At 39.4% G+C, this 72089-nt stretch overlaps 4 protein-coding genes and 1 long non-coding RNA gene across 5 annotated transcripts; 3 read left to right on the top strand and 2 right to left on the bottom strand.

The window, feature by feature from the left end:
• Positions 1–32759: 32759 nt before the first annotated feature.
• Positions 32760–34017, top strand: LOC145106733 (uncharacterized). Its single transcript, XM_079043665.1, has 3 exons — positions 32760–33041; positions 33118–33567; positions 33673–34017. The coding sequence occupies exons 1-3, from the start codon at positions 32760–32762 to the stop codon at positions 34015–34017; spliced, it is 1077 nt and encodes a 358-aa protein (XP_078899791.1).
• Positions 34018–38982: 4965 nt separating this feature from the next.
• Positions 38983–39903, bottom strand: LOC145106731 (protein CANDIDATE G-PROTEIN COUPLED RECEPTOR 7-like). The gene has a single exon (XM_079043662.1). The coding sequence runs from the start codon at positions 39901–39903 to the stop codon at positions 38983–38985; it is 921 nt and encodes a 306-aa protein (XP_078899788.1).
• A 5363-nt stretch (positions 39904–45266) lies between these two features.
• LOC145106730 (uncharacterized) lies at positions 45267–51271 on the top strand. Its single transcript, XM_079043661.1, has 3 exons — positions 45267–45383; positions 49792–50805; positions 50927–51271. The coding sequence occupies exons 1-3, from the start codon at positions 45267–45269 to the stop codon at positions 51269–51271; spliced, it is 1476 nt and encodes a 491-aa protein (XP_078899787.1).
• A 165-nt stretch (positions 51272–51436) lies between these two features.
• On the top strand, positions 51437–52246 carry LOC145106729 (uncharacterized). The gene has a single exon (XM_079043660.1). The coding sequence runs from the start codon at positions 51437–51439 to the stop codon at positions 52244–52246; it is 810 nt and encodes a 269-aa protein (XP_078899786.1).
• A 1261-nt stretch (positions 52247–53507) lies between these two features.
• Positions 53508–55939, bottom strand: LOC145169246 (uncharacterized). The gene is made up of 2 exons (XR_013742387.1): positions 54347–55939; positions 53508–53693 (listed from the first exon to the last, which is right to left on the bottom strand). It is a non-coding gene; the product is annotated as an uncharacterized LOC145169246 (long non-coding RNA).
• Between the last annotated feature and the right edge of the window lie 16150 nt (positions 55940–72089).

Here is a 72089-nt window from a genome sequence, read left to right as displayed (position 1 = left end):
GAATCAAGTATTGAATTAATCAGAGTATGAATTCAAGTAAGAATGCGAGATTGAACACCGGATGTAAATATGATCTTATTTCAGCTTGATTTACGCTTTCGAATGTTTACAGAGAAAATAGACAGGTCTGTAAAAACTCTTATCTAACTCTAGTAAAATATCCCTATTTATAGGGAACAGAAAGCGTACAAAAAATATACTAAGGCCTAGACACTTAAGCTTATAATGAAAGCGCCTTAGTAAAATATTTTACAAAATATTTGAAGAGTTCAAAATACATTTCGACTAATTACAACAATTCGACCCTTACACGGTTTTTTCTGGCCGAGAAATTAGGGGATCTCACAGTCATCCACATAAATATCCTCCAAATGTATAACTATGGAATCATCCACTAAACACTTCTGCAATTGAGAGACATGAAACATGCTATGAATCATACTGAGCTTGGCTGGAAGATCAGAACGATACGCAATTCGGCCCACCTGAGCCAAAACCCTGAAGGGACCAATATACCTAGGACCCAGGTTACCCCGCTTCCTGAACCGGATGACACCTTTCCAAGGTGACACCTTCAGGAGAACCATATCTACCACCTGGAACTCCAAGTCCGACTGGTGCTTGTCCGCATAACTCTTTTGCCAACTTTGAGCTGTCTGGAGCCTGCTCCGAACCTGGTGAATCAACTTAATGGTCTTGAGCACCAGCTCGGTACTCCCTATAACTCGCTGACCGACCTCGCCCCAACAAATTAGGGTCCTGCATTTCCTCCCGTAGAGCATCTCAAAAGGAGATCGATCGATGATGGTGTGATAATTGTTGTTATACGGAAATTCCGCTAACGGAAGATACGTATCCCAACTCACACCAAAATCCAACATGCATGCACGCAGCATATCCTCAAGAGTCTGAATAGTCTGCTCACTCTGACCATCGGTCTGAGGCTGAAATGTTGTACTGAAATAGAGACAAGTGCCCTTCTCATCATGAAACCGCTTCCAAAATCTAGAAGTGAAACGAGCATCCATGTCTGAAACCATTGATATCGGCACCCCATGACGTGCCACCACCTCCCGAACATAAATCTCGGCCAACTTCTCTGTAGATATACTCTCCTGGATCGGAATGAAATGCGTGCTCCTCATCGAATGATCCACGATGACCCAGATAGAATCCACTCCACGTGTAGTCCTAGGAAGCTTCGTGATATAATCCATAGTGATGTCTTCCCATCTCCATATGGGAATCTCCAACGGCTGCATCTTGTCGTGAGGTCGCTGATTATCGGCCTTGAATTTCTTGCAAGTTAAGAACCACTCAACGTACCATGCTACATCTCGCTTAATGCAGGTCCACCAATAATCAGGATGAAGATCCCTATACATCTTCGTCGCCCCGGGATGAATGGAGAATCTCGACTTGTGATCCTCCTCCATCAGAACTTGGCACACACTACCCCAATACGGAACCCAGACTCTCCGATGCAGAGTCAACAATCCACGTCTATCATAATCGAAGGAAGCCATCTGACCCATAATACGCTCACTCTTCCGATGCTCTTCCTTCATAGCCTCTTCCTGAGCCTCACAAATCCGCTCCAACAATGGAGTAATCACAGTCATCCTCAAACATATATCTCTGATCGGAGCCGCGACCACCTTGCGGATGAGAGCATCGGCCACCAAATTGGCCTTTCCAGGGTGATAAAGGATCTCACAATAATAATACTTCACCATGTCCAACCATCGACACTGCCTCATGTTCAGATTTGGATGATCCATCAGATACCTCAAACTCTTGTTGTCCATGTAGAAGGTACAAAGAACCCTATAGAGGTAATGTCACCAAATCTTGAGGGAGAAAACCATGGCCCCCAACTCCAAATCATGCGTCGGGTAATTCGCCTCATGAGGCTTCAGCTGCCTCGAAGCGTAAGCAATCACACAACCACACTGCATCAAAACTGCCCCTAAACCGGATATCAAAGCATCACAATAGACGACAAAGTCATCAACACCCTCAGGCAAGGTCAGAATCGACACCTCACACAACTGTTGTCTAAGAGTCTCAAAAGTTGCCTGCTGCTCAGGCCCCGAACGAAATGTCACCGACTTCTTGGTCAGTCGGGTCAAAGGAACAGCGATCATGGAGAAATCATGGATGAATCTCCGATAATAACCAGCCAAACTGAGGAAGCTCCGAATGTCATATGGAGACCTCATCACCTCCCACTGCATCATAGCCTTGAACTTGCCCGGATCGACCAGAATACGCTTCTGGTCGACAAGGTGCCCCAAAAACTGCACCTCGTGCAACCAGAACTCGCACTTGGAGAACATTACGAAAAGTCGCTCCCTACTCAACGTCTCTAGCACTTCCCTCAGTTGCTCCTCATGTTGCTCCTGAGTCTTGGAATAAGCCAAGATGTCATCAATAATTACTATCACATATCGATCCAACACCAGTCTGCACACATGGTTCATGAGATCCATGAACGCGGCCGGAGCATTGGTGAGCTCAAAAGGCATCACCACAAACTCATAATGACCATATCAAGTTCCAAAAGCTGTCTTTTACACATACTTATCCCTAACCCTCATCTAATGGTATCCCGATCACAAATCAATCTTGAAGAACCAAGAAGTTGTTCGAAAAGATCGTCAATCCTCGGGAGGGGATAACGGTTCTTCACCGTTACCTTATTCAACTCCCGGTAGTCAATACACATGCAATGAGATCCATCCTTCTTTTCACAAGTAGAATCGGGGCTCCCCAAGGCGAACTACTCAGCCTAATAAATACCTTGTCTAACAGATCCTGCAGGTGTGTAGACAACTCTTGTATCTCGGGAGGAGCCAGCCGATACTGGGATTTGGCTATCGGAGCCGCACCTGGAACCAAATCAATCCTGAACTCCACCTGCCTTTGCGGAGGTACCCCTGGCAAATCCTCCGGGAACACATCCATGTAATCCCGCATGATCGACACATCATCCACAGTCGCCTTCCCTTATCCCGAGTATCCATGACATAGGCGACAAAACCAGAACAACCTTGATGAAGATAACGTCTGGCCCTCACTGCAGAACACATAATCGGCCCATGCTGCGGTCTCTCACCCTGAATCAACAACTCTCCTCCATTCGGGGTCCAAACCCGAAATAACTGCTGATCACAGTCGATCACTGCCCCATTAGGGGTCAACCAATCCATGCCCATAATAACCTTGTTCCCTCGCAGAGGGATGGGAACCAGATCAACCGGATACTGCTCGCTGGATAACTGGAGAGTACAACCTCGATGAACCCTTCCAACCCGAATAGACCTATCATCAACAATCTCAACATCTATAGGACAATCCAGCTCCCCTGGAGCCCCAACAAATCTCTTGCTAAGCGCAAGAGATAGAAAAGATCGGGTAGCCCTCGAATCAAATAATACTAAAGCAGAGATACCGTTCACAAGGAACGATCCTAAAATAAAACACATAAACATACGCAAGCAATTCAATATAAATAAAGAGATAAGAAGAAGATACATACCCGTCACAACGTCGGGAGCTGCACGCGCCTCCTCTGCCGTCAACTGGAAAGCCCTACTCTTCGTCGCAGGCACATCTGCCCGGCCCTAGCGGCCGTCAGTAATCTGGAGAATCGCCGGAGCGGGTGCTGACACCGGTCCTGCTACAGCCAAACTCGGCCTTCTTGTGGCACCTATTATTGCATTGAAAGCAAATTAGATCAGATACCGGGGTGATGGTAGTGGTAGCAGTACAATCCCTGCTGATATGACCCGTCCGGCCGTACTTGAAGCAACCAGAAATACCCACCCTGCACGTCCCCTTGTGTGCACTTGCCGCAGTAGCCTCGACCATGTTGTTCCTTCCCTCTCGTATCAACCACCTTCGGCCTCTTGCCCAAACCCTCAACAATAGACACAGAATCTGGCTTCCTCTTCCTCTCCATCTCCAAATCAATCTCCCTCTCTCTAGCCCTTGCTATCATGTCTTCCAGCGTCTTGCAGCTGGATCGGCTAACAAACTGCCGAATATCACTCCTCAGCATCTCATGGTATCGGGCCTTCTTCATCTCCTCGTCTGCCACATGTTGCGGAACCAGAAGTTCCCTCTCCCTGAACATAGTGGTGATCTTAGACACCGTCTCAGTAGTCTAGCGGAGATCCTGGAACTCTCGCGCTAGGTGCTGCAACTCAATCACCGGTGCAAACTTGGCTCAGAACCTGGTCGAGAAATCACCCCAAGTCATCGAATCAACAACATCATCACCCATAACACGCCCTACCTTGTCCCCCTCGGGACAATGGCTGATACGGAAGGCGTTAGTAACATCCTCTAACCACCTACTGCTCGCAATAGGGTCCCTCGCCCCATGATAATATGGTGCTGCACATACCCGAAACTCCCTGAAAGTCAGAGAACGCGTCCCGACCAAAGCCACAATCTCAGCATGAAAGGCGTTCAACCTCTCATCAAGAATCTCCATAATACCCTCCTTGATCGTGCGAAAGGTCACATGAGTCTTCTCAAGGATACTGCATGTAATCTCAGACGAGATGAACTCCCTCGTATGGTCAGCAAGATGCCCGGCTCTAGAACCCGAGCTCGAGCACGAGCCAATACCGCAACTGCCAACCGGTCTACCTCGCAATACCACCATACTGAAAATAGACCAGTGCAAACTATCATATTACGCATCAAAATATAAACATCGGGGAATCACATCTCCATAATTTCCCCAGCTTTATCGTAGCCCTCCTTGAATCAAGTACGGATTCGCTGCTTCCAGTAGTACGGGCCCATACTACCTTCCACATCTATATGTACTTTCCTCAAGAGGCGCCTTAAGTCATCCGAGTTACTTATATCTAACAATTCCCTCATAGATAAGGCTTCCAGCACTAAATCTCATCCTAGGTTTTCCTAGGGCAAACTCCACACCACTCTCTGCCATCAACTGCAGAAGGAACTCCTGCTAACTTCCTCTAACTAGCCCACGAATAAAATTACATATTACAAAACTAGAAAATTCTTCGAATGAGAGGTCTCACAGTACAACGGTTGGACTCAAACAAGAGATGTGCAATAGATTTAAAACCTAACCCTCTAAAATTATTTTGATCCCATAATATGTAACTTAGCATATTTGTTTACTAATTAGCTGAAGCTAGTTAGAACTCCTAAAAGCACAAAGCAAGCAGCATTCGAGCATCAAGTAATCAGAACAAGGCATAACCTAATCAGGCCAGCCTATTACCGACCGATCAGTACAAGCATGCAAGTCTATATGTTCATACAACAGACATACAAAGGCATTCCTCCTAGATCCTTAGATCTAATCTAGCATGTGCTTCATAGATTCACAACTCAAAACATATTATAAACATGTATGGGTATTTTGGGATAACTTACTTGAGCTCGGTTGACTGTATATACCGCGCCCTTTCTTATTTTAGAAAACCTTTTCCTAAAATATGTTTCTTTTTGAAAACTTAACCAAATCCTCGGTTTGAGTTCAGACACACCCGAGAGTATGCCCGAATCCCTCAAGCCAAGGCTCTAATACCAACTTGAAACATCCAAAAATTATGACCCAAAAATTTCATTTTTGATTAGGTAAAAAAATAGTATTCCAAAACATTGTTCATACAAACCAATCACATAAATATGTCAAACATCATGAAAAATCAGAGTATGTCCCCTAGACGGAATCTGTATGGTGTGTGTGATGTAGTCAACACGATCTCTTTCCCTTGGAACCCGAAGTGCCTGAAACACAAGCTAAAAACCGTAAGCACAAAGCTTAATGGGCTACCTAAAATACCACAGACCATACATATCATATAATGGGCCCTGCCCAAACTCGCATAATAGGGCTCGCCCAATAAGATACAGGCCCCGCCCACACTCGTATAATGGGCCCCGTCCAATGAGATACGGGCCCCGCCTACACTTACATAACGGGTCTCGCCCAATAAGCATACATATACAAGTACATACAAGTATCACACAAACAACAAGTATATCAACATAATAAATCAAGGGTCGAATTTGGTGCCTTAGACCCGCTAAACCCAGTGAGGAAACTCACCTCAAATGTTGAACGATAGCTGAATAGGTCTCCGCTCTGAATATCAGCTCTACTCAACCCCTAAACATAAACAATTCCTTATATACAACTCAAAATTCCTCAACACCCACCCCTATAGGTCAAACTTGGTCAACAGTCTGTGTTGACCCAACACACTGTGTTGTCCTTCAAGATGCCGTGTTTCTCCATCAACTACAAAGTCGGGAAAAACGAAGCTAAAACATCGTGGTTACCAATAAACACGTCGTGTTCGCTGAAATACAACAACATAATACATTAAGTTGCCTTCATTGAATCTAAGAGCTCCAAAGCTCAGATCTTAACCAAAATGATATCTAAAAGGGTAAAGTTTCCAACTTTACCCCTAGGAACCACCAAAATGGGTCTAAAACCAAAACCCTAGGCTTATTAGAGTGAGGGCTTAACCATTAAGCATTTTATCATTAAAAGACATAACCCTAAAATGCAAATCTGAAACCTTAGAGTTGGAAGACCACGTAAAGTTGCCAACTTTACGTTCATGCATGCCAAAGAGAAGCTCTAAAGCTCAACGAGGTCTTAATAAAGGACTTAATGTATGCATGAGACCTATAAAGTTGATAACTTCAAAAAAAAATTATTGTTGACAAGGAAGTGCAGGAAATGTCAACTTTCATGGACCATCAAAAAAAGGCTCAAGTATGATACTTAGATTTTGAATTAGCCTGATTGTAACTCCAAACTTCTTGCTTCTAAAGTGTGATAACCCATCTTGGACGTGAACACTTTGCGACAACATCTGGAGTACGCATACCTTGGAGGAAATAAAGCTTTACTAATTATCATATCCAACAAGATATCAGAGAGAGATAAAGAGAAGAGACTAAACTGTTTGCGATTCTAAAACCGTACAAAAATGAGATCGGGTGGACTATAGCTTATATAAAAGGACTCAGCCTATGTCTCTACATGCATAAATGATGGAGGAAGATTTCAAGCCCACTTGAGAGGCTCAATGAATACTCAATCTACCAATGATGGAAGTAGTTAAAAAAAGCCTTTGGAAGCCGAGGTTATTTATTCGATATCTGACAGCAAATGGGTTAGTCTAGATTAAGTCATACCGAAAAAAGTCAGAGTTACAGTAGTTGAAAATAAAGAAGGACAATTGGTTCCAAACCAAATTGAGAATGGATGGTGTGTTTGCGTCGACTACAGAAAATTAAGTGCATCCACCCAAAAAGATCATTTTCTGCTTCATTTATCGATCAAATGTTGGAAAGACGAGCTGAAAATCGCATTACTGCTATTTGGATGGTTTTTCGGGCTTTCACCAGATTCCAGTTCCACCATAAGACCATGAGAAAATTACCTTCACTTTCCCATTTGGAATATTCTCAACCGACGTATGCTCTTTGGACTCTGCAACGCACCAGCCACCTTTCAATAGTGTATGGTGAACATCTTTTCAGAATATGTCGAAAATATGATAGATGTTTTCATAGATGATTTTACTTTCTCTTAAGACTCCTGTGATATCTGTCTTAAAAACCTTGTGAAAATTATTCAAAGATGTAGCGAATATGACATGGCCTTTAATTTTGAAATATGTCACTTTATGGTCGACCATGGTCTAATATTGGGTTATGTTGTTTCAAAAGGAGGTTTAGCAGTTAACAAAGCTAAGATGGATATTATAAAAATCTTACCATTCCCAAGGAGTGTTCGGGAACTATGTTATTTTCTTGGTCATGTAGGTTTTTACTGGAGGTTCATAAAAGAATTTTCGAAGATTATAGTTCCTATGTGTCAGCTGATGCAAAAAGATGCATAATTTGACTTCAATGAAGACTGTAAGAAACCTTCCGACGTGCTGAAAAATCTACTTACTTCAGCCCTATTATTCAACCACTAAACTGGAGTTTACAATTCTAGATTTTGTGCAACGTGAGCGACACTGCTGTCGGCACTATTTTGGGACAAAGAAAAGATCGGGTGCCTCACTTCATCTACTATACATCAAAAAAATTTGGACAACACGCAGTCGAATTAATCCACAATAGAAAAAGAGTTACTACACATCGTTTTTACGCTGGAAAAATTCAGACAATATTTGTTGGATACCAAAGTCATCATTTTTTTCGGCCACGTAACCATCCGATACCTTCTCACAAAATAAGATTCCAAGCCAAGGCAGAATAGATGGATTCTAGTGTTTCAATAGTTCGACATCGAAGTTCATAAAAATAGTGAAAAATAAAATCTGGTAGCTAATCACTTAAGCCGAATTGTCCCAACGAAAGACCCAACACCGATTCACAAAACCTTTCTCGATGAGCATTTATTCGTCGTCCAAAAAACACCATGGTTTACTGGCATAGTAAACTATTTGGTTATTAAAGAACTCCCCCGAGATCTTACCCGAGCTCAGAGAAATAAGATCATAAAAGAGGCAAAGAGATATCTATGAGACGAGCCGTATCTATAGAAATAATATGTTAATCAAGTAATTAGAATGACCCTACAAAAAGAAAAGGTACAATTGACCCTAAACTTCTTTCGTACCGAAGTGTAACGTCGTGTTTCGAATCATTTCCCATTATGAGGTGGTGATCAGGGATTGTGTGATGGTAGGCTTAGGACCCTTGAAGAAGTGAGTCTCGGGCTCATTTGGACGTGGATGATGTATTTTGAATGATCCGGGTATTCGGTTTGAGTTGTGGAGTCAAAGGGTATTTTGGTAAGTTGTGAGCTCGGGCTTCTATGGAAAATGGATGTTTGTTTAGGCTTTAGTAAGGAAGGTACGATTTGATGTAAGTGTAGAGCTTCCCGTTACCTTTTTATGCATATAAGGATCGTAGGAATCGGAATTATAACGAAGAAGTTATGGTCTTCAGAATATGTTAGGGTTTGTGGGGAAACCTAGTATGTGGGGCGTACCTAGGGAGTACACGAGGCGTACTCATGCGAAGGGAATTAAGCTGCGCGTAATGTTGAGTACGCTTAGCGTACTTCAAGGGTCAGATTAGGTTTGCGAGAGCTCATATGTTGGGCGTACGAGGAGTACGCGAGGCATACGAGGGGAAAGGGAAAACCCTAATTTTTGGGTGTGTATCCTATTTAAGCTCATTAAGTCTTTAGGGCTGGCCACTTACCAGACTCCGAGTCCCCAAAACCCTAGAACTCGTCTCTAAGCCTCCATGGTTGTAATTTTGAGCTCATGATGTGCATTTTGGTGTTTTTGGGTCATTTCCAAGAAGATGGAGTTTGATGCAAGGTTGTGAACCAAGGACGAGGTTATTGATATGGATTATGTACTTAATTTCTAGCTTGTTTAAGGTAAAAATATTTGATCTTGTTCATTGTTGTCTTAGATCTAGTTTGTATGAGTTTTTGGTTCATTTTGGTCCCAAGAATGAGATCTAGTGGTTTGGTACCACTCTAGGAGCTATGAGTTGCCACTCTTGGTGTTTCTGAGGTTCTAGAAGCTTAAAGTTGTCTCCTTTAGGGTTTTGAAATCCCCCATGCTTGAGATAGTGTCCATTTGGTGAAAGTATAATGATTTATTTTGATGTTGGGTTCTTTTGGGGCGTGCAAAGTCATCAAGTCAATGACTCTATGGTTCTAGACGTCCTTTAAGAAGTAGATCTGTGGTTTGGACTCATGGTCTGCAGCATTAAGTGCTTACTAGAGTTTTTGGCTTAATGGATGAGTACGTTGGGCGTACAAGTCTGTACATGCAGCGTACAAGCCAAATTTCATGTACGATTAGCGTACAGGTGAGTACGCCCCACGTACTCAGTCAGGAGGATTTTTGGCTTTTAGGCTTCGTGTTGGGCTTCCTTTTTGGGCTTGGGTGTTTGAGTTCTTAATGGGTCACCTGAGTATAAACGTCTTGGACTAGGAATATTGGTTGGCTTTAGGGTAAGGCCCATGAAAGGGGTTTGGGCCCAATTTGGAAAATTGGGCCATATTTAGGCTTTGGTTGGTTATCTGGCTTTTAGGCCTTTCAGGTTGTGAGTTTGGGTCTTGGTCTTGGACCAAGCTAGGTTAGGGGTAAAATGGTCTTCTTACCCCGAGTTTGGATTTATGGTTATGGTTTAGAAGCCAATTGAGAATTGGGTGTTGTTTAAATATTGGCAGTTCGGGGAATCTGTTAGCCAGTAGCCAGTGATCGTCTGTGTTTCGGCAGTGCGAGATGAATTTCCTCACTGGGTTTAGCAGGTCGAAGGCACCAATGCTGGCCCATGGTTTTTATGTTAGAATGTTAGATGTCTGTGTAACTTTTGCATGCGTTATGAGATGGTATGCTTACCGGGCAAGGCTCGATGCCAGGCGGGGCTTGATGAGTATATTGTATGCTAGTTATTAGTATCTGTATTTTTGCTTACCGGGCAAAGCCCGATGCTGGGTGGGGCTCGATTATGGTATGGTATGCTATAGTCTTTGTGATTATTGCATGTGTTAGTAAGGGTATATGTTTATATGATTATATGGTTATATGATTATGTATGTAACGGGTGGGGCCTAATATCAGACGGGGCATGTTGATTGACAGATATGCAATCTGAGCGGGGCTCGATGTCGGGCGAGGCCTGAGGTGGAGTGGGACTCGAGACTGGGCGAGGCCCAATGGAGGGCGGAGGCCCAGTATGAGATTTATGTACCTGTGGTGTGAGGTATCTTGGAGAACTCACTAAGCCTTGCGCTTACGGTTTTCTGTTTATGTTTCAGGTGCTTTGGTTTTCAAATGGAAGAGTTCGGGATGGTTGCAGGGCACACACCACATGTTTCCGCAATCAATAATTTACTCTGATTCGTTGATGTTTTGCTAAATCTCGATTACCATTGTTTTATGAAAATGATATGTATTAACGATTTATTAATTTAAAAATGAAGATTTTATGTCATTATTTTTGGGACTACAAGTGTGTATCAGAGCCATGGTTTGAGGGATTCGGACACGCTCTCAGGTGTGTCTGAACTTAAACTGAGGATTTGGTAAAGTTTTTCAAAAATGAAAGAAAAATGATTAAAAGGGAAAACGAGTTTTCTTATACAAGAAAGGGTGTGGTGCATGCAATCGACCGAGCTCAAGTAAATTTTCCCTAAATACTTATACATGTTATATGTTATGCTTTGATTTGTGAATCTGTGAATCGCATGCTAGTTAGGGAAAATGATCTGCTAAGTTTTTGCAGGATAGAATGCTAGGAGAGATGCCTTTGTATGCCTATTGTATGAGCTTGTAGACTTTCATGCTAGTTCTGATTAGCTAGTGATAGGTTGGCCTGATATGTGTTGCCTGGTAGCCTAGGAAGCATGGGATGCTGGTTTGGGTATGATTTGGATGGGTAAGGCAATCAGTAGCGGGAGTGGGAGCTCCTAGAATGAGTTGTAGTGTGTGGGATTGGAGTGTTACTGATCTAATGTTGCTTGCTTTGTGCTTTGTGGAAGTGTAAGGTGATGGGAGTTAACTACTAATTGAATATGTCAAGTCACATGTGACAAGGGTTGAATAATCTGAGAGTGATGGATTTGACCCTATTGCACAACTCTTGTTTTATTCTAACCGTTGTAGGGATGAGTCTGTTACTCAAAGGATTATCTAAGCTTTGTTGCATGTGATTGTATTCATTTGGTGGGTGACTGGAATTATGAGGACTTCTTCAGCAGCTGATGGCAAGGTGAGGTCGGGAACCTAGGAAATCCTAGGGATTTCTTCAGTGGTTTTTGTTGCGCTGGGTCACGAGTGTTTGGTGTATGGATTTGAGGAGGTGACTTAGAGGATTAGGGAAAGTCTTGGAGAATCTAAGAAGCCTGTGGGATGAGGATACTTGGGTATATTCGGATCTTTTGCAAGTTGTTTCGGTTTGGTGTTGAGCACTCGGGAATGGGGTCCAGATTCTGGTTCTGACTAAATAGCAAGTACTAAGTCGATCGATACGCGGTCGCGGGAGTTCATCTCATCGGAGATTACTCAAGGTGTTTTGGATTGGACCTTGGTGGTCTTTGGTTAAGCCAAAGAAGGGATTTTGGAGCTCTAGGATGGTCATCTCGGGGTCTTTCGGTCCGAGGTCGTATTAGGGCAGTTAGGGGGCTTGTCTGGAGCCCAAAGCTTGTGGATCTCTAGAATCCTTCAGGAAGGAGGATCCTATTGTTAGTTCTTGTCATCTAGGATCGAAGGGGAGTTTCGAACCATGTCCTGAGGTTGGTCAGGGTAACTTAGGAGGAGGAGGTCAGGATTTCTTCGGATGTTTTACGGGTATGTCATCTTATGTCTTCTTCTAGGCTGTATTGGGAATTTGTATTGCGTTGGAATTTTTATGGGTTTGGGTAAGTTATATCTCGGGTTGGTTCTCTACTGGTGTCCGTATTATATTATCAAGTATTGTGATATGCCATTCTGCATGTCGGGAGTCTTCGATGAATCTTCAGAGGGTCGTATCTTGTTGAGTTGGTTCAACGTGTTCCGTTGTTGTTCCGGGTCTTTGTCGGGATCAATTCAGGAGTATTTCTTAGAGGATCTTTGGTCAGGGTTAGCGGTTTAGTTCTCCATTGAAGTCAGGGTTCAGTGCTTTTATCATTTTTCCGTGTATGATCGGCAGTTTCCTATGGAAGAACTTTTGGGTTCAAGCATTACCGTTGTTAGGAGAGGAGCGGTAGCAGGAAGTTGGCAGTGTTAGTGTGTGATTTGTTTGGTCATTAGATGTGTCAGGGGAGTTGTATTTTCGCATGGATCGTAGTCAGTTAGAGTTCAGTGATTCTTTGAGGATGGAAATTGGAGTGGATGTTTGTCAGTGCATGGCAAGGGTTGTGGTTTTCAGTCGCAAGCATAAGAACTTAACAAATTGGCATGGTATCATGGGAAGTGATTTGGATTATTAGACTGGTTAAGATTTCAAGAGTATTCTTCAGGACTTCAGGAATTGGGCGATCATTGAGTTTGGCTAGCAATGGAACATTAGTATTGATTAGTGCAGGTCGTAGGCAGTTCAGGCTATTTGAGGTTGATAGGTTGGGAACCCATCGAATTTAAGGAATGAAAAAGCTTCATCGAATCCAAGAGGGGGAGAATCGATCAGGTTCTCCGGAACGCGGGAAGGGTGTGAACTAGGGCAAGTTTCGCATCCTGGCCAGGAGGAGAGACGGCTCAAGTGGCCGTTTATATTGAGGTTGTGTAAGTGGGAGTTCAGGAAACTTCCAAACTCTGGTCGGCGTCTTCTTTATTATGCTTAGCAGGCTTGTGGTTGAGCCTAGGTTGAGGGCTTTGAAATTCGAAGTATGACCTGAACACCTCAGGGTGAGTGGGTGTGATGATTAGGGTTTGGTTAGGCCATGGGTGGTAACCATGGTTGGTTTGAAGTGTTGTAAGACTACGATGGGATCGTAGCATTCACCAGTCTAAAGCAGACAATCGTTGGAGGTGGTCATGAGTGTAAAGGGGGAAGTCAGTTCGTGCCTTGGGCACGCCATCCTGGATTTCCGAGGAGTATCTCTCTGTTTTGGGTTGAGGACCATTGGGGTCCGAGGCGGAGTCGGGTCAGTGTTGCTTCAGGCGGGTGGGACTCGTGGGCGAGGCCGCTCCGTGGTTTAGTTGGGTGGGACCCGTGGGCGAGGCCCGTGTGATTTTGGCAATTCAGGTGGGACCTGGTTGAGACCGTTGGGTTAAGGATTTGGATCTTGAGTTGCAAGATCAAGTGGGTGGTCAATGTGTGGCACCGAGGGGTTTTAGGTTGGGTGGCCTTGTTATTTGGACTCTTGGGAAGCTGGTGGTTGGACCATGTGCGAGACTGGTAGTCTCGACGATGGTTGGGAACCTTTATATCTCGGTCTAGCAAGGGGTTGTCGTTATCAGAAGATCTTGGGTGAAATGTAAGTGCATATCCGTGGATCCCGGGTTATGAGTAGAGTATCGGGTTGGTTTTTGGGAAAGATCTCGAATCGGGTATTTCAAGGGTTTCGTGCAGGATTTTCTTATCAGTGGAATAAGTATTGGGGTATCTATATGCCGAGGGCATCAATCGAAGGGTTCAAGGGTAATGAATGGATTCAGTTTTCATGACAGATCAAGCTATTGTGATTGTGTCTTGGATTGGTTCTATTTTTGAAGGGCATCAAGATAAGTCAAGGCAGTATTATTAATGTCGAACACATGTGTGGAGTAGCTTGTTATTCGGAGGAGATGTTAGTCACTTGCAGTTGGGATTGGATAATCTCAGAGTAAATTATTTGATCCAGTTACCAGCTCTCGTCTGAGTCTAACCGTTGCAGGGATGAGCCTCTTACTCGAATGATTATCTGATTCTTCTGTCAAGTATAAGTGTTCTATAGGGATAATTGGTGTGTGATTATGTTTTCTAATGGGAACCTCAAGTTATCAGAAGTTAGGTATTCAGTTGGGTGATAAGTGAAATGATTTCAGTAATGGTTCTGTACGGGCGGTCTGTCAGGGAGACAGACCATCTTGAGGCTTCAGATATCAGATTGAGTAGATGTGGTTATGTTGCAAGAGATTAATTTCAGGTGGAGAAAGGATTTGGTTATCTTCGGGTTGCAAAGCCCTGCGAGGGTTGGTTTCGGATGCCTTGGGGAAGGCTGGGGTATGCTCGAGGTTGTGGCCGTGTTGCTCATGTTGTTTGGCATGTCGGGAATGGTAAGGAATGATTTCGAGGACGAAATATAATTTAAGTGGGGGAGAGTTGTAACGCCCTGTTTCGAATCATTTCCTATTTTGGGGTGGTGATCAGGGATTGTGTGATAGCAGGCTTAGGACCCTTGAAGAAGTGAGTCTCGGGCTCATTTGGAGGTGGATGATGTATTTTAAATGATCCGGGTATTCGGTTTGTGTTTTGGAGTCAAAGGGTATTTCGGTAATTTTTTTATCTTAGGCTTCTTGGGAAAATGGATGTTTTTTCGGGGCTTGGTAAGGCAGGTATGAGTTGACGGAAGTCCAGAGCTTCTCATTACCTTTTTATGGATATAAGGATCGTCGGAATCGGAATTATAACGAAGAAGTTATGCTCTTCGGAATATATTAGGGTTTGTGGGGAAACCCTAGTACGCGGGGCGTACTCATGCGAAGGGCAGTACACTTCACGTAATGTTGAGTACGCTTAGCATACTACAAGGGTCAGATCGGGTTTGTGATACCTCGTACGCTGGGCATAGGAGGACTACGCGGGGCGTACGAGGGGAAAGGGAAAGCCCTAATTTTTGGGTGTGTATCCTATTTAAGCTCATTAAGTCTTTAGGGTTGGCCTCTTTACCAGCCTCCAATTCCCCAACCCCTAGAAATCGTCTCTAAGCCTCCATGGTTGTAATTTTGAGCTCATGATGTGCATTTTTGTGTTTTGGGTCATTTCCAAGAAAATTGGAGTTTGATGCAAGGTTGTAAATCAAGGATGCGCTTATGGATATGGATTAACTGTTTCATTTCCATCTTGTCTGAGGAAAAAAGCTTTGATCTTGTTGATTGTTGGCTTAGATCTAGTTTGTATGAGTTTTTGGCTTATTTTGGTCCCAAAAATGAGATCTAATAGTTTGGTACCACTCCAGGAGCTATGAGTTTCCACTCTTGGTGTTTCTAAGGTTCTAGATGCTTAAATCTACTTTGTATGAGTTTTTTGGTTCATTTTACTCTGATCCGTTGATGTTTTGCTAAATCTCGATTACCGTGGTTTTATGAAAATGTTATGCATTAACGATTTATTAATGTAAAAACGAAATTGTTTTTGGGAAGTTACACGAAGCTTGTTGTGGGCATTTTGGTCCTCGACGAACTACACAAAAATGTTTTGGAAAACAGTCTTTCTTGGCCACATATTTTTCATAATGTGTTCATATTTTGGAGAAGTTTTGACCAATGCCAAATGACCAGTCCCTTGACTTCTCGAAACCAGATGCCACTAACTCCAATCATAGTGTGTGGAATCTTCGACGTATGCGAAATAGACTTAATGGGTTTGTTTTGTGCCATCTTTTGGGTTTGTTTACATCTTACTACCTATGGATTACGTGTCAAAATGGGTTGAAGAAAAGTCTACATGTACAGACGACTCGAAGGTTGAGGTTGATTTTGTCAAGACTAATATTTTTTCGAGGTTTAGAACACCAAAAGCTATTATCAGTGACCAAGGCACACATTCCTGTAATCGTACCCTCAAGTCCGTTCTCAAGAAGCATGGTGTCATGCATCTAGTATCAACCGCATATCATCCACAAACCAATGGTCTAGTCGAAGCCTCCAATCACCAAATCAAAGGAATGAATGAGTAAGTCATCAAGTCGGCAAAAAGGACTGGAACATTCGTTTGGTGATGCATTATGGGCTCACCAAACAACATACGAATTGCCAATTGGCATGTAACGATATAGAACAATTTTTGGAAAAACAGTGCCGACTTCAAGTATAATTGGAGTATACAGCATACTTGGCTATCAAAAAGATGAAAATCTGGGTATGGATGAAGCTGGAAATGTGACAACTAGGAAAACTTAGTCACTGGCCGCCATTAGAAATTAGTTTGGATAAATAAGTATAATAGAGTATCAATGTAGTATGTCATTTTTATAAATAAATATGATTGAGTACACTCTTACGTATAAGGATAAATCGACGCATATGCTAAAAAATGAGTATCCAAAAAGTTGTGTCGTTTTCTAAGCTCGTTAACATATTCGGAAAGTACATGATGATATGATTCCAAGGATATAAGCTTCGTAAAAATCTAACTTCGATTAGGGGAGTTATGATTTTTGTAAAAAAATTAAAATCAGCCGTCTAATTAAAGTTATTAATGTCGAAATAGGATTATGAAATCGATCAAGTTTTGGCTAGTGTCACCAAAAGGAATGTCGTAGTATTTCTTGAAGTCACAAAAATAAGACAACGAACACCGAAAACGGAGTCCTTATGAAGAAGATATGATTGTTTATAAAATCATTAAAATCATACCCCCGTTAGGCCAAAAGGTGAAAGTCAAAACTAGCCAAAACAATCTAAAGGAAAATTATAGTAGTAGTTGAGACCATCACATAGATATAAAGAGGGTTAAGATCGGACCTCATACATAGGAGATATGATTTTTACAAAATCATTTCTGCATGCGCGAGGTGCACGCCTTGCCCGACGTGTATTCTGACCCTAGGTTCGCAAAGATAACGGTGAATGGCCCAACAAGATAGTGACATGTGGCAACTCCAGATGGAGCCACGAGGCTCATGCGCGATGCATACAGATATTTACGCCGCACGCGCCTCAAGATCTTGCTATAAATAGGAGTGTCTGGATATCCCATATGTACATTTTTCCTGAGTAGCTCTCCCCTTTCTCTAGTTGAAGTCACACCATCCTAAGGCAATCTCCCAAGTCTCGAGCCCCGAATTTACCCTACAAAAAAGTATCACACTTCTAGGGTGACTTTCATGGCTCTACTTTTACCATTTTCAAATGTTTTTTTGGGGGCAGGGGAGATACAACCTATAAATCTATTTAAATAATTCTAGAAAAGACTATTTATTGTAATATATCAATAGTTTTGAAACTTCATGAAAACGTTAGGATAATATTATGTCAAATAGTTACTCTGCCTAATCTTTAAGAATGATATTATCCCTAGTCATTATAATGCCTAAGATTATACTAAAAGATAAAACCTAGTTGTTATTTTGGCCTATTTGTCAAAACTAGCATTTTCAACTAGGAAATTCTATCTTCCATGTAAACATCAGCTATTGTAAAACTTGTACTTTAAGTGAATATCATGCTATATTCTAACATAAAATCATCCATTTGAATCCAAACCCTTTATTGAAGTTCAAAACCTAATACAATACATCTCATATGTTCAACTATGGACTGAAAACCCTAAAAATCCCGGTTCAAGTTTATTACGGACTAGGATCCTCTTATTAGGTCTATTGGACCAATAAACTTTCAATTTGACTACTTTGGGCCTAGGAACCCTATTTGGGCTCTAATTGGACCCACATCCATGAAATTAAGGTATTTTGGGTCATATGGGCCTAGAATGATCCATCTTATTTCTAATGGGCCATGATGGGCCATAACTAGTTTCATAAGCCCTAATGGGCTGTAAACTACATCCTTGGGCTTTATTGGGCCGTGAACCCTCATAAGGGCCCAATAGGCCGAAAATATTCATATTGAGCCTCATAATCTCGAACTAAAGCAAGGAAAGGCCCAAACCATCTCATTTCCTTTTTCCTTGCCCCTATCTCGGCCCAACAATAAAAAAAAAAGGCAAAGCAAATGGGAGGGAAATGGAGTGACACCTCACTATTGCTTGTTGGATATCCATGCAAGAGTGCATGTATCCATGCCACTCTCACATCACCCTCTTCCAAAGTCAACTTTCCTTCTCTCTTATCTCTCACTATATCTCTCGGCCGCTCTCTCACTCTCCAACCTCTCTCACATTTCAAGATTAACACCAATTTCTCTCAACACTCTTCCACTCTTCTTCTCTCAAGAAATTCGTGAGTATTAAGAGAGTCATCAAGAGAATCACTTCAAGCTTCACATTGTGGTAAGATCTTACAAACCCAAGTTGATATTCTTCATTTTTAAACTCAATCACTCCTCTTACACCCATGTTTTTCGTGAATCATGTTTCTTAGAACATCCTAAGTTCGAAAATCTCCTCAAGAACACATCTAGGGCCAAGATCTCCTCATCTCTTCACCAAAAACCGAAAACATCAAAGCAAAGTGAGTTCATACCCCTTATTTTCGATTTTCACTTTGTTTTGGGGGAGAATACAAGTTGTTTTGTGTAGATCTATGTGTGTATGCATGATTTTATGTGTTTTCTTTACTTACATATGTGTTTATGTGTTGAAAACTTCATGAACTAAGAGATCTACTAAAAGATGATGATATTAGTATAACATAACCCTTATTTCAACATATCTCACAAGAAAAAGGTTTAAAATACATCAAGGATACTTGAATCTAAGAAAAACTTCATGAAAGGGACTAAAAATAACAAAAGTGACAAAATATGGGTTGTTTATGTAACTCTCGACTAGTAAGGGGTTCAAAAGGAAATTTTTGCTAAATAATGGCTAATCTCGACATTTGAGACCTTATAGGGACCAAAAATGTAAATATTTTCATAAGTGGGCCTTATTTGGGCTTTTCACGATTTTGTCATTTTCAAGAAAGTTGTGTCAAAAATGTAAATTTTTGATAAAAAGGTTCAAAGTTGCGAAATTATGAACATTCGGGCCAAAAAGATGAAATTTTCTATAAATGGGCCGAAAATGTATATTTTCACAAAAATCAAGCCAAAAATGATATTTTGACAAAAATGAGTTAAAACGGTTATTTTTACAAAAACTAACCTCAAAATACAAGTTTTGTCCAAAATAGGGCCTAAAACGTTAATTTTACTAAAACTGAGCCTTAATTGTAAATTTTTGGTTTATTGGGCCAAGAATGTCATTTTTTGCAAAAAGTGGGCTTTTTATGCTATTTTAGTAAATAATTGAGCTAATTCTAGCAAAATAATAACAAATTGGCTAATTTTGTCATTCTCATGTTATTGGGCCTTAGTGGCCCATTAATATGCTTGATAGGTCCTGAATGCTATCTATTTGTTTATTGGGCCTCACTGACCCATTAACGTGTGCGACGGACCTTGGATGCTATTTGCCTGCTATTCGGGCCTATAAATACATTACATGTGAAATGGGCCTTAGTTGTCCTTTTACATATATTTTTTACATACATTCCTTTCGGGCCTGAAAATGACTTACGTGTTTAGTGAGCCTCAGTCGTTCGCTTACATGGTTCATTGGGCCCGGAATGAGTTTATATGTTTCTCTTTTCGTAAAATTCGATTAAGGATCTAGTGAGATGTGTCGGTTGACACCTATTGAGTGTACGATCGTAGCCTGTAGTTATAACCAGAGTCTCTTGGAGGGAGAACGGGGTTTTGTGTATAGATCTATACGGGGATGACACCCACACCTGAGCTGTTCGCTACAGTTAGACTACATCATTCTAGGGTGACGATAACCTTATTCTATTTTCCGTCTGCGTTCACCAACGCCAAGACAGGCGAAATTGTCATTAATTAGTATGGTTATGACGGCTCACTTAGAGGAATTAACATTATGAAAGTTACGGGAGACTATTCATTATCTTCTTTTACAGGCAACATAGGGTTGTCTGGTGGAATTCTATTTACATTCTCTTCATTAACTTTTGGCATTCAATTAAACAGTAACACACATGCATTAATACCAGATCGGACACAAACATACTAAACTATTTTAAGAAAATACAAGATTTTCTTGTGATTACAAAGTTTTACAAATCTTTTTCTCAAACCCGCTTATGAACTCACCAACATTTTTATGTTGACCTTTTTAAATTAACTTGTATTCTCAGGAAACCGTTGAAGCAGGTTGGGATGAACAAACTAGTGGATGTTTTGTTATATACATGTGTGTTGATGATGATGTTATATTTCAATTATATATTTTGTGATGATACTCCAATGATGAAGTCACGCGCAAGCCCCCGGACGTTTCCGCCGTCTGGTTCGGGGGTGTGACAGATTGGTATCAGAGCATTGTTTATAGTGAACTGGCATATATAATCATACAGGATATGCAACTATAAATACAATGGGACTAAAACACTCTGAACAAAATGCATACCTAGGTGTACATTAAAACTATAACACTAAAAGTCTCTGGGAGAAATTGAACACCGTGGTTAAACCCGGACAGTTATGTAGCCGTATTGGGGATAAATATAGCCTGATCAACTATATTTGTTCAAAATGCGACCAGCATGTGTTCGGGAGTGACCATGATGGGAAATGAACCTAGAAACTTACCTCGTAGCCAAAAGCTTTAGGGAACTCGAACATAAACAATTAAAATACTATAGGAGTATTTTGAAATGCTATCTACACACCCTCTTTACACGTTTCTCACCCCTCGTGCAGACGCTATGGCCGGATTCCATCATCCTGGAGATCCCTATTTCCCCAACCAGGGGAATGGTGGATGGATAGAGCTAGAGGAAGAACCAGAGGAAGAACCAGAGGAGGAACCAGAAGAAGAGCCCGAGGAGGAGCCTATAGGAGGACCGGCAGAACCGATAGCCGACTCAGATGAGGAGGAGGCGGATGGCAGTGACGCAGATGACTTGGACGCGGAGTCCGAAGTCATCAATCTACCCTACATGGCCAGGGTGCCCCCATACAGGATGGGCCCCAATGGTCCTACGCCCCCATGGGCGCACGAGATCTGGAGGTGGAGCCGCCGGCAAGGGGTACGACCTCCATTTGGTATGAACCAGGACTACTACGACTTGAGTCACGGTGGACCTGCAGACCGAGCCCTGCCTGTGATGGTAAGGAGGACACGCGACATTGGCGAGCAAACACAGGCAACCGTCGGCCAAATGGTTGCCATGAGAGTTGCGGTTGAGCGCGCGGAGAGGATGACACATGAGGTAGTCAGGGACTACCAGGCACGCCAGAGAGCATTGGAAGCCCGGCTTCGAGCTGCCGAGGAGCACCTCGCCAGGCTCCTGGGTGCATCCACCTCGTCGTCAGCGCCACCAGACCCTTCTCGTCGCAGCTAGTACCCGTTCACTTACTATCGTTAGGATTTTCTTTATATACTATTCTATGTACTATTGACTACATGATTAAGTGATTACACTACTCATGGAGTCATTACTCTCTCGGATTTTATTTCACTACATGTATTGTATGCCTTATATAGGCAAATTTTCATGTACTCAAAAGATTATCATTAATGAAAACGGCTATATATTTTCTCGTGATGTTGTTATCTGTTATGTGGTTTGTTGCTATTATTACATGTTGATTGCATGAACTCATTTGCTTATACATAACCAAATCACCGACACCATTCTATAATGAAGGAATCGTGAAAATAAAATACACTAGATACTCAACATCTTTCCGTTTCATGACAGAAAGATGTCTCGGAGACAGACACGCAGAAACCGCAATGCAACACCACCACCACCGCCTCCACCGCCTCCACCAGAAATGAACTCAGCAACATTTCAAGCAGCTGTTTCAGCTGCAGTTATAGCAGCACTGGCTCATATTCACCACGCGAACAACGGTGGAGTTAATGGGCAAGGGACCGGAAGCTCAAACCACGGGATGAACCAAGGACCTACCAAAACATGCACCTACAAAGACTTCGCAAACGCCAAGCCTCGAACCTTCAACGGGACAGGAGGTGTGATAACTCTAAAGAGGTGGTTAGAAAAGGTGGAATCAGTGTTCGATATATGCGGGTGTCCCGAGGAGTGCAAGGTGAAGTTCGCGGCTTGCACATTCATCGATTCAGCTCTCTCCTGGTGGAATGGCCACATGGATGCCATGACACTCCCTGTGGAAAATGTGATGCCATGGGAAGACCTCAAGGAAATGCTAATGGCCAAGTACTGTCCAAGGGGAGAAATCCAGAAGTTAGAACAGGAACTATGGAATCTCACAGTCCAAAACTCTGACATTAATGCATACATCTCAAGGTTTGGCAAGCTATCGCTCATGTGTCCAGGAATGATCACGTCTGAAGGGAAAAAGATTGAAAGATTCATTTGGGTATTGACCTCTACAATTCAAGGAAATGTAATCGCAGCAAACCCTGGAACGTATGACAGTGCTAAAAGGCTAGCCAAGAAGTTATACGACCATGGAAACAAGAAGGATGCCAAAGCAGGAGAAGCGGAAGTCAAGAAGGAAAGTGATAACAAGAAAGTCAAGAACATCAAGCGGATGGGAGACAAAACTTGGAGTCGTCAAAGAAGCAACAAATAATAGCTTTCCATGCCGCTACTGCTCAAGTTACCACAACACCACCTGCTCCAGCCTCATCTACACCAAATGCTCCCAAACCATACTCAGGGATCCTACCCAAGTGCAGCAAATGCAATTTTCACCATCATGGAGAATGCAAGGAGATGCATTGCACAAGTTGCAATCGAAAGGGTCATACTGCAAGATACTGTAGAACTCACCCTCAACAGAACCAACAGTCAAACACCACCACCACCAACAACAACAACAACAACAACAACAACAACAATCGCAACAACAGTAACAACAACAACAATGTTGGGGCCAGTTACACTTGTTATGGGTGTGGAGGAACTGGTCATTTCAGATGCGACTGCCCCAAAGCCAACAACTAGGGGGCAGGGGTGTCAGGAAGGGTATTGACAATGGGTCAAGGCGAAGCAGTTCAGGACCCAACGGTTGTTACTGGTACGTTTCTAGTTAACAACACTTACGCATGCATTTTATTCGATAGCGGAGCCGAGCGAAGCTTCGTTAGTAACAAATTCAAACACTTGCTAAATCAACAACCCCAGAAGCTTAACGAAGCCTTCACGGTGGAAATGGCTAATGGGAAAACCGAAACGACCAAAGATGTTTATGTAGGGTGCACTTTAACACTAAACAATCATTCGTTCCATATAGATTTGATGCCAGTAAATATTAGGAGTTTTGATGTGATAATCGGCATGGATTGGTTAAGCCCCCATCATGCTGATATTATGTGTCGTGATAAGGTCGTTCGCCTTCATCTCCCCAATTAAGAAACCCTAATAATCTATGGTAATAAACCTGGTGCCAATCTTCGTCTTATCTCGTGCATCAAGGCACAAAAGTTCCTGCACAAGAAAAACTACGCATTCCTCGCTCATGTTGTGGATAAAACCAAAGAAGAAGTAAACATTAAAGACATTCCAGTGGCATGTGACTTCCCGGATGTATTTCCAGAAGACCTTCCGGGAGTACCCCCAGAAAGATAGGTCGAATTTTGAATCGACCTAATACCCGGAGCCACATCAATTGCCAAATCACCCTACAGGTTAGCTCCGGCCGAAAGGCAGGAGTTATCCAGCCAACTAAGCGATTTGTTGAGCAAGGGATTCATCCGACTAAGTTTCTCACCCTGGGGAGCTTCGGTCCGGTTTGTCAAGAAAACGGACGGATCCTTCAGAATGTGCATCGATTATAGGGAATTAAACAAGCTCACAGTCAAAAACCGATACCCACTTCCTAAGATCGAAGATCTATTTGACCAGCTTCAAGGAGCTAGTTACTTCTCTAAAATAGACCTAAGATCCGGTTATCATCAACTTCGATTCCGAGAAGAGGACATTCCAAAAACTGCCTTTCGAACTCAATACAGTCATTACGAATTCGTTGTGATGCCCTTCGGTCTAACAAATGCCCCCGCTGCATTTATGGACCTCATGAATCGAGTCTGCCGCCCATTCCTTGATAAACTTGTGATTGTCTTCATCGACGATATTCTTATATACTCTCGAAGCAAAGAAGAGCATGGTCAACATCTTCGTCAAATCTTGGAAACCCTAAGAGCTGAAAGATTATATGTGAAGCTCTCCAAATGCGAGTTCTAGATCCGCAGTGTAAACTTTTTGGGTCACGTAGTCAGCGAGGAGGGGATTCACGTAGATCCTTCCAAGATAAAGGCCATTGAAGGTTGGGCGATCCCGAAAACCCCTAACAAAAATCTGACAATTCTTAGGGCTCGCAGGCTACTACCGAAGGTTTATTCAGAATTTTTCCAAGATAGCCAAACCCTCACCACCTTGACACAAAAGGGTGTGCTCTTCAACTGGACTAGAAAAAAAAAGAAGCCGCCTTCCAAACCTCGAACCGAGCCCTCTGTAGAGCACCAGTGCTATCCTTACCGGAGGGAACCGGAGATTTCGTAGTCTACTGTGATGCTTCCAATCAAGGGTTAGGTTGTGCCCTCATGCAGCGTAGAAAGGTGATAGCTTACGCATCCAGACAATTAAAGACGCATGAAGTAAATTATACCACTCATGATCTCGAGCTGGGAGCTGTAGTCTTCGCTCTAAAAATATTGAGGTACTACCTCTACGGTACAAAGTGCACCATCTTCACCGATCACAAAAGCCTCCAGCACATTCTAAACCAAAAGGAGCTAAACATGAGGCAGCGAAGGTGGGTTGAGCTACTAAATGATTATGAATGTGAGATCAAGTATCACCCAGGCAAGGCTAACGTGGTAGTCGATGCCCTGAGCAGAAAACAATATTCAGGTCGTCGGGTGAAAACCCTATCAATAACCATCCAATCCCACCTAACCTCGCAAATCAAGGGAGCCCAATCGGATGCAATGAAGCCGGAGCACGTTGCGAATGAAACACTGTGTGGTATGGATAAGAACTTTGAAGCCAAGGAGGATGGAACTTACTACTTCATGAATAGAATCTAGGTCCCTAAACTTGGGGGATTCAGAGAAATGATCATGAACGAAGCCCATAAAACGCGATATTCCATCTATCCAGGTTCGGATAAGACGTACCTGGACATCAAGCAACATTATTGGTGGCCGAATATGAAAGCAGAGATTGCCACTTACGTGGGTAAGTGTCTCACTTGCGCCAAGGTGAAGGTGGAATACCAAAAGCCCTCGGGACTATTACAACAGCTAGTAATACCCGAGTGGAAATGGGAAAGGATTACAATGGACTTCGTAACCAAATTACCCAAGATGGCAGACGAATTGAATGCTATTTGGATGATTGTCGATAGGTTAACTAAATCCGCTCATTTCCTGGCAATAAAAGAATCGTACAAGATGGAAAGATTAACACGAATCCATATCAAAGAGATCGTGAGACTCTACGGAGTGTCGGTATCTATTATCTCGGATCGTGACAGTATATTTACCTCACAATTTTTGCAGTCACTCCAGAAGGCCATGGGAACACAGCTGGACATGAGCACCGCTTACCACCCGCAAACTGATGGCCAAAGCGAACGAACCATCCAAACACTCAAAGACATGCTTCGAGCCTGTGTGATTGATTTCGGCAAGTCATGGGATGCCCACTTGCCCTTTATTGAATTCTCGTACAACAACATCTATCACACACGCATAAGTGTTGCTCCTTTTAAGGCCTTATATGGTCGCAAATGCAGATCGCCTCTCTGCTGGGCTGAGGTGGGCGACACCCAGCTGGCAAAAGGGCAATCACCGGCCTTTTAAGTCCTTATATGGTCGCAAATGCAGATCGCCTCTCTGCTGGGCTGAGGTGGGCGACACCCAGCTGGCAAAAGGGCAATCACCGGACAACACCCTTACATGACCAGAAATCATCCGAGAAACTACATAGAAGATCATCCAAATCAAAGCCCGACTACAAGCGTCACGTGACCGACAAAAGAGTTACGCTTACAAATGACGAAAACCTTTGGAATTCCAAATCGGAGATCGAGTGTTGTTAAAGGTCTCTCCCTGGAAACGGATGATCCATTTTGGAAAACGAGGAAAGCTAAACCCACGATACATCGGACCGTTCGAGATTCTTGCCTGAATTGGTCCGGTAGCTTATAAGCTGCAGCTACCTTCAGAGCTCAACAACGTACACCCCGTGTTCCACGTCTCGAATTTGAAGAAGTGATTATCAGATGAAACTCTTCTCATTCCTTTAGAAGAGATCGAAATAAATGAGAATCTCCTGTTCGTCGAAGAACCAGTCGAGATAATGGATAGGGAAGTGAAGCGTACAAAATAGAGCTGCATTCCGATTGTGAAGGTTCAATGGAACGCCAAGCGTGGACCGGAATTCACATGGGAACGCGATGACCAGATGAAGCAGAAGTACCCTCACTTATTCTCTCATTCATAACCCTACCTTTTGAAAGAATTTCGGGACGAAATTCCCTCAAACGGGGGGATGATGTCACAACTAGCATTTTCAACTAGGAAATTCTATCTACCATGTAAACATCAGCTATTGTAAAACTTGTACTTTAAGTGAATATCATGCTATATGCTAACATGAAATCATCCATTTGAATCCAAACCCTTTATTGAAGTTCAAAACCTAATACAATACATCTCATATGTTCAATTATGGACTAAAAACCCTAAAAATCTCGGTTCAAGTTTATTATGGACTAGGATCCTCTTATTGGTCCTAATGGACCAATAAACTTTCAATTTGACTACTTTGGGCCTAGGAACCCTATTTGGGCTCTAAGTGGACCCACATCCATGAAATTAAGGTATTTTTCGTCATATGGGCTTAGAATGATCCATCTTATTTCTAATGGGCCATGATGGGCCATAACTAGTTTCATAAGCCCTAATGGGCCGTAAACTACATCCTTGGGCTTCATTGGGTCGTGAACCTCACAAGGGCACAATAGACCGAAAATATTCATATTGGGCCTCATAATCTCGAACTAAAGCAAGGAAAGGCCCAAACCATCTCATTTCCTTTTTCCTTGCCCCTATCTCGGCCCAACAATAAAAAAAAGAAAAGGAAAAGCAAATGGGAGGGAAATGGAGTGACACCTCACTATTGCTTGTTGGATATCCATGCAAGAGTGCATGTATCCATGCAACTCTCACATCACCCTCTTCTCTCTTATCTCTCACTCTATCTCTCGGCCTCTCTCTCACTCTCCAACCTCTCTAATATTTCAAGATTAACATCAATTTCTCTTAACACTCTTCCACTCTTCTTCTCTCAAGAAATTCGTGAGTCTTAAGAGAGCCATCAAGAGAATCACTTCAATCTTCACATTGTGGTAAGATCTTACAAACCCAAGTTGATATGCTTCATTTTTAAACTCAATCACTCCTCTTACACCCATGTTTTTTGTGAATCGTGTTTCTTAGAACATCCTATGTTCGAAAATCTCTTCAAGAACACATCTATGGCCGAGATCTCCTTATCTCTTCACCAAAAACCGAAAACATCAAAGCAAAGTGAGTTCATACCCCTATTTTCGATTTTTACTTTGTTTTGGGGGAGAATACAAGTTATTTTGTGTAGATCTATGTGTGTATGCATGATTTTGTGTGTTTTCTTTAGTTACATATGTGTTTATGTGTTAAAAACTTTATGAACTTAGAGATCTACTAAAAGATGATGATATTAGTATAACATAACACTTATTTCAACATATCTCACAAGAAAAAGGTTTAAAATACATCAAGGATACTTGTATCTAAGAAAAACTTCATGAAAGGGACTAAAAATGACAAAAGTGACTAAATATGGGTTGTTTATGTAACTCTCGACTAGTAAGGGGTTCAAAAGGAAATTTTTGCTAAATAATGGCTAATCTCGACATTTGAGACCTTATAGGGACCAAAAAAGTAAATATTTTCATAAGTGGGCCTTATTTGGGCTTTTCACGATTTTGGGCCCAAGAATTGAAATTTTCTGTCTTTTGTGGGTTAAATTGTCATTTTCAAGAAAGTTGTGTCAAAAATGTAATTTTTTTATAAAAAGGGTCAAAGTTGCGAAATTGTGAACATTTGGGCCAAAAAGATGAAAGTTTCTATAAATGAGCCGAAAATGTATATTTTCACAAAAATCAAGCCAATAATGATATTTTTGACAAAAATGAGTTAAAAATGTTATTTTTACAAAAACTAACCTTAAAATACAAGTTTTGTCCAAAATAGGGCCTAAAACGTTATTTTTACTAAAATTGGGCCTTAATTGTAAATTTTTGGCTTATTAGGCCAAGAATGTTACAAAAAGTGGGTTTTTATGCTATTTTAGTAAATAATTGAGCTAATTCTAGCAAAATAATAACAAACTGGCTAATTTTGTCATTCTCATGTTATTGGGCATTAGTGGCCCATTAATATGCTTGATAGGTCCTAAATGTTATCTATTTGTTTATTGGGCCTCACTGACCCATTAACATGCGCGACGGACCTTGGATACTATTTGCGTACTATTTGGGCCTATAAATACCTTACATGTGAAATGGGCCTTAGTTGCTCTTTTACATATATTTTGGGCCCATTTTATATAATCTCATTCCTTTCGGGCCTGAAAATGACTTACGTGTTTAGTTAGCCTCAGTCGTTCGCTTACATGGTTCATTGGGCCCGGAATGAGTTTATATGTTTCTCTTCGCGTAAAATTCGATTAAGGATCTAGTGAGACGTGTCAGTTGACACCTATTGAGTGTATGATCGTAGCCGGTAGTTATAACCAGAGTCTCTTGGAGGGAGAGCGAGGCTTTGCGTATAGATCTATACGGGGATGACACCCCACACCTGAGCTGTTCGCTACAGTTAGACTACATCAGTCTAGGGTGACGATAACTTATTCTATTTTCCGTCGGCGTTCACCAACGCCAAGACAGGCGAAATTGTCATTAATTAGTATGGTTATGACGGCTCACTTAGAGGAATTAACATTATGAAATTTACGTTAGACTATTCATTATCTTCTTTTACAGGCAACATAGGGTTGTCTGGGGGCATTCTATTTACATTCTCTTCATTAACTTTTGGCATTCAATTAAACAGTAACACACATGCATTAATACCAGATCGGACACAAACGTACTAAACTATTTTAAGAAAATACAAGATTTTCTTGTGATTACAAAGTTATACAAATCTTTTTCTCAAACCCGCTTATGAACTCACCAACATTTTTATGTTGACATTTTTGAATTAACTTGTATTCTCAGGAAACCGTTGAAGCAGGTTGGGATGAACAGTCTAGTGGATGTTTTGTTATATTTCTATTTCATCAGACTTTAATTATTTTTACATGTAATATTCAAATACAATACTCGATGTAACTAATGTACGTTGTTATAGTACATTTGTGGTGATGATGATGTTATGTTTAAATTATATACTTTGTGATGATACTCCAATGATGAAGTCACGCGCAAGCCCCCGAACGTTTCCGCCATCTGGTTCGGGGGTGTGACATTATTTCCTAGAGTTACCTAGTTTCTAGACGTTACGCTTGATAAATTTTAGGATAAGCATTGTACTTAGTTGTTACTCTGCCATAGTATATACAACTATTGTGCGGACGTGTGGACAATGCAATTCTATGAGAATTACTAAAAGAATAAGTCGTTTAGTAATGTGAATGCGTACAACCTCACACAATTATTATCATTTGCATGCATTCTCACTAATGTTTATTCATTTTTGTTCTCATGCATCGTTTTTCACTCATTTTCATTCTTACAGAATACGACTCAATAAACATCCTAACAACTTTCTGACAAAATGAGAATAATAATAAAAAAAGTCTATAACAACCTTATAGACGATTTAATTGGTGAGAATGTGTGATAATAACAATAGTTATGTTAGATTGAACGTATTCACATTATCAAACAACATATTTTCTTTGTCATTCTCACAGAATAGCATTGTCCACACAACCGCACAATAGATGTCAATCCACATTTGAACTTAGCTCTCTCTATCTCTCTCTCTCTCTCTATATATATATATATATATATATATATATATATATATATATATATATATATATATATATATATATATATATATATATATATTTCAGAATGATTATGGAATAAAACTATATTAAAAAGAAACATAAGGATAGACAATGTACTTAACTGTACCATAACCTGTCAAACATATCAATGCAATGATATATATATATATATATATATATATATATATATATATATATATATAATATATATATATATATATATATATATATATATATATATGGTTAAGTTTATATAGGAATAATTATGTAAGGAAAAGTATATTAAAGGAAAAGCTAAATAAAGAATAACAAAGATAATCATACATAAAAGGTTAACAATAGTAAGTATTAAATGAGGTGTATTATTCATCCATAACTTATTGATATTCGACTACCCATGACCTATAATCGATAATCTTAAGTGAGCATTAAAGATATGTATAGATCTATATGGGATTGACACTCTCATATGTGGTTGCTAGCTACAACCCCGACAAGCATAACTTTAGAGTCTTTTTCACGACGTCCGACGAAGCGTCGTGGCGGGGAAATTTCAAGTCATATAGCTCGATTATAGGGACTCATTGTAACATTACCCATCAACCTTTTTAAATTAAACTACTTAGAGGAAAATGCCTACAGAGTAATTTAAGTATGAAAAGATAGGAAAGAAGAAAGATAAAGCTATAGGATAAATACTAAAAGATTAGGTTATCCTAGGAAAACAAAATACAAAGAATAGAATCTTCTTTTAAAAATTGTAAAACTATTCAAAAAAGTATAAAATCATGAAAACTTGTGATCTCACCAACATTTTGTTCACGTTTTCAAAATTCATGTATTCTGAGGAAATGAATAGCAGTGGAAGTAGAGTGCTAAAGGAGTTTATACTTGGTCAATGGAAGTTTTATTTTGTTTGCTTGTTGTCTAGTTTATGGTTAGGGAATGATGGAAATCGAACAATGTAACCCTTTTCAACAATGAATAAAAGAAAATTTTGTGTTATATTTCCATGTACTGTTCTATATACTTGTCTTCAGATCCATCATCCCAGAATGTCGCACAACCCAATGTTTCCGCCACCGGCCGGGGCTATGACAGGAAATAAAAGAAAATAGGACATACAAAAGTTGGAAGAAATTTGGAATGATGTGTACAAAAACGAAACCATTTACAAAGAAACGAAGAAAACTTTCCACAACACGATGATATCGCTAAATGTTTTTATGATAGGTCAAAAGGCACTCTTGTATCATTCTTAGTTTATACTTATTTACGGTAAATTGAGGTCTTGTTTTGGTGGGACCTTTTGTTGTTACTAACGTGTTTGATCGTGATACCATAGAAATAAAAGTGAACAAACGGGATAAATCTTTGAAGTTAATGGTCACCGACTCAAAACATTTTATGAAGGCTTTCAAGTTACAAACAAAGAAGTGGAGTTCGTCGAATGCCCGATATATCACAACTAAAAAATAAACCAAGCAACAACATCGAGTCAATGACAGTAAAAATGAAGAAATAACTGGGAGGCAACTCGGGTTTGTAAGGTTTTTACTTTAGTTTTCTCTACTTTTTACAGTTTAGTTTTAGGATTTTAATAGTTTTTTTTTCTGAGGATTGAATCGTATTTCACAAAACAAAGCAAAGAGAGAATTTCTTTATTTTAAAAGCCAAAAAAAGGTGATGTTGAGAAAACATGATTGTCTTTTCCCTTATGATCGTGTTTTTGATCATGTACAATCTTCATAGCCTTTCAAGTCGAAAAAAAAACGATCATATTTGAAAAAACACGATCGTGATCATGTTTTTCGTTTTTGATACTATAAACTCCAAAAACTACCATTTTTTCATTTAAACTCTCAAACACATCGTGTTTTCTATTATAATAATCCATAATATTTATTATATAAGAAAAGAAGAATTGAAGCAAGTTGCAAGCACGTGTGCTCCCTTGGGCTGTCAAATTTTCCATCATTCCTACTCTACTTTGAGTGTTTGACTCTTTTCTTTTAAAGAAGGTTGTTGCCGTCTTAATGTTTTGTTTAAAGTTGTAGTTGAAAAAGTCAGAAGTAGTTTTCTAGCTTTAATGTATGTTCCTTTTGTATTAAGCAAGTTTAAAAGGAAAAGGAGACAGTAGAGAAGTCTTGTTGGTTGTTGGTATTGTTTTTTGTTCTCTCTTCACTTCCTGCACATACACACGAAACCAGGGAAGTTTCTTATCCTTTCATTTTTCTGCTTAAAAATGTGATTAAAGAAGGCAGTAAACCAACATTTGGTATCAGAGCGCTCCAAGTTTATGCCAAAATATCAACCCCGATCTGCATTCATGGGAGATTCGTCAAGGAACGAGAAGGATGGGCAGATAACACTGCACTATCCTATGCTGTCAAGAAACAATTACGCTGCATGGGCCATTAAAATGAAAGTGTTCATGCAAGCACAAGGTGTTTGGGAAGCTGTAGAGCCCAGTAAACCAGAAGATGTAGTTGAAGTTAGAAAAGATAAGATGGCACTTGCAGCCATCTATCAAGGAATCCCAGAAGATATGTTGCTGTCGTTGGCAGAAAAAAAAAACAGCAATGGAAGCATGGGATACTCTAAAAATCATGTACATGGGGGCTGATAGAGTAAAGACAGCAAGGGTGCAGACGTTAAAAGTAGAATTTGAAGTTCTAAATATGAAGGAGATGGAGACAGTGGATGAGTTTGCTATGAAGATAAACAATATTGTAAGCGATATTCGGGCCTTAGGAGACAAAGTTGAGGAAGCTTATGTAGTAAAGAAGCTACTACGGGCAGTTCCATCAAAGTTTTTGCAGATTCCATCAACCATTGAGCAATTCGCGGATCTTGATAAGATGATTGTTGAAGAAGTTGTTGGTAGGTTGAAAGCTCACGAGGAGAGAATCCGAGGGCACAGTGAAGTTGAAGAAAAGAAGCTTCTATTGACTCACCAAGAGTGGTCTGAAAGAAACAAGAAGCAAAGTGAAGAGGACTCAAAATCCTCTCACAGATCCTACCATAGCAGTCCAAGCAATCAACGAGGTCGTGGAAGAAGTCATGGCAGATGGAACAACTATAGCAACCATGGTAGAGGCCATGGAAGAGGTCGTGGAAGAGGCCATGGAAGAGGTGTAGCTGACCAACAACGAGAAGGAAATCGTGGGCCATCTAACAGTCACGACAAGAGCAAACTCCAATGTTATAACTGTCAAGAAGTTGGGCATTATGCCTCATAGTGTAGAAACCCAAGACGTGAAAGGAACCATGAAGCAAATCTGACCCAAGATCATGCTGAACCGGCCTTATTATTGGCTTCTTTTGACAACAATGAAGCAATAGAGGAGGTGTTCCTGAATGAAGAAAAAGTGACACCAAAACTGAAGTTAGCAAGTGATGAAACAACTCAGTCAAATGTGTGGTATCTAGACAATGGAGCAAGTAACGACATGACCGGTCAGAAAGATAAGTTTTATGATCTTAACCAAACAACTCAAGGTTATGTAAAATTTGGAGATGGGTCCAAGGTGCGTATAGAAGGGAAAGGTTCTATTATTTTCCAGTGCAAGAATGGAGAGCAATGAAAGCTGCAAGATGTGTACTATATCCCAAGCTTGTGTAATAATATCATAAGTTTGGGTCAACTAGCAGAGAATGGTGACAGGATCTTGATACATGGATCGTTCTGTGGGTTCATGATGTAAAAGGGAGACTACTCATGAAGGTAAAACAATGTCCAAATCGTCTTTATAAAATCATTTTGAATGAAGTTCGGTCTAGATGTCTGCTTGGAGAGACTTGTGAACAAACTTGGCTTTGGCATGCACGAATGGGTCATGTTAACTTTACTGCCCTCAAACAAATGTCAGACAAGAACTTAGTTTGTGGACTACCAAAGATAGATAACCCTACACGCTTGTGTGAGGGATGTCTAGTGGGAAAGCAGACACGAAAATCATACCCATCACAAGCAAGCTTCAAGGCAAAACAGAGGCTTGAGCTAGTACACGGAGACCTTTGTGGTCCTATTTCACCACCCACACCTGCTGGTAACCGCTATTTTATGTTGTTAGTTGATGATTTTACTCGAGTAATGTGGGTATATATGATGAAGACTAAAGATGAAGCCTTCAGTGTTTTCAAGAAGTTCCGGATATCTGTTGAAACAGAAACAGGTGAGAAGTTAAAGACCTTCCAAACAGATCGTGGTGGTGAATTTCTGTCAAAACAATTCACCGCGTATTGTGAAGAAACGGGTCTAAACTGACACTATACGGCACCATATTCTCCACAGCAAAACGGAGTGGTGGAGAGACGAAATCGCACTGTTGTAGAGATGGCAAGAAGTATACTCAAGAGCATGCATGTACCAGAAACGTTATGGGGAGAGGCTGTACATCATGTTGTTTATGTTCTTAATCGGGTGACCACAAAAGCCTTAAAAGATGCAACACCTTATGAGATGTGACTGGAAGAAAGCCACAAGTAGATCACTTAATAGTGTTTGGATGTATTGCTCATGCAAGAGCAACAGGAAGTCATCTTAAGAAACTTGATGATCGAAGCAAACGTTTGGTACACCTAGGATGCGAGACAGGAACAAAAGCATATAGATTGTTTGATCCAGACACAGGGAAAATATGCATCAGTAGGGATGTATGTTTTGAAGAAGATAAACCTTGGTCATGGGAAAAGTCAACTTTGTTAAAAAGTACCCCAGGAGCAACTTTTACAATTGAAGGCTACTCTCCAGAAGACAACTATGAAGATGTGAGCAACCAGGAACATGAAATCCGGATGCAAAGTCCTGCACCATAACAAACCCAACAGACAAGTGCACAAACCCCTACACTTACACCCTCAAGTTCGACCAGTTCAGATACTTCTGCAAGTATTGAATCAGACTCGACAGGTGGAGGAGCCCTGAAGCGGTATCAGTTATTGCATGATATTTATGATGAGTGTGACGAACTTCTATTCATGCATGATAGTGAGGAGCCTTTGTCATACTCCATGGCTAGTGAAAATGTTGATTGGGTAAATGCAATGAGAAGTGAACTGGAAGCCATTGAAAAAAATAAAACTTGGAATCTGGTTGAACTCCCACCAGGTCGAAAACCCATTGGTCTCAAGTGGGTTTACAAACTGAAAAAGGATCCAGAAGGAAAAGTTTTGAAGCACAAGGCGAGGTTGGTAGCAAAGGGATATGTTCAGAAACCCTGGATAGATTTTGATGAAGTCTTCGCACCAGTTGCACGACTTGAAACAGTACGCATTTTGCTTGCCCTTGCAGGTAAAAATGGATGGATTGTTCACCACCTTGATGTAAAATCTACATTTCTAAACGAAGATTTGGAAGAAGAAGTTTATGTAACTCAACCGGAGGGGTTTGTGAATCAAAATGAACCAAGAAAAGTATACAAACTATCAAAAGCTTTGTATGGGCTTCGTCAAGCTCCTAGAGCTTGGAACTCTTGTCTGGACAAATGTCTGAAAATTTTGGGATTTACAAGATGCCCACAAGAGTATGCAGTTTACACAAGAAAGAGGAATGGTAAGCTCTTAATAGTTGGGGTGTATGTTGATGATCTGATTGTTACAGGAAATTGTAGCAATGAAGTGAAGCTCTTCAAAGAACAAATGCAACAGGAGTTTGAAATGAGTGACCTTGGCTCATTGTCATACTACCTGGGTATTGAAGTGGGTCAACAAAAGGATGGTATTACTCTAAAGCAAACAGCTTATGCGAAAAATATCCTGGAGAAGGCAGGCATGGCTGAGTGCAACTCATGTAAATACCCAATGGAACCCAAGTTAGAGCTAACGAAAGATGAAGAGGGAGACCCGGTAAATCCCACGGAGTATAGAAGCATCATTGGAGGTCTGAGATATCTCACACACACGACCTGACATTACTTATGCTGTCGGGATTGTAAGTCGATTCATAGAGAGACCCACAGTCAAGCATCTACAAGCAGTGAAACATATTCTGAGGAATATCAAAGGAACCATTGATTATGGCTTAAAGTACACCAGGGGGGATGGAGAAGACATTGTAACCGGGTATACTGATAGTGATCTTGCAAGGGACGTAAATGACAGACGCAGCACATCAGGAATGACATTTTATGTTAATGAAAATTTGGTTACTTGGGCGTCGCAAAAACAGAGGAGTGTAGCTCTTTCTTCATGCGAAGCAGAATTCATGGCGGCAACAAGTGCAACGTGCCAAGGGATATGGATGCGTCGGTTGCTTAGTGAGTTAACAGGAAAGAAAGTTAGTCCTGTGGTGTTGCATGTTGACAACAAATAAGCCATAGATTTGATAAAGAACCCAGTGTTTCATGGGAGAAGCAAACACATAGACACAAGGTTTCATTTCATACGTGAATGTTTTGAGAATGGGGACATAAAAGTCATGCATGTGAGCAGCAAGTAACAGAAGGCAGATATTCTCACAAAATCCATGGCAAGCAAGAAGTTTGAAGAAATGCGCAACTTACTGGGAGTGAAGCAGATAAAAATTATGGATTAAGGGGGAGAATATTATAATAATCCATAATATTTATTATATAAGAAAAGAAGAATTGAAGCAAGTTGCAAGCACGTGTGCTCCCTTGGGCTGTCAAATTTTCCATCATTCCTACTCTACTTTGAGTGTTTGACTCTTTTCTTTTAATGAAGGTTGTTGCCATCTTAATGTTTTGTTTAAAGTTGTAGTTGAAAAAGTCAGAAGTAGTTGTCTAGCTTTAATGTATGTTCCTTTTGTATTAAGCAAGTTTAAAAGGAAAAGGAGACAGTAGAGAAGTCTCGTTGGTTGTTGGTATTGTTTTTTGTTCTATTTTCACTTCCTGCACATACACACGAAACCAGGGAAGTTTCTTATCCTTTCATTTTTCTGCTTAAAAATGTGATTAAAGAAGGCAGTAAACCAACATTTTCCCCTTACGATCGTGTTTTCGATCGTGTACCATCTTCATAGCTTTTGAAGTCGAAAAAAAAAAGATAATAAAAAAACACGATCATATTTGAAAAAACACGATCGTGCTTTTCGTTTTTGCTGGTATAAACTCCAAAGTCCAAAAACTACCATTCTCTCTCTCTCTCTCTCTCTCTCTCTCTCTCTCTCTCTCTCTCTCTCTCGAACTCGAACTCGAACTCGAACTCGAAAAAGGACTCTCTAAGCTTTGGTCGGATTTAAGCGCAAAAGGTACAATTTATCTTCTTTTAACTTCCTCTATCTATCAAGGCTACTTTAACTCCATTCTTTTGGTGGTATCATCTTCCCCAACACAAAAGCTAGTGTCAAAAATTTTGAACTTGTTTTTCAGATCTACTACTCGTTTGTGCAAATGAAGGTTAGAGATTTTGAAGGTTGGTGTATACGGTATAAGGAGCAGATTAGTCAAAGTAGAAATTTCAAAAAGTCAAATTTTCAGTTTGCGAAAAAAGCACTGATGTTAAGTGTGCTGTAAGGTATATTTGTTCCTGAACTAAAAAGGTTATTTTTCTGTCAGGTATATTGAGTTTGGTGATGCAACCATCAATAGAATTAATAAAGCGACACTGTTGTTAATTGTCTGTAACGTTAAGTTTTTGATGTCAATAACGCCAAACATTTAAAAAAGTAACCCAGTATGGAGAGTTTTACGTTCATACTCTTATCCCAACTAGCAACCTTTTTTACTTTTTTACGAGAAAAAAAAAATTCACCTTGTGATTTCTTCTTTTTTCTAATTTTAACAAAAAAAATGCAAAAAATATAACAAAATACAAAAAAGATTGCATCAAAGGAGCGAATTTAATAATTTTTGTCTCATAACAGAAGTTGGTTTTAATAAAAAGTACAAAAAAAGGTGTTATTGATTTTTGACAAATAAAAATACACAAGAGATGATTTGGCTTCTTGTGAATTGCGCATTATAAAACTTAGGTTTTTTTTAATGATCAGGTTATAAAAATATGATTTTTGCTTGATAGGAACCTATAAATAAATGTTTGCTGTTGTTAGCTCACAAAAGATGGATATTTCATATAAATATTAATTATAACATGATTAAGAATGGACAAAATAACCATATTTTTATCATTTACAATAATACAATGATCAATTTTAGAAAGATAATTTTGAGATTTTGAGAAAAGTAACAAAAGTACATCCAAAATAAGTTTTAAACAAATTTTACAAAATTAAACATTTTTAAATTTCATTCACATATACCATTTATTTATCTTCTCACATAACTGATTTTGGTGCAATTATCATGAATAGTAAATGTCAAGATATTTCGGCTTATGATTACATGCAGAGATATGATCAATCAAACCACCATTAACAGATCAAACACAAACTTTAACCTGAAATTTCTCCAAAACCTATCATCAATTCCAAATTTACATCAAATTTTTCAGAAGAAAACTACATGAAAAGATTAATTCGACTACTCATAGTACTCTAGTATGAAACATGAATCACTAAACAACAACTGGGAAGATCATGTCATGATCTCATGATCAAATTATTCACTCCACGAATCCACCTCTTCTACCTATTTATCATGATCAACAAGAACAACAATCTGTTTCCTGAACATGTTAAAGATGATCATGTAGAAATGTAAACTATGCATTTCAACTACCCAATAAGACATCACGTACTCTTGAGCATCAATGGCGTTTAATCCAGTACGACCATTCTTTCTCGCGGGTCCCACAAGAGTCATAAACACAAAGTATAGCATAACAATTGCATAGAAGTTCCTTAATACATCCAACTTTTGAAAACTCTTATCCCTCATTCCACCAGTGTTCATCGACACAATCGAACTAGTAAGGGGGATTATTATAGCACCACAAGCAATCAAATCTATCAGCACTACGATATCGTTTAAAATCACCCAATCATTAATAGAATTGCGAACATTCCCAATCACTATCCTAATTACATTTGTTAAAACCTGAAGAACGATCGACAACAGTAAAACGTAATAATCCACTTTTTGCATAATCGGCTCCATGAAATGCAAACCAGAAGAGATTAATTGGATCACAATAGACAAAAGGACAACGCTGATGAGCTTAGAAATGTAGAACAAGAGACCTGATCGATAAGTACCTGTAACGTTCGCGGCTTCATAGATCAAGTTAAGTGCCTTCGTTAGAATCAAACCAGCCATTAACAGATGAATCCTGCGAAATTTTGCCGTGACCTCGAAGCAAACTAATGTCCAGTAGACCAGAAACCATAGATAAACGATGGAAAAAACAAAGTAAACAGATGCGAGCTGTGGGAGGCAATTCTCGAAGAAGATCGAGTACAGAGAGCACATTTTGTTGGAGGAGTGAACAGAAAGGGAGGGAGCTAGGTTATTGGACTGGATCGCCGGAGATTCCATCTCCGCCGTGGTGGATGCAGAGATGATGAAGAAAAGGATGAGAACGACAGTGAAACGTTTTGCTAAAACCCTCATTTGGTAGTGGGAAAAAAGAGAGAAAAATTGGATTTTTTTATCGAACGGATTCCTATATATAGTGTAGGAAGATTCCAGAAACTATGGAATTTGATGTGTTAAAATCATTCTTGTTAGAAAATTAGATATGACATGATTTTTGATAATGTATATGAAATATGATATAATTTGTATTGCTTTTGCAAATAGTATATTTATAGTAGAATTACCCGATCATATATTGCTTTACTTTTATCTTTTATTAACGTTGATATCATTAAATAATAAAGTTTTTAATTGGAACGTTTGAGATAATATTAGAAAAAAAGATACAAATAAGAAGCTAGGCCGAAAATGAAGCATTATCAACATGAACTACATTCTAAAAAGAGATTTACACACCAATCTATCCACATAAACGATTACCCTTTTTTCTTCCGGCTAATAATCCAAAGAAAAAAGAAGATAACATCTTAATGTGGTTCACCATTGGGTTTGTGATTTAAGATTTTGATATTTCCGATGGTCAATATGTGTAACATCCACGTTTCAAAGATAGAGTTTTAGGATATTTTTGAAGGATATAAAAATTAAGGAAATATATTCAATTAATTACGTCAATGATGTTTTAGAATTTACACTAGAATTTTATCATTAGAACATGAATCTATTTTCACTTCACCATTGGGTTTGTGATTTGAGATTTTGAGCTTCGATAAGCTCATGAACCCTAGATTTATGTATTTGATGAATTTATCTTTTCAAATCCGAAATTTATGTCATTTATCTTGGAGATGTAATTTGGAAACTATTCCTAAGAGATGAAGTTCAAAATCACATGGCTAACTTGATTTATGAGTGCATTGTTGATTTTAAGCTCTCATATTAGCGTTAATGGGGTTTTAGCTTAATTTATGCTTGGAGTTGGTTTGAAACCTAATGAAACTTCAATTCTTATCATAAAAAGAGTCTAACTATCACAATTAGATTCATATATAATATTTTAGATTCATTTATGAAGTTTAGATCATGTATGGAAGTTAATACGAAGAATCCGAATGGTTATTTGAAAGTATGTTGTTATTTGAGGTGTCATGTTCCATTTGAGGTTGTTATTTGAGGAAGTGAAATCCAACGCTTATGATATTCCACTAACTTTTTTAATCCTTATAGGTGATCATGTTTTTATGTTATTAAATAGTGTTTAAGTTTGTCAAAGACGTCCTGGAGGCATTAAGTCACGTAAATCATTAAGTGCTGAATAAGTTAAGATACAATTGAGTAAATTATAAATAAAGTTGGAACAGTTTTAGTCAAGTTGAAAGATCTTTGGACATTTTTGAGGTTTTTGCTAGAAATGGTTTCAGCGCACTTTGTACAACCTACAAATTTATTTGTGACAACTTTCTAAAGTTTGTTTGGCCATATAAATCAAATTTCCATTCCTTGTATATTGCTCGTAATAGATGGAATTTACTGATTAAGTTTGCAATACCTACAAATATCCACTACAAAAGTTTGCACTATCCTACAAAGTAACTTCACAAATCGTGCAATAATATAGTGACGATACTCTTTGAAATTTTGAAAATTTTAAATGAAGTCCAAATCATGGCTACTTTTCTTCTCTATTTTCCTATGATCATAAGGATAATATTAGGAGTATAATTTAAGATGTTTAATATTTGTAAATATAATCATGATAATTAATTATAATTCGTTAGTAATTAATTGAGTTATTGATAATTAGGTGATCATTAACAGCTCAATCTAATGATACATTAGGAGTGAAGTGGTGTGTTTATGCAATTGAGGTCACTTTCTACCCATAGATACATGTTCCTCTAAGATTTTATGCTTATTTGGAGAATTTTTTTTAGATAAATCGTTATAAATGGTCCTTATGGTTTTTCAGAATATCAGTTTTAGTCCCTAATTATTTTTGGTCTCATGAAAGATCATTGTGGTTTTAATTTCTAGCGTGATTGGTCCATCGCCCATATAAAAACACTTTTATACCCTCTTTTATTTAATATATATATATATATATATATATATATATATATATATATATATATATATATATATATATATATATATCCCATTTATTTCTCGCTCCCTTCTTTCTATCTCTACCAGCCAACTTCATCCTCCACTTTCCTTCCCCCAAAAATTTGTTGGAAACCACTGCACAACCACCACCCATAGTCGGATTTTCAAGAAACACCACCAATCGACCATGATCAAAACCCCACCCCTTAATTACCGTTCCTCTATTGTTAATCACTATGCGATGCCACCTCCACAGCCATCGAAAATCATATACCACAAGTTCTAACCATCGATATTTCCTAAAATCACCTCCACTGGACTCCCCTTAGTGTGTAGACGGAACCCCGAAGAATCACGATACTCACTTCGACGTCTATCCCAATATTGCCACCATCACCGCCTTTTTCCGCCACTTCTGGCTACCCATTTTTCAAAACCGACACCACCAATAGAACCACTAAGAGGTTCGCAAAAAACCATCGGTCAGAAACTCCTATATTATCTCGCCAAAATTCCATCATCATCGTCTGCCATTTTCATTCAGCAGAATATTTAGAAAACTGCTAGAAGCTTCATGACTCACTAGTTGACTCCATTTAGAAAAAATACAAAGACTCGAGAAGACGGGGTGAGGAAAAAGACGTTCGACGAAGAATATCTCACAATATGGTGGCGATGAAGTAATTCTCATGAGATGGGATAGGGAAGAAAAGGGTTATCGATTCCATTGTGTTGCAGTGTGGTCATAATAAAAAATGGGCATCAAAGAAGAGAAGGAGGAAAGTCGATTAGCGGTGGCGGCAAATATCGTCGGAGAGCACCAGGGGCCAGTCTAACCAACATGATTTTCCTAACTTGATGTATCGGATGATGAGAAGGGGGTTGGGTGTTATTGATTTCATATTTTTTTAAATAGTTTTTTTTAAGAAAAATATAAAATTTATTGCCAATAGACCAACCATGATAGAAATTAAAACCCCATGGACCTTCCATGAGACTGGAAAAAATTAAGGGTTAAAGTTGATATTATGGGAAACCGTATGGAAGATTTATGAAGATTTGTATTTGTTTTATTATAAAATTTTGAGTGTTTTGTGTTAAAGTTCTTGAAAAAGAGTTATATATATATATATATATATATATATATATATATATATATATATATATATATATATATATATATATATATATATATATATATATATATATATATATATATATATATATATATATATATATAGAGGCTTAAGTTATTTTATTTTTACTAACTATTGTGTGACAGAATGCACAGATCCGGACCACCGGATGGAATAAAATCAAAGGTCATGATCTGAGGGTCTATGATATTACAATAGGGTAACATGTGCAATATAATCACACAAATTTCAGCATAAGGACATTTTAGTCAATTAACCTATATTAAAAAAGGAAATTTTCAGATTTTTAGGCATAATTAATTCTTTTATTTTTAAAAATATGAATATTTTAAATTAATTCAAATTTAAAAATCCGATTTTATTCTGTCAGAATGATAGAATGCCAACCATAAACTAGTAAATATATTTTTGATTTTATTCTTGCAGAATATATTTCCAATGCATGTATTTTTGATAATTAACCTGATTTAAGAATTCTAGGTTATTATTCATATACATCCAAGTTGGGTCTATGATTGTATTCTTAATACACATCTGAAATAAAATATAAATTCATACGTATTCTTACAGACTAATATCCTTATACATTTTAATATATTTATACATATTCTAACAGAATATCATCAAAAATGAATACAATTCTTAAAAAATAGCATTCTTGAATATACAGTTATTGAATAAATACACTTGATCTTCTTTAGTAGTCCATATAATCCACTTGATCTTCACATATATACTTGTTGTTGAACTCGATTCCAAATATTTCTAATGTATGATGAATATTGAATTCCTTCTCCATGCAATTCTGAAAGAATAAGATACATTACTCATGAGTATTACCAGTTAAACAAATATATATGAATAAATTCTAACAAAATACATTACAGAGTGCACTTAAATCGTAGTCTTTTTTTTTCTATATGCATAAACATTCTAAAACATGTATAAATGTATTCTGTCAAAATTACTAGCAACACATGTTTTATGTAATATTTATATTCTCATAGTAAACTAAGGTCGTAGCAGTAAAAAATCTCCAATTCATGAATTATAATCAGTTAATTTGATGCCAAATTAGACGTTAATTTCGGTAAAAATCGTACCAGGAGAACAAGCCATACCAGAGAAAACAAGAATTTAAGCCAACAACTTCAGAAACACAAAAGAAACTATACAAGAAAACACTTCATTTATGCAAAACAAAGTTAGGGGTAGAAACATCAAAAAGATATAAAAAGATCAGCAAATGAACCTCCTACCACTGGGAACCATAACAAACAAAGAATAGAACGAATGGTTGTATATTTTAACAGAATTATGTTATTTCTAACCAAATGATCATTTAAATATTCTAATAGAATGAGTTTATGAGTATTCTACACACATATTGATGTTATTGTTTATGTTTTGTCACATACAAGCATGTATATACACATCAGATCTTGTCAAGTGAAATACAAGTAGCAGAATACATTCTGCTAGAATACACCTAGCATTTAATAAGATAAAGTACAACCAAACACACTAACACACTAAACACACTAATACACTAATCAAATTCACCTAAAATCAATCATATACAACATAAATAATGAGATAATGCACATCCAAACCCACCGATCAAACAAATTGTATATATTATATCAAGTTCTCTTTTAGACATTTTCATAAACACCTTATATGCAATAAGATAAAGTACAACCAAACACACTAGCATACTACTCGAATTCATCTAAATTAATCACATACAAAAACAATCATGAAATAAACAATTAGATTTACAGAAAGGGGAAAAGGGCAAAAAGGGAAAAGTGCTAATGCTTATAGAAGCAGCAATATTGTACTCCTTAATTGTCTTGCACCTGAATAAGCCACAAATTTCTGTCAAACGAAACCAAATCTTCTTTACAAACCAAAAATCTAAAAAACCAAGTCAATTAAATTAAAAACAACCATTACAAAGTGTTGATGTCCTGCTCTATTGCCTCCCCGAGTCATTTAAAGGAAAATATCATGAAAGTGGAGAAAATTAAGAAAGAAACGTACCTGGGATTCAAAAACAAAAACCCAATGTTTCAATCTTTGATTTTTTTGTTTGACTATCAAATAATAATAATAAAGCTGATGAAGAAGGAAGATATCACGTAGACATCACTTTGGGCCATTCCGGAAGCTATGAAGGAAGACAGAAGGCGATGCTCGGAAATCAATATCTATGAGCTTCTGGCCTTAACCACGGTGATAGTGCGTGGCGGTGAAGGGCGGGGGGGTCGTGTTGGGGGTGTCTCACAGGTGATGTGCGCGCTCTCTCTCTTTCTCTCTCTCTCTCTCTCCCTCTCTCTCTCTCTCCATCTTTCTCGCTCGCTTTCTCTATCTCTCTCTGCATTCCTTCTCTCTCTTTTCTTTCTACAATTGTAACAGCCATACACATATCATTCGTTTCGTCAATCGATTTAGGGCTTGAATATGGAACAAATAGAGAATACAGAGAGAAATGGTGAAATCGATCTACAGGGGTGGTGGGAAGCGGTGAAATCGATTTAGGGCTAATGTTCTAAATTTATCTTTTCTTCTTGCGTGATATAAGGAATTGTTGTTGATCTACCATAATTAACTATGCAAAGATTACTATAATACCCTTAAATGATTTATTTTTTCCTAATTTCCTGTTGGTGCATTCATGCACACAATAGTTGCTAGAAACATCTGAACCTAGCTCTTTCTCTCTCTCTCTCTCTATATATATATATATATATATATATATATATATATATATATATATATATATATATATATATATATATATATATATATATATACCTTCATACTATGTGGTTTTATGGGATAGTGAGATGCATACATTAAGATGGGAATGCATATTCCTTTGGATAATAGCCAAAGAGATGAGACCCAAGAAAACTTCCTGGAGGCAAGTTAGATACAACTTGAGGGATGGGACTAACTACCCCTTTCCTTGATTTTGTGTGAGATTACCACATAATTGCTAAAGGATGTTTTTGGATTATTCATGATGTATTAAACACTTGAGTGTCCATCTATCCCTTGGAGATTAGGGACTACTGAGAGTATAAATTTGGGAATCGGTATAGTTGCATATGCACTGCGTAACTTATATCAAGTATATGTTTTACTAAGATATAGATTTCTTATAACTACATTTATGACTTATAAGTGTGTTGAGAACTAAAGGTTTATTTATTTCAACGGATTTTGGGAGATTGACCTTCTTATTTATGGATGCGATCTAATTTCAACCTAATTTTAGGAGGAATACTTTTATTCTCAATAATAGTTGATCATTGGTACAAGAATCACCAAGAAAACCTTCTTATCTATGGAAGAAATATGATGCTCAAGAAGATAATCTTCTTATTTTAATGTGAAGGTTAGTCGTTGAGCTCACTTTATCGAGCAAACCTTATTGTGAGCGATGGCCTAAGGTCTCACGGGCAAGATAGTTAAGACTCATTGCCTTAAACTTCTTATTGTCGGCAACTCATTGGGTGAAACTTCATGTCTCCGGATTAGAAGTTTCTTATTCCAAATAAGAAAGTTCAAGGCACATGTTCACCAATTAACTTGCTATCGGAAAGCCACACATATAAACCTTCCCATTTGTGTGTGAACCCGATAAAAAAAGTATTAGGCTGGAGGGAGTTGTGCCACAAAAATTGAACTCGCTTCACTATCTCTGATCTAAGAGGCAGAATACTGACTCGGGATCTCCTACTCGAAGGCTACTGCTTAGTTGAGTAATCTGGGATGTCACAAGACTTCGTAGCGAAGGAAAAATAGGCTAGTATCAAGAGTTTATCGAGAGAGAACGATTTGATAGGTGTGTGGAATGAATGAAGCATGTCATGCTATTTATAGGCAGGAACATAGGGTTGCACGCCACGCCTAGCCATGTTCGTGTCGCGCACATGGGTGGGGTGGCTCCTCTGGTTCGTTGACACGTGTCCGAAAAGGGATAGGGCAACGTAGTTAGCTTCAGTCACAAGCTACGTGTGCGCGTGACGATTTTAAGATTTTCTAAATTGCACAACTTCTTCATATGGGCTCCGATTTTGACGTTCGTTACATCCACAAAAATCCCTCGACGAGATCTACAACTTTATTTAGACTTCGTTGGCTAATTTTGAGCTTATTTTTTTCACACAGACATAGACTGTTAAAGCTTGTATCAAATGCATTACTTTCTTATTCGGAGTCCATTTTCGACGGTCTTTATATCATTGAGATCCTATTAACAAGATCTTCAATTATTGTTTAGATTTTGTCGGCTAAAAATCGACCAATCTAAAATTCCTATTTTTGAGATGTATACTACTGTGCCGAATCTTAGAAAAATCATAACTTCCTCTAATGATGTCAGATTAAGACATTCTCTACATGCACGCTCTCGGTTTAATGAATACTACAACTTTCATTTAGATCACTTAGGCTAAAAGATAATTTACCAAAATTTTACTTTTTCCGATACGCTGAGTTATGTCAGTTCAATCGTGAATTTCGAAGAAGTATAACTCCTTCTTACGAAGTCGGATTTACGCGTTCTATATATCTACGGGAATCATTTTGAGATTTCCTACGTGTCACCGATAATTATTTTGGCTCAATATTAATATACTTTTATTTCGTATTTTATAATATTTACAATCTAAGGCTATGGTAAAAATGCGGTGTTACATGGACACGAAACCCTAACCGATTATACTAATTCAGAACCGATTCAGTTCGGATAATACGGGTTTTGGTTCGGTTATTAACCCGAAAGGACCAAAATAATATGCACACTATGCTTTTGAACTGAAATAACCCGAATGACCTGAATAAGCCGAAAAAACCGGATAGTTTGGTACTCTTTTGAACCGAATGACCTGAATAACCCAAATAAACCGAAAAACCCAAATAGTTTGGTACTCTTATGAACCGAAATGAACCGAATAACCCAAATAAACCGAAAACACGGTCTTTATATCATTGAGATCCTATTAACAAGATCTTCAATTATTGTTTAGATTGTGTCGGCTAAAAATCGACCAATCTAAAATTCCTATTTTTGAGATGTATACTACTGTGCCGAATCTTAGAAAAATCATAACTTCCTCTAATGATGTCAGATTAAGACATTCTCTACATGCACGCTCTCGGTTTAATGAATACTACAACTTTCATTTAGATCACTTAGGCTAAAAGATAATTTACCAAAATTTTACTTTTTCCGATACGCTGAGTTATGTCAGTTCAATCGTGAATTTCGAAGAAGTATAACTCCTTCTTACGAAGTCGGATTTACGCGTTCTATATATCTACGGGAATCATTTTGAGATTTCCTACGTGTCACCGATAATTATTTTGGCTCAATATTAATATACTTTTATTTCGTATTTTATAATATTTACAATCTAAGGCTATGGTAAAAATGCGGTGTTACATGGACACGAAACCCTAACCGATTATACTAATTCAGAACCGATTCAGTTCGGATAATACGGGTTTTGGTTCGGTTATTAACCCGAAAGGACCAAAATAATATGCACACTATGCTTTTGAACTGAAATAACCCGAATGACCTGAATAAGCCGAAAAAACCGGATAGTTTGGTACTCTTTTGAACCGAATGACCTGAATAACCCAAATAAACCGAAAAACCCAAATAGTTTGGTACTCTTATGAACCGAAATGAACCGAATAACCCAAATAAACCGAAAACATGGTCATAAAACTACAAGGAAACACGATATCAATATCAAGAAAAAAATATATACTATTAAACTTTTTCGGTCTGGGTTTCAAGAACCGAATTATGTTTTATTTGGGTAAACCGACCCCGAATTACCAGGAACCCGAATTGGGCTAAAATACATACCTGAGAACTGGCCCGAATAACTTATTCGATCCTACTTTAGGTCGGGTCGATTAGAGTTTCGGTTTTGGTTCGTGTATTCGGTCCAAATGCACATCCATATCATGAACAAAGTTGGTGGTAGGAAATACATGTCCAACTTTTAGTGAGTTAACTTAAATTACAACCTTCCTGGTCGAAGCCTCGTTGATGGAAGAAGCCTCGTCGATGGAAGAGTTAGTAGTGAGAGTCTCAACACCGTCAATGGGGCATATGCAAAAGTGACAAAAGATATATTTAAGTTTCTTATTGATGTAATCACTGGCGGAATTACTTGGTTGGTAGGGGTAGCACGTGCTACCCCTCAATTAATCCGTAGAAATGTAAAAAAAAAATTATATACATAAATGTAATACTCTTAGATACAACCTTAACGTCCAATTACATCCAATTATATTTAAAGCAAAGTCCAATAGCCCACTAATTGGTAAACATGGCCCATTTAAATGTGAATGTTTTATGTAATTATTTATGTACAATTTAACTTACGACATCAAGGAAAAAAAATAAAATTGTTCTCAATTCTCATCATCTCCTACCCCGTTGCTTGACCACAACTTCTTAGTTTCAATTTGGCTTTCTTCTCCCACAGTCACACTTGCGCATTCAAGGACTCATGAAACAAGTAATATTTAATTTTTCTATCTTTTATATTTTATAATTTTGCTTAATTTAGTTGTCAATTTGAAAACCTAATTAGTCAATTAGTTGTTCACTTGTGTTAGGTTTATATTTCAATTATGAATTTTAAATATTTAATTGTGTTTATAGGGTTTGATTGGAAATTTTTTTAAAAGGGCATTGGATGTTGGTAGTAGTGATGAAAGTGGTGGAGGGAAAAGACGTCAACTTCAACCTCAACCACAACCCCAACCACCAAGTTTTGATATTAATAATCTTCCTTCGGACCCTGCGGATAGACCAAGAATTACATCCTATCATCCAAATCAAAGGGATGAAATAAGGAGAATATATTGGATTAAAGGACCTTCTCAACCAAAAGGTCATGATTTTCCATCAATAAAAATTGGTGATAAGAATAGACGTTTTGTAAAGGAATGGTTTGATGAATTTAATTGGTTAGAGTATAGCACAAAAGAAAACAAAGCTTATTGTTTATGTTGTTACTTGTTTGGAGACATTGTGGGGAAACAAGGGGGGAGAGATGTATTTGTGACGAGAGGCTTTGACACTTGGAGTAAAAAGAAATCATTGAAAGATCATGAGGGTAAAGTTGATAGTCATCACAACAAAGCAAAACAAAAGTGTGAAAATCTAGTAAAGAAAAACCAATCTATTAGTGAAGCTTTCCATAAGCAAACCGAATTTGAAGCGAGTAACTATCAAATTCGATTACGTGCTATAATTGATACTTGTAGATTTTTATTGAAAAATACGTTACCATTTCGTGGTCATGATGAGTCAGATGGCTCTCTTTCTAAGGGTCTTTTCATTGAACAATTATCATTCCTTCGGGACCATAATGAAAGCATTTATAACGTTACTTTACAAAATGCTTCAAAAAATGAAAAATTGACGTCTCCGAAGATTCAAAAAGAAATTGTTCAATGCTTTTCAAAAGAGATAATAAAGTCCATTTGTGAAGAAATTGGTAAGGATGTGTTTGCTATATTAGTAGACGAGTCTGATGATGTATCAAAAAAGGAACAAATGGCTATGGTTTTGCGATATGTTAATATCCTTGGAATTGTGAAGGAAAGATTTGTTGGAGTTGTGCACGTGAAGGATACATCTTCTTTAACTCTAAAAGAAGCCATTGATTCAGTATTTACCAACAATAACTTGAGTATATCTCAGGCGCGAAATCATGAATTCCTTTATTAGTATTTGAATTTTATCTATTTAATTTCTTATTTATATTATATATAATTTTTTTTTGAAATAGGTAAGAGGGCAAGGATATGATGGAGCAAGTAATATGCGGGGTGCATTTAACGGTTTGAAAACATTGATATTGAAAGATAACCCTTCGGCATATTATGTACATTGTTTTGCACACCAACTTCAGTTAGTGGTTGTGGCTGTAGCAAAGAACCATGATGGTGCTGAAGATTTCTTTGAGCAATTAGCTTTGGTGGTTAATGTGGTGTGTGCTTCTTGTAAAAGAAAAGATATCATACGGGAGAGTCACAAGGAAAGGGTTCAAAAAGAAATTGGTAATGGTGAAATTGACACTGGAAGAGGTTTAAATCAAGAGATTTCTCTTGTTCGAGCTGGAGATACAAGATGAAATTCACATTATAAAACAATAACAAGTTTGAAGAATCTGTTTCCGGAGGTAGTCAATGTTCTTAATTATGTTGAAGAGGAGGGATCTAGTTTACATAACCAAAATCAAGCGTACGGTATTTTGTCATATTTCAAGACGCTTGATTTTGTGTTTTATTTACACTTGATGTTGGAGATTTTTGGTCTCACAGATACATTGTCAAGACATCTTCAAACAAAGGATCAAGATATTTTGGAAGCGGCTTCTTTGGTGAAAGTGACAATGAAAATGCTAAAAGCTTTAAGAAATAATGGATTTCCTTCAATATTGGAGAAGGTATTTTCTTTTTGTCAGAAACATAAAATTAAAATTGTGGAAATGTCTGAATGTTATGTTACTCCAAGAAACCGTAGGACGAAGATTACTAATCAACATCACTTTGAAGTTGATATTTTCAACACGGTTTTGGATATGCAAATTCAAGAGTTTGGGAACCGTTTAAGTGAAGTGAGCACCGATTTGCTAGAATACATGTCGGCTTTGAGTCCTTCTAATTCATTTTCTATGTTTGACATATCAAAGTTGGTGAAGCTAAGTGAGTTGTACAAAACGGATTTTACTGCTTTGGAAAGGGTGTATCTTGATGGTCAACTTGAAACCTATTATCACTCTTTGATTGATGATGAGAGATTTGCTAATTTGAAGGGCATTGCGGACCTTTCTCGTTTGATGGTGGAAACCGGAAAAGATCGTTCTTTTCCTTTGGTTTATAGGTTATTAAAGTTGACTTTGGTTTTGCCCGTCGCAACTGCAACCGTTGAAAGATGTTTTTCCGCAATGAAGCTCTTGAAAACCTACTTGCGTAATAAAATAGGTGATGATTTTATGAATGATGCTTTGATTTGTAGTGTAGAAAAAGAAGCACTTGTGGATGTTAAGATTGAACAAGTGATGGAGCGCTTTCAAAAAATGGGTAAGCGAAGAGGTCAACTTTGAAATGTAAGACTTTTGCGGTAGTTTGTTATTTCTATTAAAATTGTAATTTTTAAATAGTTATCTTATTATCTTTTATCGGGAATTTTATTTTGTGCTACCCCTTGCAAATATTTCTGGTTCCGCCACTGGATGTAATGATCGAACACACCTCGCCCATATACTTATCTTCAATCATTTTTAATTGCGAAGAATAACTCTACGTTTGAGTAGTAAACTACATATATCCTATTATAGAATGAAGAGGTGTGAAACTTAAAAACCACCACCACACAATAAATGCGAAGGGAAATGATACAAATGGACTTAACGCAAAGACATAAAAAGACTAGATGTGGGAAGAGAGAATAAAATATACAAGGTTTTGTTTGTGTTATTAGTCAAGCGGTCAAGTCTAAAGTATGTTGACAATTGTCTCATCAACACACTTGAGCTAGGAGACTTATTGGTGGACTCCACAATTAGACACTACACTATTACAATTTTCATAATGTCGGTCCCTCAAAAAAACCATCGCATCCCACCGGGCACCCGTGTCACAAGTGTTAAGACCAGACACAACACTAATAGGTAAAATGTTTCATTGGGGTATAATTGACATCTTCTCAAAGTTTTCTACGTATAACACATGTGTGGGCAATTTTTTGTTTCTCCGTTTAGGTAAAATTTTTCTTTTTGGAAAATTAAATAATTGTTTTGAAATTAAATTCAAATAAATAAAAAAAAATTGAAATAAATAACTATTAGTAAGTTTAATGTGTCCAATATTGTTAGAAGATTAAATTCAAGGTTAAAAAAGAAATTTTAAGTTAGAGAGTATTTGACCTCGTCTTGATATAGTTAGAACCACAATTGTTAAGAAACTTTTTTTTTTCTAGATTCCCTGTAAGATGACTAACTTGTTGGGTTGATAAGAGTTAGTTATGCATGCTAGTAGGAATCTTAAAACTTGTGGACCAAAGTGTCATTAAGGAAAAGATTTGAACTCAATGCCTCAACTCTTCCCATTTCCCTCTTATTAATGGTTTTTGGAAATATGGGAGATCTTGATGGTGACTTAATTTGCATATAGGAGGAGAATTAAAAGTGAATTTGAGGTGGTAGTGATGAATAGAAGCTAGTTTCACTTCCTTTATGCACTAGAAGATATACTATTCTTTTCTTCTTATAGGTTTGATACAGGTTTAGAGATTTCCCCAAATATAAATTTTTGTTATATATATAAGAACATGATTGAGTCCATCACTGTAACATCCCAAAAATATAGTCTAAAAATTTCGTTTTAATTTATTAATAAAACCATAGTCATCAAACATCATATAAAAATCATAAACAGTGTATCTCAAGATATCGTAACAATTGTCAAAATATCAGAGTATAAACATCCCAGGCTGAACAGATGGTGTGTGCACTGCAATTTTCCCGAGCTCCTCTTTTGAAAACTGAGTACCTGAAACCAAAACTGAAACTGTAAGCACGAAGCTTAGTGAGCTCCCCCAAACTACCACATACCATACAATAACACATAAAGCAAATACTGGGCCTTGCCCACTGCATCGGACCGAAGTCTGGAATAACTTGGGCCTCGCCCACTGCATCGGACTAAAGTCCGGAATAACTTGGGTCTCGCCCACTGCATCGGACCGAAGTCCGGAACTAACTTGGGCCTCCCCCACTGCATCGGACCGAAGTCCGGAACTAACTTGGGCCTCGCCCACTGCATCGGACCGAAGTCCGGAACTAACTAGGGTCTTGCCCACTGCATCGGACCGAAGTCCAGAACTAACTTGGGCCTCGCCCACTGCATCCGACCGAAGTCCGGAACTAACTAGGGCCTTGCCCACTGCATCGGACCGAAGTCCGGAACTAACTAAACATAGCATAACATAATCATAACATATAACAATAACACATATACTGCATACTGCATCGGACCGCAGTCCGGAACACATAACACATAGACATGCCTGAATCACAAAGACATCAAGCATACTGAACTACTTCTCGGGACCACCCCGGCATCGGACCGCAGTCCGGAACTACTGCTATCTAAACGGGCCGGCATTGTGGCCGTAGACCCGTTCCTACTGGAAGGAAACTCACCTCACACTGCTGAAGTCCTGCTGACAAAACCATAGCTGTTGGATGACAGACTCCCGATCTGTCAATATCAAAATAACACCCAGTTAATAATTGGGTTCCACTACATAACTATAAATACATACTTTGGATAATTACTACATTACCCCTAGCTTGGCTTACCCAAGCCCAAGGCCCAATCCATAGGCCCAAAGTCAACTAGGGATCAAAGCCCAACATATGGCCCAACTTTCCAAATTGGGCCCAAACCTCTATATGGACTTCTCTTAAGGCCCAATTGTTCAGTCCAGTCCAACATGTCTCATTCTAAGGGCCCAATATCATACAACCCTCTAGGCCCAAACTATGTCCCATTTATGGCCTAATTTTCCAAATTGCGCCCAATCCTTCATATGGGCCTTACCCTAAAGCCCAACTAATTACTCTAGTCCATTTGATTATTCTTGGATGGCCCATTAATAAACCAATTACCAAAACCCAATCGAAAGGGCCAACTCAAGGCCCAAGTGAAACTAGGGTTTCATATAAAATGACGATTAGGGTTAAGTGTTTCTTACTTAACCCATTAAGGACTTAATCCATTAAGTCCTTTACTCTACTAGGTCAATGATATGGAGAAATTGGGCTTAATATACAATCCAATCTCAATAGCCCAAAAGTGAGTCCAAACAAGTCCAAGGCCCAAATACTCACAATTAGGGTTTTCCACCCAAACATGGCCCAATAGGCCCAAAATTAATCTTTAAGCCCATTAGGGTTTTGGCTAGGTCAATTAGGGTTTGCTTGTGGGGTACCACCCACTACCACCTCGGGTAGTGGTGGTCCACGGCGGCTCACGGCGGCGGCCACCACCTTACGGTGGTGGTTATTATTATTTTTATTATTAATCAAAGTTAATTACAATTACAATGCTTAATCCAAAAATAAACACACACACACTAACTAATACACACACATACACACATAGCCACCCTAGCGGTGGCCGGCGGTGGTACATGGCGGCAGCCACCACCTCACGGTGGTGGTGGCTTCTTTTCAGATTCCGGCCAAGGGTTTCTCACCCACACACCACATCACGCACACACACCAAGATGAACACCCACCGAGCAGTTCTTCATTAATCATGAAGGGGGTTTGATGGCGGCATTTGACGGCAGTAGCCACCATGGTCGGCTGCCATGGTGGTTCCTCACGGCCCTACACGACAGAAGTCCCACCCACACGAACATGACAGCCCCTTTGGGGTGGCGACGTTGACCGGAGAAAACAGGGGCGAGCCAACAGCGACGGATGGAGCGAACAAGAAGAAAAAGAATGGAGAGAGAGAAAGCAGCGATCGATTCTTCATCGGCAGCGAGGTGGGTTGCGACACAACCCCGTCTTCATCGGCACTGAGGCTGTGGCGACGTCCGGTGGTTGACGATCTCAACAGAGGTGGCGGCGCGTCGCTTGTCGTCGTCGGCGAAGGGTAGCAGCAGCAGCGCTCGTCACGGCGGTGGTTTCCGATCTCCACGGTGATGTTGGTGCGGCGCCCGAAGTCTAGAAGGGAAGGTGGCGATCGGCGGAGGGGATATAAGGGGGGGGTTGCGGCTGCTAAGGCTCCTAGGGTTAGGGATCCCGAAGAGTGACGGGTTTATATACCCGGTTACATCCAAACTTCCCATAATATACAATTCCAGCCCCTGCTTCTCTTATTCCTTTCAATCTAAGTCCCTATTTTACCTTTTTAACCCCATTCTCTAAATTTCTTTACAAATAAACTCTGGGATTTACCAATTAGCCCCTTGACCTCTAAAATCTTTTCAAAAGAAGTCCCATTAATTACCATTTAGTCCCTGCCTTCATAAATACTTACAAAACTAATTTTGAACTTACACTTTTAACCCTTGACTTCTATATTATGCTAATTTACTCCTCGAAACCCACACCTTGCTATATAATTATTGATTTTAGGGCTATTATACAATCATTAATTTATTTACTCATTTATTAAATAAACGGGGTGTTACAACTCTCCCCCACTTAAATTAGATTTCGTCCTCGAAATCATTCCTTACCATCTCTTACATGCCAAACTACTCTAGTAAAATGGGCACCATTCTGGGCACACCCTAGCCCTACTAGGGTAGCCATGACCAATCTTCGCAAAGCCCTAAAACCCTTAGGTGAACGAAATCCTCGCAACAAGATTACATGTACTCTATCTGAAATTTGCTATCTCTAGATGATCTGAATCTCTAACAGGCCACTCATACTGAATCATTATAGATGAACCCCGCGGTGGGTGACTAAGCATTACTCAGCAATCTGTTATGCTTATCATACATGAGGTCCTTAAATGTCATTACTGTTGGAGACCCAAAACTGTCTGAATCACTGATCTGCCTGAAAACACTGAACTGCTTGAAACACTGACTGTCTGAAACACTGAACTACCTGAACATTGAACTGCCTAAAACACTGAACTGTCTGAACACTGAACTGCCTGACACACTGAACTGCCTGAAACATTGAACTGCCTGAAACTGTATGTTGTCACATGGCTGCTTCCCAACATCTACCGAGACCTACCTGGTCTCAATTTTTCCGCCAATCATCTGAAATATCGGGTCCCAGCCCGACTGCGGAGCCAAAGGACTCCCTACTTAGTCGCCTCACACGACTTCTAAACAAAATCCTTCTCTGGAACTATTTGCTACTAATTAACTTGTCACTGTGGCTCTAACGGCCTTCTGATCTAACTGATTGGTTCCATGCGTCGAATCCTGACGTCACCAAACCCAAGGCTAAAAGTGATTGCTACATGACCATTGGTAGCCTTATGTCATAAATGACCTTAAGCAGTCCACTGCTTCCTTGCTCTCATAGCTGTAGTGGCGCTTCCACAGTCTTACCACTGGCTTAAGCAGGTCTAATCCGTCTGGGTAATTCCGAAATCCAATCCGTGGATTTCCATATCCTCACTGCTACACCCGAACTGGTGGGTACTACTGTTCTTTCCGCGTCCTAACAACGCACTCACGCTATCGACCAACCCAGTGAATGCTATGGCTACACCCGCAGACTTACAACACTATATCATTATCTGGCTGCTAGTGAATGCTACGGCTACTCCTGCATACTTACAACACTCTAGTACTATCTGGCTGCTAGTGAATGCTACGGATACACCCGCAGACTTACAACACTCTAATACTATCTGGCTGCTAGTGAATGCTACGACTACACCCGCAGACTTATAACACTCTAACACTATCTGGCTACTAGTGAATGCTACGGCTACTCCCGTAGACTTACAACACTCTAATACTATCTGGCTGCTAGTGAATGCTACGGCTACACCCGCAGACTTACAATACTTTCCATACTGGATTGAACACGATCTCCTTATTGGCAAGAACACTCAGCTGAACTCATGTCCTGACTGGAATCCCCAACCTGATTCCCTAAGGCTTGCTAGCAAACATTACGGGAACACGATCTCCTTATTGGCAAGTTTTTTACGAACTTCCATCTCACACTATCCTCAAACCATACAGCCGCTTGCTAGTGTTTCAATACTAGTCAGTTTCAAAACTGCTCAGTTTCAAAACTGCTCCTACTTCTGAATCCTTGGATGATTCTCCCCCACTTTGATTTAACTAACGCCTTACGGCACACAATACTGGAAGGATTCTCGATCCTTCTTACCATTCTATGCCCAATCTTCTGAAAACCACGTTTACCATTGCTAGTGTTTCAATACTAGTCAGTCCAAAAGATCACACCGCTTTCAAGAACCCGAATAAATCTCCGGTAATAACCCGCTAGACCTAGGAAGCTCTGAATCTCAATTGGAGACCTCAGAATCTCCCACTGCGTCACGGCCTCTATCTCGGCCGAAACGTCTAGAATACCCTTCTGATTGACAAGGTGCCCAAGAAATTTCACCTCGCACAACCAGAACTCACATTTGGAGTACCTTTCAAAAGCTCTCTCCCTCCCCAAAGTCTCTAGCACCTCCCTCAGGCGCTTCTTGTGCTGCTCCTCAGTCTTGGAATAAACCAAGATGACGTTGTACTCTCCCAATCCCGCTGATGAGTTGAAAAACTCTTAGATCGATTAGATCTTCAACAGGTTAATCAGTAAAGTAAACAAACAAAACATTGTAAACACGAGATGGAATCAAAGTAATGCTTAATGATTCAAAAGTAGTCACGCCTCAGCAGAGCTCGACAAAGAACTTCCACTGTAGAGGCGAGCTAGGGTTTGTAGTATAATTACTATGAATAATAATGAAAGCGATAATTACTAAGGATGCATGCATGCACCTTAAATACTAAACCCTAATACAATAATCACGGTTGGACAGGCGCAAACCGGATAACAAAACATGGCTAAGGACCGAGCCCAATGACACAACACCGCAGGACTCAACAATCTCCCCCTTTGTGTCAATTGAGGTGAGACTTCACTTCGGTGGAGGTTGAGTAGTTCGCTTCACAACCTTGAACAATCTTGGAATAATGGCAAGAAGAGTCTGTTTGAAAGCCATATACCACTGAAGCATTTCTGAGAATAGTTTCTTGTCAGCGTCACTATTTTGATCGCACCCATAAACAAGCTCCAGAATGTGCTCTAGACAGGCAGTGGAGAATAGATGTTTGTCAGCCAAAGCAAATAGGAATCTCTGACCTTCGGCTCTAATAAACAAGACAGTGTGAGACTATGGATCAATCTTTCCCTTCACCATCAGCTTAGTGTCGCCTGCCTTCCCAATTGGCTTGACAGTGGGTCTCTTGTGAATAGCAGCAGCAACCTCCTGATCCATCTTTGCCACTTCATGAATGTAACACACTAGCATACGCTTGATATGATCAATGATTGGCTCATAATCTTTTTCATTGGAGAGTAGAATGTTGATCAGAAGAATCCAATCGTGTGAATTTAGATTTGGCAAATCTGCAAGTGAGATTGTATGGACCGAACCATCAGATCCTCGAGTCACTTTGAACTTGACATTGATGAACTTGCCAGCTGCAGTAGGCTTCATCACCTTAACAGTTGTGATCTTTTTGTTACTCCAGGTGAGGTACTGCGGTTGAGAGAATTCATGATAATATTCCAGCAGGTCTTGATCAACCTTCGGGTCTAGAGAGGGAATTGCAATTGTAGGCTCAAAACAGTGAATATGAAAGCCTTGCGAGTGATTGGCATGTCAAATTGGGAATCTTTAGAATTCTCGACATTGAAAGAGAGAACAGGCTCTAGCCAGTGTGAACTTGGGGCTTCAATCGCCTCCTTTCGAAGCCTTTCCAACGTCCATAGAGGAAACTTCAACTTTCTCTGATTGAGTAGATTCGCCTCTCTCACCGCATACTCCTTGTTGATTGCTTCAGTAACCTTTTGCTTAATCTCCTGAGAAGAAGGCTTGGTTTTCATAATATTCCTTATAGGAACCGTATCTTCAATATCATCAGCATCATCCTCATCATCATCAGCAACTCCTTTACCCTTATCTTGCACACCCGAACCCGAAGAATCTTTCCCTTTCGGTTTGGCAACCACTTTCGGCTGTTGAGGTTTTGGAGGTTGGGATGAGATCTTTGTTTGTTCTTCCCTTGTTGCGGAGGGACAACGGACTCCGGAACACCTTCTATCCTGCTTAAAATGTCAAGAGCAGGTCGTAGCTTCTCAGCTAAATGGCGTCTGACTAAAATGGTAAGAACCGGATCGTGGGCTTCAAGAAGATGGAGAAGAATGGAGTGAACATCTCCAACAGAGCTCTTTACCACAGACCGCTCCGAACACAAATCATCAAGTTCCTTGTTCGCTTGATTGAGCTTCAAGGTCTGGGTCTTTAGTTGAGTAGTCTTCAGAGCAAGTTCATCCATTACTCTGCTTTTCAAGGCTAGATCTGGCTGAAGCTGATTGAAACGTTAATTGACCGAAGCTTGATGTTTGGCTTGTTCAGAAGAGAGGTTCTGGCGAAGCACTTCAAAAAGCTTCTTTTCTTGATGAAGAGATTGTGTAAGGGTCTGAACCGAAGCATTGATCTTGGCGGCATTTTGCGTTGCAGCACCCTGTAAAGACTCAAGAAAAATGTTTGCGTTAGAAATTAGTTTATCGACTTTTTCGGTCGCTTCCGTGCAAACTTTTGTTGAAGCATCAATGGCTGAAGTGGCTTTGGAGATTGAAGCATCATGTTCCTTAACCAATGTGGCCATCATGCTTTTAACAGCAGACTCAGAAAGAGAACCTTGAGTAGATGAGGAAGCCATAAGTTTATCTAGCTTCTCATTCAGCTCCTTAAGATGGCGTTTGGTGACAGGGGCATCTTCATCATCATCACTTTGCACCCTGTAAGGACTGTAGTAGAATGTATCAAAATCAACATTCTCCCCGCCAATGACAGTATTGGTTTCAGTGGATTGGGTAGGAGACAGAGGTTTTGAAGTAGCATGGGTGTCGGGTGCTGAAGTACGTACCCTCGTATCAGATACGTTGGTTTGCACTCCAGTGGTGGTAGTGGTTGTAGCTTCTGAAAAGATGGGAGTGGGAATGGGAATAGTGGATGAGGGTTGAGATGTAACGATAGGGATAATGGGAGGAAGGGTAATGGGAATGGAAATAGGTGGAGGAGAAGGTGCTTGGGAACGAACGAATACCTCAGGTGTAGGCGAACGAGGAGGTGTGCCACCTCGAACCACATCTTCATCATCTAAGCTTTCGCTCTCAGATTCACTCGAAATTTGGGGTTGATGACCGGAAGGTACATACTCAGAATCTGAGTCGCTTGAAGATTCAAGAATAAGCTTTCTAGCAGATTTCTTGGTCTTTTTCTGCTTGGGCTGTGAAGGAGCAGCCTTCTCTGCATTTCGCTTCTTTGGGGATTGAACTTTTGATACTCCACCGCCTTTCGCTTCTTTTTCTCCCTGTTTTATCTTTTTGCTTCTTGCCCCGTTTTGCAGGTTTATCTGCTTCTTCAATAGATTTTAACATCTCTGGGGTTAGATCCCTTGGACCAGAAGAGGGAAGTTTCTTGTATTCCTGAATGAGCTTGCTGGCAGTAGACACATATGCGTACATTGACTCTGGAATGGAGCCAACGAAGTGAAATTTGGATGGATGAGTGACAATTATGTTTGTAGTATGGAATGTATCAATAGAGGAGAGCAAAGAATCTGCCATAATGGGAATGTGAAAACGCTCCATTATCGATTAAGTAACAATGGTCCAAAACCTGGCACATGAAATTTATGTATGACGTGAAGCTGATGATAAACTTTGGACGAGCTGAAGCCATAGAACCGAGCTATAGTCAAGGTTGATTCCGTGGTACAACCCATAAAGGAAAGTCATGAAAGACTTGCTGGAACCATATGATCCGGCGCTCCTTTCAGAAAGCCCTTTGAAGAGGAGAGTGAACAGCCCATTCCATTGAGGAGGAAGGCATGATTTCTTGAACCTTGTCACGGTAGTTAGGGTTTCAATGTATCCCATGTTGTAAAACATCGTGAAAAGCTGACTAGTTGAGATTGAATCAGGATTCACCATCGAAGCATCATATGTGAGCCCTAGCAATGAGTAAAATTTGTTCTTGGAGATGGAGGCCTTCTGGTTGAGAACATCAAAATAAATCTTGTTTGCACCCTTGTCGTAAGTAGCCGTGGAATAAAGTTGAGGGAGACAAGACATTGGGACAACTTCCACCATTGATAAAGCTTTGATAAGTGGTGAATACTTAAGACATTCAACCACGTTATACATGTAGGGATCGTAGAGGAACAGTGAGAGGTCAATCAGCAAGTTCTGATTTGCCTTGATGGTGAGGAGAGTGGAACGAGCAGAAGTTTCTTGAACAGACGAAGACTCTGCCATTGTTGAAGCTTGAGGAAGAAGAAGATGAACAGTGACAATAGAATCGCCGGAAATCGCCTTCTTGAGAGAGAAGAAGTGTGGTAAAGAACAAGATCGCAGTACCAAAAACCCTTATATATGATTCTGTGGAGAGAGAAAAATCAAGGGTAATGATTCCATTAATTTGGGAAACGACGCCTAAAAAGCTGTGATTTGACAACTGGCAACCCCGATAAAGCAGCTAATGACGCACGCCCATGTAACTGTTCGAATTCACGCGCCTTTTTAATCTTATCTCCTTTTCAAATTCCAATCGATTAAGCTCCCTGCTGACTCGTCTCCTCAATCTTTTAATAAAAGCGTTATCTCCATAAATAACCAAAGGCTTATTATAGATTTCATCCCTTCGTTTGAAAATCACTACATAACATCGTTAGGAACCGAAGCTATATATTCATGAATAGCTTGTGAATAATCCAACCAGATTTTTGGAAAATCCAAGATTTTCGTGCAAGATAGTGTCAAAGATAAAGAAATAAAGCAAACTATTTGTGGGATTTTTGTGATGTCATAAAAGACATAAAGCAATTGATCCCGGGCACGAATCGCTTCCTTCAAAATCTAAATAGACTTCAAAGTGCTTGAATGGATTCCCGTTGAATTACGATCAAGTACTTTTTAAGAAGCATTGAAAGGCATCTTTTATAAACAAGGCTAGCAAAGGTGGCTTTCGCTTCAATCCAGGTTTCAGTACTTGACATAAGACCAAAAGTGGAACAAAGTACTTGTGAGACCAATGTGGCCTATTAAACAAGTAGGTGTGGATTATATTCAGTGACGTGTTGACATTAAATAATTAGAAATCTCATTGAAAAAATTAAAACTGGACCCTTCGGGAAGAAAAGTCTTGGTGATAGACATTTTCATAAGGATCTCTCACAAGAATAGGAGATTTCAGGGTACATCCACAAAACTGGTTTCGTTAATTCAAGGTGAAAGTTAGAACATTTATTTGTTCACCGTCAATGCATTATAGGTATTGAATTTTGGGTTTCACTTAGCACGTAGTGACACGAAACTAAGATCATAAACACAGAAGTTGTGTAACCATAAACCTCAGTGGTAAGGCTGAGAGTCTCAAGGGTTACAATTTTGAAATGAATGATTAATAGAGAATAAGATTAAGGGGGTTAAAGAACGAATGTACCTCTGCTATAAAATAGGACCAAGCATAAAAACTCTTAACTCATGTTGGAGTAGAGTTAGGTAGCTCATGATGAGAGTGAATTTGTCATCCTAATTGGGAAGACATGATTGGTATTTATCAAGTCATTAAGGTTTCACTCAAAATCTTTAGAGGCGTGGGTCAACATACAGCAGCATGCTTCTAGGGACACTTAGCTAATACAAAGATAGAGAAGTATACATGTCCCATCTCCATCATTAGGAAAGTTCCTTGTACATTGATTAGATAAAGACTAAATAATAAAGAAAAATATTTTTGAATTATTGTTTGCATTTTCTGAAAAGAAATAAAAACAGAAATGAAAAATATTTTTGGATTTTAAAAGATTTTCTGAAAAAGAAATAAAAACAGAGAAAATATTTTTACTTTTTTTGGATTTTTTTAAAAGATTTTCTGAAAAAGAAATAAAAACATAAATAAAAAATATTTTTGGATTTTAAAATATTTTCTGAAAAAGAAATAAAAAACAGAAAAAAAATGAGAAAAGAATGTATACATACTATACATCTGAAACCGTCACTTGAAAAATGAGAAGCGAACCAAGCCCGGTTAGACCGAACCCGAAAAAGACCGAGCGTTCGGTTCATTTCGGTTCCCAAAAGAACCGAACCCGAAATGGACCGAGCGTTCGTTCTATTTCGCTTCCTACTTTTATTGAGGCGAAAATGACTTTGGTACAGATTCAGCTTCCATCATTCCTAGGCCATGAAGGATTTTATTAAAACTAGTTTCAGGCAAGGCTTTAGTAAAGATGTCAGCCAATTGATCAGTGGTTCTTACAAAATGAATTTATACATTACCGTCTTCCACATGATCTTTGATGAAGTGATACCTCAGTGCTATGTGTTTCGTCTTTGAGTGTTGCACTGGGTTGTGACAAATCCTAATTGCACTCTCTGAGTCATAATATAGTGGGATTTTCTTCCTGTTTAGGCCATAGTCGTGAAGTTGACTTTGTATCCAAATGACCTGAGATGTGCACGATGTTGCAGCTATGTATTCTGCTTCTGCAGTGGAGAGTGAGACACATGTTTGTTTCTTTGACTGCCAGCTAACCAGTTTGCCATCCAGAAATTGGCATCCTCTAGTGGTACTCTTTCGGTCCAGTCCACATCCTCCAAGATCAGCATCTGAGAATGCTTGGACAAAGAACCCTGACTTCATTGGGTACCATAGACCGAGCGAAGAGGTTCGCTTCAGGTAACGGAAGATATTCTTCACAGCTAGCAGGTGAGGTTCGCGTGGATTAGCTTGAAACCTAGCACAATAGCAAACAGAAAACATTATGTCTGGTCGACTTGCTGTTAGGTACATCAGGGACCCTATCATTTGACGATAAAGGGTCATGTCAGGAGCCGGTTTGTCCAGAGAAGGTGTTAACTTTGTGCCAAACGCCATAGGAACCTTTACTTTTGAGTCTCCCAACATTCCAAACTTGGCAAGCAATGTCTTTGTGTAAGCCTCTTGATTAATGAAAATGCCTTCGGGCCCCTGTCTAATATTCAAGCCAAGGAAAAAGTTAATCGGACCCATTGAGCTCATTTCAAATTTAGTCTCCATCAACTTCCTAAAATCAGCTGTTAAGTTAGGATTTGTGGAGCCGAAGATGATGTCATCAACGTAAATTTGAACTATCATAAGGTGGTCACCCTCTTTCTTACGAAAGAAGGTTGGGTCAACCGAACCTTGTTTAAACTTAGACATTTTAAGAAATCTAGTCAGAGTTTCATACCATGCCCTTGGTGCCTGCTTGAGATCATAGATAACCTTGTCCAGAATGTAGCAGTGATTTGTATACTTCTCGTTTACAAAACCCGGTTGTTGCTCTACATACACTGTCTCTTCCAGTTCTCCATTTAAGAAGGCGCACTTCACATCCATTTGGTATACTTCAAAATTCTTGTGTGCTGCATAGGCGAGAAAAATACGAACTGATTCTGGCCTCGCTACTGGAGCGAAGGTTTCTTCGTAATCAATGCCTTCTTCTTGACAATAACCTTTCACAACCAATCTTGCCTTGTTGCGAATTACATTTCCTTCCTTGTACATCTTGTTCCTGAAAACCCACTTTAGACCAACCACAGAAGCATCCTTTGGTGTTGGAATCAGTCGCCACACTTTGTTTCTCTCGAACTCATTGAGTTCGTCCTGCATTGCCTGTACCCAATAAGAATGATCAAGTGCAGTGTTGATCGTCTTCGGTTCAACCTTGGAGACGAATGAGTTAAACATGAAAAATTCCACTTTCGAGAATAGTGTAGTTTGTTTTGCTTTCATTTGTGATCGCGTGAGAACTTTTTCTGATGGTGCACCAATAATTTGTGTTTGAGGATGATCTTTAGTCCATTTGGTGAGTGGTGGGTAATTAGGATCATAAGAAGGATCCAGTTCAGCATCCACTTATTCTTCGAGTTCTGATTGAATATCATCATCGTTTGAATTTGCTTTCTCCCCTTCGAACGATGATACTTCCTCCGGTTCAGGCTCAGAATTCTTTCCCTGGACTTGGCTTTCGGTTGATGTTGATGATGATGGACTCTCCCTCTTGAATGATGAATCTTGGTTATTTGGAGGAGACGAATCCTCCCCCTGAACATAAGAACTATCTGCGGTTAGATTGTTCGGTTGCTGGAGGTTGTTCTTCTGCCATTTGCTTTGCAGCATCATCGATTATTTTCTTCAGGTTGTCGACCTGGTTATCTGCGGCTTTTGATTCAGAGTGAATAGACTTTTTTGGTTCATCAAACAGCTGCATGTATTGCTCAAAGAGATTTGAGATTGGGACCGTAGCCTGACCAGATTTAGGAAAAATCTCCTCCGCAGAACCTTCTGTTGTCTTCAGTTTCTTAATGTAGTTATCATCGAAGGTGACGTAGTAAGTCTCTTCGATTTTCCTCGAATGCTTGTTTAAGACTCGGTATGCTTTGGAGTTCAACGAGTAACCCAGAAAGATTCCTTCATCTGCTTTGACGTCAAACTTGTTTCGATGCTCCTTTGAATTGAAGATGAAGCATCTGGAACCGAACACATGAAAAAACTTTACATTAGGCTTTCGGTTGTTCAAGATATCATATAGAGTGATGGAAAAATGTTTGTTCAGATAAGATCTGTTCTGTGTGAAACAAGCAGCAGCAATGGCATCTGCCCAGAAATATAGAGGTAGAGAAGCGAAGCTCAGCATAGTTCTGGCCGCTTCACACAAAGATCGGTTTCGCCTTTCGACAATTCCGTTCTGTTGTGGAGTATATGGAGCAGAGAAGTTTAGGTGATTCCCTTTTCTGCAAGAAAATCTTCAAAGTCCTTGTTCTTGAACTCCAACCCATTGTCGCTTCTAATGTTTCGAACTAACCCTCGCAGTTGAACTTCTACCTGCTTGATAAAGAGTCTAAGCTTCGGAGTAGCCTCTGATTTCTGCCTCAAAAAGAACACCCAGGTAAATCGAGAGAAATCATCCACTATAACGAGTATATACCTGTTACCACCAATGCTTTCGATTGAAGATGGACCACATAGATCAACGTGTAGTAATTCTAGTGGTTCAATAATTTTTGTATTGACTCAAGAAGGATGACTTTGTCGACTTTGTTTTCCCATTTCACAAGCGGCACACAAGTGTTCTTTATCAAATTTCAGAACTGGAAGACCTCGAACATGATCCCCAAACACTAGTTTGTTGATGTCTTTGAAGTTGAGATGGGAGAGTCTCCGGTGCCAAAGCCAGCTTTCATCTGAATGAGCAAACCGTTGGTTTCCCTCGAATGGGATTGAGATTCAAAGGGTACATCTCTCCTTTTCGCTTTGATTTCAGCAAGATATGGTTCGTCTTCTTTTCAAAAATCTCTGAGCTATCGTCATCAAACAAAACTTTTAACCTGGTACATACCACCAGTTGAGAAACACTGATGAGGTTGTGTTGCAGACCTTCAACGTACGCCACTTTTCGTATCGAGAAATCACCATTGGTGATCATACCATAGCCTTTGAATGTGCCAAACGAATTATTACCATACTTGACACTTCCACCATCTTGAAGGGACCGAAATTCCCTCAGCTCTTCCTTTATTCCTCTCATATGACGCGAGCAGCCACTGTCTATGTACCATTCATCATCAAACTGGTCGTCACGTATAACCTACAAAAATTAAGCAGATTTAGGAACCCAAAGTTTCTTGGGTCCTCGTGAGCCTTTTACATAACTAGGAATTGTAAGAGAAACATCAACTAGAAAGGTTCTTTTTATTAGAGTTGTTTCATCTTTTCTTTTTATAGTGAATACTTTGATTTTATTAGATTTGAGTATTTTAGGTTCAATTTTTGATTTGACGTTAGCATTCTTTCGGTTCTCCACTTTAGGTTCAAACGCCGTCTTCTTTTCATCTCCTGGAAAGAGCTTTCCTTTTCCCTTCCGATCATTCTGTGAGTGAGAGTGAGAGTGAGAAAGATGAGACTTGGGAGCACTATTAAGCTTTCGATCATTGCCCTTACTTGGTTGAGGGCCGAAACTATCCTCCCTTCGGTTCCTCTCAGTAGTTGATTTAGGACCGAAACCATCCTTTCGGTTTCTCACAACTTGAGGTCCGAAACATCTTTTCCGGTTATCGTCCATCAGATAACTGAAACTTTTCTTTTGGTTGCTATGCCTTTCTGGGCCGAAACTCTGTTTTCAGTTATCTTGGTTTTGAGGAGCGAAACTCCTCTTTCAGTTGTCTTGACTCTGAGGACCGAAACTCTTCCTTCGGTTGTCTTGATTCCGAGGAACATGAGAAGCTGAGTTTGCTTTTGTTTCTTCTTTTGACTTAGAAGCTTTTTCATAGCGAACGTAACTAGGATTTTGAGATCGCCAAAACTGCTTCCTTTCAGAAAGATTCTTCTTGTATCTCACATTTCGTTGATGCTTTCTCTCTAACACTTGTTTTGGAGTTTTATGGATGTTGGCCTTTCGCTTTGGTACTTGAGCATGACTTTCGCTCTTCAGAGAAGAGGTTTCGCTTGACATCCTGACTGGTTCGCCTGAGTCAATTTTAGTACCACTTGTGCTTGGCACATCAAATCGTGTAGGATCATTAAGTGGTTCTGCCATATACCTACCTTTCACTCTCCATGATGTTTTCTGAAATAGACCTTCTGTTTCATCGGCATTATCTATCGGTGCTGAACAGAAAAACTCATCGCAGCCATCAGCATTATCTTCTTCTACTAATGTTGTTAGTTCGGTTGTCTGTTGCTTTGTAACTCCTTGAACTGTGTATACTTGATTCGGAGTTGTATGGACCTTTTGTTATACAATAACCTTTGCCTTGAGAACTTTAGTCTTGTCTTTTGATGAGCGAGCGAACTCAACAGAGTTTTCAGAAATAAGATTTTTATTGGTCTCGGGTTCGCTCTTGACAAATTCAGAACAGTCCACCTCATCTTCTACAGATATTACACTCATATCATCATCCTCATTGAATTCAGAAGTGTTTTCAATATCCATTTTGTTTTCTGAATTCAACTTGGCATTTAAAGAGTCAAATTTCTGTACAGTTTCGGTTTTGATTTTTAACTTGTCATTTTCATCTAACAAATTTTTGAGCATGTCCTTATGGTCTTTTGACTTTATGAAGGACTCTATTTTGTCTAGACCAATTTTGTATGAGTGAGAGATATCATTAGAAGAAATAACGTTTTCACAGTTGTATGCATCGGTATCGATTTCATCCTCCTTGAACTCAAGGAAGGGTAAAATCATACGATGTATCTTCTTTCCTATATCACAATTAAGATGCAATTGAGTAATGTTTGAGTATAATCTTTTAACAATCAAACAAAAAACATTATGTTGTTTCAAAAGCTTCAAATTATCTCTTTGCAAATAAATTGTTTCATCCCTAGACCTAATCAACTCCTTCTCTTTTTGCTCTATCCACATACGTCTCTCCTCACTCTTCAATGATACCCTGCTGATTTGATCAGTTAGGTTAGAGTTTGTGACGCGAGTTTGAGTTAAACTACCACTTATACTAGAAAATTTAGATTTTAATCCATTTAGTTCTCTTTCATAGTTTGTGATGGGGATATTTAAAGAAGCAAGAATAGATTGTACCTTTTTGATCAACTCATCGCATTCATTGATATGCACACTGACAGGTTTCGCTGCAAAACACTTGTCTTCTCGCTCTTTCGCTTCTTCTCGTCCCCCATCCGTGGTATAACCTCTCATTTGTGACACCTCAAAAGTCACCATCAGACACTTTCCAGTAACATTTTCTTCTTTTACCAACAAAGCCCTGCCATGAGTGGGCTTCTTCACTTCTTCATCTTCAGAATCAGTCGACCAAACTTCAACACCGCCAAATTCATCGTTAACGGTATTTCCCTGCACAATTAAAGCATTCATAGTGTTATGAGATCCAGCTTTCTTCTTCTTGATTTCCTCCAATCATCGTAAGAGGTTCGCTTCCTCGTCATCATCGTCATTCTGTTCAGATTTCTTTCTCAACATACAATCTTTGGCAAAATGATTTTTGCCTCCACAATAGTGACAGTTAAAGCCTGAGTCACCACTAAGTTTTGCTTCCTTCTTTGGTTCTTCGGACTGAGGAACGCTCTTCGGTTCTTCCTTCACCTTCTCAGCACTATAGCTTCCCTGCCAGTTTCGGTTCTTATTGACTGGGAACCTTATTTTGATAAACTTTTTGGGATTTGGCACCATTAAAGAAAAATCTTCGCTAGTTAGATCATATTCAGAAAGATCTAAATCTTCTTCTTCTTCAGCAGCATTCTTTCCTTTGGAGATTAGAGCTAATGATCCCATGCTAGAAACCACGTTCGTTTCCTTAGTCACTGCACTCTCATGTGACTTTAATATTCCTACTAGCTTTGCCAGAGAATAAGCCTTGATTTGTTCGTGTGCCTTCACAGTGGACACCACAGCCATCCATTAGGGTCTAAGCCCATTCATAAATGTGACCTTTTGTTCAATGACTTTCCTTTCTATCCCATGATTTATCATCTTACTAAGGAGATGATTAAAGCGATCAAAAGATTTAATAAGCTTCTCTTCAGGCTTCTGTTTGAAGTCACCAAATTCTGAGAGCAATAAAGTTTGGATCGAATGCTCAAGATCTTCATCCGTAGAATACAGGTCCTTCAACCTGTCCCATATTTCCTTCGCTGTTGTGCAGGAACTTACCAACCGAAACGTGTCCGATTGTAAAGAAAACCTGATCATTCTTAAGGCTTTGATGTTGCACTGAAACTTTTCCTTCTCATCTTGGGGAATATCTTTCACATCATTGACGAGTTGATTTTACTCCTTTTGAGTTTTAACAATTCTTGAAGTGCTTGAGTGAGCAAATGGACCTACAGTAATTGCCTCCCAGATTAAGTACCCATTGTCTTCTGAGCCAATCACGTAGTATTCAAAATGATGCGTCCAGACCTCATAATCCTGAGTGTAGAATATAGGAATCCTCGTCGTCGATCCTATGTTGTTGGAGATATTGATTGGGTTTGACTGAGAATCATCCATGGACATGATGATGTTTGTTCAATAACCTGCTTAAGATCAGACTTGTAAATAACGTTAGGGTAAGATCGAATATTTAAAGAACAACGTCAATAGTGAATGACGGCTCTAAAAATATCAATCAAAGCGGAAAAACCCTAAGATCTTCTTCAACAGAAGAGATGTGTATGAATTACACAGTCTCCTGCTCTGATACTAATTGATGAGTTGAAAAACTCTTATATCGATTAGATCTTCAACAGGTTAATCAGTAAAGTAAACAAACAAAACACTGTAAACACGAGATGGAATCAAAGTAATGCTTAATGATTCAAAAGTAGTCATGCCTCAGCAGAGCTCGACAAAGAACTTCCACTGTAGAGGCGAGCTAGGGTTTGTAGTACAATTACTATGAATAATAATGAAAGCGATAATTGCTAAGGATGCATGCATGCACCTTAAATACTAAACGCTAATACAATAATCACGGTTGGACAGGCCCAAACCGGATAACAAAACAGGGCTAAGGACCGAGCCCAATGACACAACACCGCAGGACTCAACACCCGCGATTTGGGAAAAGATCTTTCGCTATCCGCTAATAATTCTCGGTATGCAATTGGCATATGACATCTCTTGAAAGTATAATTCAAACACAAACAGAGGATAACCCAGAGTCACACTTACTCAAACCCCTGGAACGAAAGACTCTATCGTGCAGTTTCCCGCATGAGCTGTACTGAATCTAACCCTGTTGGTCTCTCAAAAGCTGATCCAAAATCTAGGGTCTTCTCCCGAGACACCTCAATATAAGCAACTGATCTAATTCCCTCTTACAAATGTGCTCCAAGTCCATATCTCGTTCTCAAGCTCTAGAAGTAATATCATTCAGGGTCTTGCACCCCGAGATACTCACGATCTCCTTGCTATCATTCTATAGTACGTTCTGATAACTTACCTTCTTCATTTCCTCATCTGCTGCATACTGTGGTACCATATAAGCTCTTTCCCGAGGCTTGGCAATGATCTCTGCCACAGTCTCCGTCGTATGGTGGAGATCTAACAACTCTTGCGCCAACTGTTGCGCCTCAATCGCCTGGGCACACTCTGCCCAGGATCTGGTCTAAAAGTCATCCAATGACATAGCATCAACTGCTTCATCACTCCACTCA

The sequence above is a fragment of the Lactuca virosa genome, chromosome 4 (genome assembly GCF_052849685.1).
Source record: "Lactuca virosa cultivar CGN04683 chromosome 4, Lactuca_virosa_CGN04683_v6, whole genome shotgun sequence".
NCBI classification, from domain to species: Eukaryota; Viridiplantae; Streptophyta; class Magnoliopsida; order Asterales; family Asteraceae; genus Lactuca; species Lactuca virosa.
The sequence above is the reverse complement of the archived record's forward strand: the minus strand, read 5'-3'. Positions and strand labels throughout refer to the sequence as shown.

Bases quoted from the DNA above. Each gene is read 5' to 3' on its own strand.
- LOC145106733 (XM_079043665.1), top strand. From the start codon at position 32,760: ATGGGAGATTCGTCAAGGAACGAGAAGGATGGGCAGATAACACTGCAC. The intron at 33,042-33,117 runs GTACATGGGGGC...CTAAATATGAAG, and splicing joins TGGGATACTCTAAAAATCAT to GAGATGGAGACAGTGGATGA. The intron at 33,568-33,672 runs GTAGCTGACCAA...TATGCCTCATAG, and splicing joins GAAGAGGCCATGGAAGAGGT to TGTAGAAACCCAAGACGTGA.
- LOC145106731 (XM_079043662.1), bottom strand. From the start codon at position 39,903: ATGAGGGTTTTAGCAAAACGTTTCACTGTCGTTCTCATCCTTTTCTTC.
- LOC145106730 (XM_079043661.1), top strand. From the start codon at position 45,267: ATGAAGGAAGACAGAAGGCGATGCTCGGAAATCAATATCTATGAGCTT. The intron at 45,384-49,791 runs GTGATGTGCGCG...TTGTGTTTATAG, and splicing joins GTGTTGGGGGTGTCTCACAG to GGTTTGATTGGAAATTTTTT. The intron at 50,806-50,926 runs GTATTTACCAAC...TTTTTGAAATAG, and splicing joins TAAAAGAAGCCATTGATTCA to GTAAGAGGGCAAGGATATGA.
- LOC145106729 (XM_079043660.1), top strand. From the start codon at position 51,437: ATGTTGGAGATTTTTGGTCTCACAGATACATTGTCAAGACATCTTCAA.